We start from the raw sequence: 72089 nt of genomic DNA, 5'->3' as shown, positions 1-72089 counted from the left end.
GCTAGGTGCTATGTATGTTAGGGCCTGATTCTCAAGGATCCCACAGTTGGTGGTGCACCAGATCAAGGAGATTTTGAATATACCCGCCCCCTGATTTTTTTTAAACTTCGTCTTGGGTTTAGAAGTTCTCTAGTAACTTTACAGAGATTAGTTAACAATTAAACTTAAATTAGGATTTCTCTTTTTCTTTATGATTTAAGAAATTCTTTCACTTACCACACATATACCATCATAACTTACATTAATGTCAAAAGGGGAAAAAAATTGTTTCTGTGATCTCCTCACCCCAGCCAATCAAACCATTTTTTTTCCCCTGTGTTTCTTTGTAGTCCTTAGACGTGGGCATCTTTTGTTTTTACATGGTTGTGAACATTTCTGGACAACAGTTTTGTATTGTTTTTAATTTTAGTGTTAGAGAATAGAAAGTTTTCTAAATTTCTCTATTAACTGTTGAAATATTGTACTTTATCCATATTTTGATATGTTCTTGGTGTATTTTTCTGGGATGTCAAATGCTCTTGCTAAGATCAAGTTAGCAAAGGGTTAGGGTAGTAAACATAACATGTCTTAGGAAACTAATATAATATCTGCAAAGTAAAGTATGAGTTTGCTTTAATTCAACTGAATGTTTGGCTTATAGTTAGAATTTTCCTGTTAAGTGAGAAAAAGTGAATTGTATCTTATCTGTATTCTTAAAAAAAAAATCCGGTGTCTATATAGACAACTGACTTGTTTTCAGAATATCTGTGAGATGTAAAGATTTTCCTGTTATATCTTCTAGAACAGCAGTTCTTAATATGGGCTCTGTGGACCTAGGGTAGTGTCTCTCAGAGTGTGGGCTGCAGAGTCACAGGTGTGCTTGTGAAAAAGAACTCTGCCCATACGCTCCCTCAGCCCCTTCTCCAAGCTGGTTCTGGGATGGAGCCCTGCCATCTAAACTATAACAGGATGCAATTGTATATACGTGATTCTTCTGCAAAGCAAGTTTCAGAATTACTGCTCTGAGTGAGCCATGGTTGGGATCTGAGGGAATTGCAATCTCTGAAATTCAATAAATGTCTTTTGGGTAGGGTTTATTCATTTTTCTGGGAAGAAGGTTCATAAACCTCTCATTAAGATTCTCAAAGAGGACGATGACTGAAAAAGGATGAAGTCATTGTCCCAGAAGGTGTGTTTTTCCTGAACATCTGTCTTCTGCCTCCTCTGAACCTTTTGGATTGTGAATAAATTCTTAGTTTTCTTTTACCATAATGAGGGCATGTTGTCCATGAAGTGATTTTTTTTTTGTATTGTGTTTTTTTTATAGCTATTCTTCCTTTTTTTAATATAAATTTATTTATTTATTTGGCTGTGTTCTGTCTTCATTGCGGTGCGCAGGCTTCTTATCGCGGTGGCTTCTCTAGTTGCAGAGCACGGGCTCTAGGCGCGCGGGCTTAAGTAGCTGTGGTATGTGGGCTCAGAAGTTGTGGCTCGTGGGCTCTAGGACACAGGCTCACTAGTTGTGGTGCACGGGCTTAGTTGTTCCGCAGCATGTGGGATCTTCCCGGACCAGGGCTCGAACCTGTATCCCCTGCTTTGGCAGGCGGATTCCTAACCCCTGCGCCACCAGGGAAGTTCCTGTATTGTGGTTTTTTAATCTACTGTTTCTTTATTGCTTTTCAGTAAAATGAATTTTAATTTCTTAATTTAATTTTTTTTGGTACTGAAACGTATTATTTCTGAGAACTACTTTGTGCAGATAATATTTATTTCTAACATTTATTTATTGAGAACAAGTGTGCCCATTATTTTACCAAGTGCAATACATAGACTATTTTTATTTAATCCTTGCAGCAACTCCATGAAGCGAGCATTGTTATACTCATTTGACAAATAAGGGAATTGAGGCATGATGTGTTTAATTAACTTAGCCAGATTGACATAGTTGTGAATGATGGGACCATTCTGTCTCACCTGAAGGCCAACTCTATGGAAGTCTGCCAGTTTGCACAAATGAATCACATTTGGTTTATCATTGAATGGAAGGTGATGGTTGTGTAGTGCCTTGAGATTATTAGGGGTGATGCCTGTGGGTTAGCCTCTTCTAGAGATTCTGATTCTGAGTTTTTATGTTGTTTCTTTTCAGATCAAAGAGAGTGCATCCCAGACGAGAGATGTCCTCAAACAGCATTTTAACGATTTGAAAGGAACCCTTGGGAAGCTCCTGGATGAGCGATTGGTGACCCTTTTGCAAGAGGTGGACACCATTGAACAGGAGACCATTAAACCACTAGATGACTGCCAGAAGCTGATAGAGCATGGAGTTAACACTGCAGCGGACTTAGTCCAAGAAGGTGGGGAGGGCTTCCCTGGTGGCGCAGTGGTTGAGAGTCCGCCTGCCAATGCAGGGAATGCGGGTTCGTGCCCCGGTCCGGGAAGATCCCACATGCCGCGGAGCAGCTGGGCCCGTGAGCCATGGCCGCTGAGCCTGCGCGTCCGAAGCCTGTGCTCCTCAACGGGAGAGACCACAACAGTGAGAGGCCCACGTACCGCAAAAAAAAAAAAAAAAAAAAAAAAGAAGGTGGGGAGTCCAGGGAGCCTGTTAAACGCAGCACATTCAGATTGACGCTGCTGGTGTCTCAGGGTTCCAGCAGGCTTCCTGCCACCTGTGGGGTGCTTAGGCTATGCGTACCTTGGGACAGTTTGTGATACAGGATGACAGGTGTACAGTGAGGTATCCTAGGGTAAATGCAATTAATGTACTAATTATAATCATTTACAAAATACGGAGTAAATTATAATCATTTACAAAATAAGGATTTTTCTCATGGTTCTGTTAACACAGTGATTTTACGGTCATTTTGAGTCTGTTTGCATATTTTTCGGAGTGTCAATGGTCTATAGGATTTAATGCCATCATTCTTCTTAGAGATTAACGAGTAGGATTGGTGTTTACTCCTGAAATTGCACTGGTTATATCCCTAACTTTAGTCAGTTATTTTGGTTAAATCATGCTCGGTTCTTGCCTTGCTGCCTTCCTGTCTCCACATCTACCTACCTCCCCTCCTTCCCTCCTGTAGGTCTTTGTCAGGTACATTAAATAAAAAGGTAATAAGTTCTGCCCTTTGGGGTTCACAGCCCAGTGAGAGAAGCACACACGATGAGAGAGATCTAAGACCTCACGGGAGCACAGAAGGGGAAACGCTTACCTCTGGAAGAGTGTAGGATGGCTTTCTATAGGAGGAGTTCCACCGAGGCTTGAAGAAATTCATCAAGCAGACAAAGGAAGAAAAGGAGGTCACAGCACGATTGGAAGTAGAAGTAACGTCAAGAGTAAAGTGAATGGCATATCTGGGAGATATTGAATGCAGTATTTTAGGCAGCAGAGTTACACAGATTTGCATTTTTTAAAAACGACACTGCCCACAGTTTGGAGACTATGTTAGAGGTTGTAAGGAAGTAAAAGTGACCGATGAGGAAGTTGTGGCAGCAGTCAGATAGGCAGCGATGGGAGACGGTGACAGGTGAAGATGAAGCAGAGCTGGTTTTAAGATTTTTTGGAGGGACTTCCCTGGTGGCGCAGTGGTTAAGAATCTGCCTGCCACTGCAGGGGACATGGGTTCCATCCCTGGTCCGGGAAGATCCCACATGCCGCAGAGCAACGAAGCCCGTGCGCCACAACTACTGAGCCTGCGCTCTAGAGCCCGTGAGCCACAACTACAGAGCCCACACACCACAGCTTCTGAAGCCCATGCACCTAGAACCCATGCTCTGCAACAAGAGAAGCCACCGCAGTGAGAAGCCTGTGCACTGCAATGAAGAGTAGCCCCTCATTCACCTCAACTAGAGAAAGCCCACGTGCAGCAACAAAGCCAAAAATGAATGAATGAATAAATAAATAAATATAAAATTAAAAAAAAAGATATTTTGGAGATAGAATTAATGGTGATCTTACTGAGCCATAAGTGTTGATTATTGGTGATTGCCTGGTTATAGGATGGAGGAGAAAGAAGAATTTAGGATGACCCAACCCAGCGTGATTTTAGACGACCGGTGAATTGTGCCGTTGACTGACACAGAACGTGAAGGGGGAGGGTGGGTAGTTAGACAGTTGGTTTGGGGTATGTTAGTTCAAGGTGCCGGAGATGCCAGGAGTTGGGAATGTGGGTGTGATGCTTAGGAGAGAGATCATACCTTGAGATGTCAATATGGCAGTGAATGGTGTGTATGTCACCTCTGAATCCATGGGAATAAGTAAAATCATCAAGAGATAGTGTACAATATGAGAAGAGAAGGCTACAGAAGGTGGGACTCTGAGGGACGTCAGTATTTAAAAGGGCGCTGAGGAAAAAGGATCCAGGGAAGGAGACTGAATACCATTGGTTCTTTGATGAGTGCTGTGAGTGGCATAGGATGAAAAGTGTGCGTGGCTGGCTCCCAGCTCTGTCACTCCAGCTGGAAGTTAGTCCCCATTTTGGTCCCACTTAGAATATAGTACAAATGTTATCTTTACACACTAATTATATTTTTGTCTTATCTTCAAGGAGAAGTGTTTATTTGCCACTGACAATAACAGTGCCTTTGAGAAAATTATTTTTAGCAAGACTTCAGAATGTCTTTCCCTGGGCGCTTAGCATTTGGAAACAAACTCAGCAGCAGTTCAGCACACGTCAGGAGTGTATACCAATCACCACGAGGCTTGACCAATGTTTTTATTTTAGAAAATAAATCCTTTGAGGCACATACATGCTTGTGGCAGCAACTGATTTTTTTTTAATACTTCAGAAATGTTTTAAATTTCAAACTTTTTCCTCCCCTCCCTTCCCGAGGGATTAAAAACTTATTTATGAAATTTTTAGGATTTTGAGGCAGTGTTCAGTGTGTCTGTTTTCCTTTTGGTAAGGGGGGAAGGTCATGTCATATGGTCTCAAAACACTTGAGTAACTCCAGGGTATACTGAGATGGGAAACAGTTCTAGTAGTGTTCTTGAGGGCTGTGGAAGGACAGAGATGTTGATCATTTTCTTATGACTTTATATAATATTTCCTTTATATGACCCTTCACCCTATTGCTTGTGTCAGGATAATATTTGCACTGACTCCTATTGGAGTTGATAAAGATTCTGTAGGGGAGATGGGAAGAGGTCCCTGGGACTTATGCCTTGCATAAAATTGGTTGACAAGCCAAGTTTCCATTTGTAGAGCAGAATCTTTCATCTCTGGCAGAATGTTGTCATTGTGTACTCCCTTCCTCTTGTGTTTAACCTTAAAGTCGTTTCTAAAATAGTTTCTTATTTATTTATTTATTTGTTTGTTTATTTTTGGCTGCATTGGGTCTTCACTGCTGCACGCGGGCTTTCTCTAGTTGCGACGAGCGAGGGCTACTCTTCGTTGTGGTGTGTGGGCCTCATTACAGTGGCTTCTCTTTGTTGTGGAGCACGGGCTCTAGGTGTGCGGGCACAGTAGTTGTGGCACGCAGGCTCAGTAGTTGTGGCGCACAGGCTTAGTTGCTCCACGGCATGTGGGATCTTCCCAGGCAGGGGCTTGAACCCGTGTCCCCTGCATTGGCAGGCGGATTCTTAACCACTGCGCCACCAGGGAAGTCCCTAAAATAGTTTCTACGTTTACTTTTGGGGAATTTGTGACATCACTTAAGAATTGTTTTCAAGAGAACCAGAGACCCACTTAGACACGGGTTGTGTTGCTTAGTTTATAACGTGACCATTTTTCCCTGTACTAGTTCTCTTATTCCTGATTGTAGGTGAGATCGCCATTCTGGGTGGTGTAGGAGAACAGAATGAAAAACTGTGGAGCTTTACCAAAAAGGCCTCACACATCCAGTTGGACAGGTAAAAGTGTTAGTGTCTCTTGGGCTTAAGCTGTCTGCTTTTCTTTTTTTCTTTTCGCCTGTTAAAAATTCGGATTCAGGGATATAGAAAATGTATTTCTCAAGTTTTCACTGCCCATTACCAGTATTACTAGTATGAAATAGTTGTGATTGTAATCTCTGGTATAGAATTACTGCCGATTTTCTACAATCCTAATGTGTAAGAGAACTGTTAATTTAAAAAAATCTGAACAAAGTCATAGCTCAAACAACGAAGTCCTACTGTATAGCACAGGGAACTATATTCAATATCCTGTGATAAACCATAAGGGAAAAGAATATAAAGAAGAATGTATATATATGTATAACTGAATCACTGCTGTACAGCAGAAATGAACACGACAGTGTAAATCAACTACACTTCAATTAAAACAAACCTGCGTCATAGCTCAGTAAACCAGATCTTTTGCTATAAACTTAACAATTGTGATCCTACCCATTTTCTCTCGTTCCTTTTATTTATTTGGGAAGAGAATTTTAATGTAATGTCTTGCAAACCCCCCACTGCCATTAGCATTATTTACTGGGGGCTTCTGCACTGTTACAGTATATGACTGATCTACAGTATTTTTTGTTGGGGAATTGCGTGGCGGTCCAGCGGTTAGGACTCCATGCCTTCACTGCTGAGGGCCTGGGTTTGATCCCTGGTCTGAGAACTAAGATCCCACAAGCTGTGCAGCATGGCCAAAAATAAGTAAATAAAATATTCCTTGTTATTTTTTAAAAAATTGAGATATAGTTGATTTACAGTGTTGTATACGTTTCAGGTGTACAGCATAGTGATTTGCAGTTTTTCAAGGCTATACTCCCTTGTATTTTTAACTCTCAGTTAAAAGCCTTATAAACACATGAGCTTTGTTTCCTCAGCTTACCAGAGGTGCCTTTACTGGTTGATGTGCCTTGCTTATCTGCTCAGTTGGATGACTCAATTCTTAACATAGTGAAAGACCATATTTTCAAGCATGGAACGGTAGCGTCTCGCCCACCAGTACAGATAGAAGAATTGATAGAGAAACCCGGAGGCATCATCGTACGATGGTGTAAGGTACGTAATTCAGGACTGTAGAAATGGCTTCAGCATTATGGATTTGAGAGTTGGGGGCCTTTACGATTTTTTTTTATTAGTTGCCTTTGAATGTCTTCTTCTCTGCATGAACAAAAGTGCCCTTTGCTTTACAATTAAGGTCACAGGGAACCTGAACTGAGGTAGCTCTTCCAGTTGGGAAAAACACTTTCGAAGGTACTTTATGAAATCTCTGTATCGACATATTTCCCAAACTTAACGCTTGGTGACTTGAGGATCGTTCAGAATTAGAAAAGTCAGAAGGTGATAGTGAATATTGGGTGTTGGATATTTTTCTGTTCAACACTGAACTAATACCTCTGAAATAAAGTTTTAAAGTATGGTTTTTTCACACTCTTAGCATTGCCAAAAATTTTGTATATTTAATCATATTATACGTGTGAATTACCATATTTTAGATAAAAACCATGTCCAGATGAGTCATGATGTCTCGGCTGTTGACAGATAACATCATTCAGAGGTGGGTGGTCAGCTTCTGGAAACTATTTTCTTTTTTTTTTGTTTTTTGTTTTTTTGCGGTATGTGGGCCTCTCACTGTTGTGGCCTCTCCCGTTGCGGAGCACAGGCTCCAGACGCGCAGGCTCAGCGGCCACGGCTCACGGGCCCAGCCGCTCCGCGGCATGTGGGATCTTCCCGGACCGGGGCACGAACCCGTGTCCCCTGCATCGGCATGTGGATTCTTAACCACTGTGCCACCAGGGAAGCCCTGTCTTCTATTAATTTTAAGGAGTCCTTTATATATTTCAGATATTAGCTCTCTCTTGGTTATATGAATAATGTAGTTTTGGGATACTTGTCTTTGAATTTTGAATGTCTTATCTTTGGCATTAATTGTTTAGAGTCATGCCATTGCTTCAGAGGAAGCACATTTTCTTCATATCAGACTGGGGTTATAAAACACATGGTTCAATAAGGAAAACAAGGGAAATAATAATGGCACGTTTCCTCTGACCTTCCTGAGAAGAACCTGTATTCAGCATGTGGACCTGTATGCTTGGCCCCAAATGCTCCCATTCAAAGTTCCTAAGTAGTGATGCTGAGAGAAGTTATTCTCTGACGTTTACCTAACGTAAAGCCTTTCTCCTCAGGTGGATGACGACTTTACCGCCCAAGATTACAGGCTCCAGTTCCGTAAATGTACTTCCAGTCACTTTGAGGACGTGTATGTAGGCTCTGAAACTGAATTCATAGTATTGCACATAGACCCCAATGTTGATTATCAGTTCAGAGTCTGCGCCCGAGGAGATGGCCGACAGGAGTGGAGTCCTTGGAGTGTCCCCCAGATAGGTCATTCCACGCTGGTGCCTCATGGTATGCTGTTGCCTTCTCAGTCCTGAAGCTTAACTGTGTATGAGTACACGTATCCTGTGCTAAAGGCAGCACACTGACAACCCTTTTTCCTAAGGATAAACCCTGAATTGATGGAGAATAACATGGAATATGTCTTTTACTTCCTGCTCAAATTGCTTCATGTGAATTTTGAGAAATTTTCATTCGTTCTTATCTTCAGAGTCCCCGAATAGTGCCAGGCAGGATTATAAGCATCCCTAAAACCACAGAGTTTAAATATTGCATTAGAAGACTGCAACATTCGACCCAAACCTTCAACGTATATCTTGATAGAGGCTTTTTCTTAGAAGTCTTACAATCCAAAATTGACCTCTCCTATATAACTTTTTTTAAGGATTTAGAAAAAAAAAAGATTAAGACTCGGTTAATTACTTCTTAATCAGGTTGGAATAAGCTCAAACGTGATTTTATTAGGTAAGAGATAACACTTATTTGATCTTCCTTGCCAAAAATGTGTAGGAAGAGACTGAAATCTTTCTTGTGATTGGTAGGATTGACCATGACACCCTGTCACTGAATTTTTCCTTTCATTGAACTTGCCCATGAACCCTAAGTAGCGTCTTCCACTTCCAAGTTTTATTTAATGTGCCTGTGTTGAAGATATTCCCCAAAAGATTCTAACAATTTACAATATCTTTGCTTTTTAAAAAGAGTGGACAGCTGGCTTTGAGGGGTACAGTCTGAGCAGTCGAAGAAACATAGCGCTTCGGAATGATGCTGAATCGTCCGGTGTTCTCTACTCCAGCGCTCCCACTTACTTCTGTGGGCAGACATTAACATTCAGGCAAGTGGATATTAAAAGATCTGTCTGTCATGCCTTAGGCAGTAAGTGAAGTACACAGAGCATCCATGAGCTTCGGATCAAAACAGTCCTGAGTTTATTCCGTCATTTCTAGGTAGTGTTACTTTGGAGCAATTTACTTGTTTCTCTTTGCTTCGCTTTTCTCGTATGTATTCACAGGGTTATTATGAGCATGAACTGAGATAATGGGTATAAAATGCCTTGCTTCTGCCTGATAAATAGTGTGTGTTCACTGTGTTTCTTTCTTCTTTCTTCTTGGTAAATAGAATACCTCTCAAAAATCAGTCTTAAGCGTTCAGAGGTCCCCAATTTTTTTTTTCTTTGTGAATCAATAAGAGCAAGTATCTGTGAGAGACAACCTATCAGAATAAACACACTATATATATAGTCTCTATAAAATAAAATTGAAAGCGTGCCTCTCCTGCCGCCAATTAATTTTCTATTTCTTCATCCATTTCTTCCTGTATTAGAAAAATTTCCTTCTTCTTGTTTTCATGTTGTCTGAGATATATTCTCTGTGGTCCTATTTCTAAATAACTTTTCCTAAAAACCAAAGCCCAAACTTTGATTTAGGAAAGTGAAGCTTGTCTGATGTTCACCATACACACCTCAGTGTAGCAAACTCTCCTCTAAGTTTTAAGGTGTGAGATCATAGGATTTTATTGTGAATGCTTGTTCCAAGTTCCTCTTGGTCTCAGTCCCTTGTTGTATAAGGCATGGAGTGTATCTGAAAGTTTTATCTAAGCTAGTGTTGCCATGTTCTCCACCAGCCAAGTCATTTGAACTGGCAGCATGATCAGAATGCACTAGTTTATGCTTTGTCTCTCTCTTTTTTTTTTTTTTTTGGCGGTACGCAGGCCTCTCACTGTTGTGGCCTCTCCCGTTGCGGAGCACAGGCTCAGCGGCCATGGCTCACGGGCCCAGCCGCTCTGCGGCATGTGGGATCTTCCCGGACCGGGGCACGAACCCGTGTCCCCTGCATCGGCAGGAGGACTCTCAACCACTGCGCCACCAGGAAAGCCCTCATTTTTTTTTTTAAATAAATTGATTTATTTTATTTTTGGCTGTGTTGGGTCTTCATTGCTGTGCATGGGCTTTCTCTAGTTGTGGCCTGCAGGGGCTACTCTTCGTTGTGGTGCGTGTGCTTCTCATTGCCGTGGCTTCTCTTGTTGAGGAGTATGGACTCTAGGTGCGCGGGCTTCAGTAGTTGCAGCACGTGGGCTCAGTAGTTGTGGCTCGTGGGCTCTAGAGTGCAGGCTCAGTAGTTGTGGTGCACGGACTTAGTTGCTCTGCTGCATGTGGGATCTTCCCGGACCAGGGATGGAACCCATGTCCTCTGCATTGGCAGGCGGATTCTTAACCACTGTGCCACCAGGGAAATCCCATTTGTCTCTTTTTTTTTGGACGTATCCAAAATGTGTTTATTGGGATGTTTTCCCATTCATCTTGATTCCCGGGGCTTTTAGTGCTGCTTCCGTCTGAAGGAGCACCCTTCTGTAAGCCTTGCTTTTCCTCCTGTAGGCTGGCAGAGGACGGTAGAGCAGCCAACACACAAAACCACTGTTTGCGCACGGCTAAAGACGGTGGTGATTTTATAGTATCCTGGGCATTTCACATCCATGAAATAGGAATTGGGGCTCTGCACCAGGCGCTTCTTCTTGTGTTTCCTCTTCTCCTCTTCTGGAGAGGGATGAAGGAGAACCTTTGCGAGAGGCATGTTCTCGTGAGGAGGTCGTCACCATCAGAAACCTTGTCTCACTTTTGACACCTCCTCTCACCCCTCACGTTATGAAAAAAGAATAACTTATTAACCAGAAAAAACTAGCAGAGGAATGAGGAGTCTGGTACCTAACATCTATTTAATTATTCCCCAGGTAATCAGGAGTTTTCTGTACTAACACACCTCTTCTCTGCTGATGGCCCTTGTTTATAGAAATACTCCCATTAGTGAGTCTGCTGAGAACAGGGTACTTCTGTATAATGATAGGACTTCCTGAGTTAACAGATTCAGGCCAGATACCTCAGATCATAGTAAGAATAATACTCATAGTATTACAAATTGCAGTTAATATTTAAATTGCATTTACTATGGTACTGTTCTAAGCACTTTACTTATATTAACTCATTTGATTCTCACAATAACCCAATGAAATAGGTGTAGTTACCCATTTTAGGGATGAAGATACTGAGGCACAGAGAAGTGAAGTCATTTACCCAGTGTCACATAACTGGTAAGTGGCAAAGCTAGGATTTAAACCCAGTCTGGCTCCAGTAATTTTAACCACTGGTCTGTATTGCTTCTCATTTTTCTTTTTTCATGGGAGAGTAAACATGATTTGAGTTAGTGTGGAAATGTATAGTTTCTCCGCTACTGTGTCCTCAGCTCTTTTCCTTTTCTCTCTTCTATGATTTTTATCCCTGGGTGATGGTGATCTGATGCTCTTTTTACTTTTAGCTTCTCCCTCTGTGAACACAGGGGAAGGTCCGATAGATGATCTACTTAGGTTTGTTTCTTAAGTCATTCAATAAATGTATATAGATTACAACATTGGAAATTACACACATTGATTTAAACCCACGTACTGTCTGTGGACAGTACAACACTTAGTCGGCCTCAGTAAACCATTAGTTCCTCCCTCCTCCTCCAAAGGGGTCCCCCTTGGTAGGGTGATTAACTGAAACTTATTTAAGCTCAGTATTATCTTAGCCAGACTGTTGCATTGTTGTCATTTTTCCTTTGAATGTGGATTGAAAATGTTTTCTCTCCTTGTTTAAAGGAATTTCAGGCATTGGCAGTTAAGGCAGAGGATGTGAATAGAGTGTTTGTATGGGGCACCTTCACGCATGGGGTTGGGGGCAGATAGGCCTGGTTGAATCAAGGTAAACTTTATTCAGCTTTTTGAGGGCCTCATAGTCAGAAGGGAGATTATACTCCTGCAGCCCTGCCCTGTTGCTCAGCCCAGTCGATCCCTACTGAAGTTTCTGGAATCCTTAGAACTGCTGACACCAAAGGAACCTGTTACTGGCCGGCTTTTAACAGTCTCTAGAGCCCAGTCTCATGTGGTGCCCGGGTCTGCTAGCAACCCCCTCCTTCCAGGCCTCTCTCTGATTTCCTGTCTTGAACATTCCTGCCTTCCCTTGCTTCTAAGATTTCCCATTCTTACTGTTTTTTAAACCATATTTTTCTCTCTGTCTATGAGTCTGTTTCTGTTTTGTAGATAGGCTCATTTGTACCGTATTTTAGATTCCACATGTAAGTGATATCATATTAAACCCTAGCTTTTAGTTTGTTTGTAGAGGGAGGATTACATGAAGTCAGGGAGACATGTCTGCTTTGGGATGTTCACATATAATAGCTATTCCTCCCAGATAACCTAAGGAATATTCCTTAGACTTTTTTTCCCTGTCCATATCCTTCTGTCTTAAACTGCTTTTCTAAAATGTAAGGACAGTTCTGCTCGCCTGTGGTCTTTGTGAATGATGCTGATTGTTTCATACAACCCTATTCCGTTCAGATGGTACTTACAGTACTTGGTATTGTTGGGAATGCAAAGTTTAAGAAAAAGAAAAAACTAGAATCTTATCTAACCACAGAATAGGCAGTTTATAAATTATAAAGTATAAGAAAGATCCTGACTGCTGTGGAATATAGAAGAAGGAAGAGTTACTTCTAGATGAGGGGTTGGTGAAGGCTTTATCTCAGGTAGGGCTGAAAAGGAAAGTTCAGGTAGAGAAACAAAGCAAGAACCAAAGATACGGAGGAGAAAAAAATATAAAGAACGGGAAGTAATGAGTGTGAATGGGTTTTATAGAGATGGGAGTATAGTCAGAACCCCAGAAAAGTACGACATTCTTGTGGACAGGCTATGTATATTTATTTCTTTTTCAATTTCTCAAAGACTTGCCCCTTGGGAGCTCACTTGTGCCCATTTATAAGGAGGGCATTTGATACCACATACAGAGGTCTTTTTCTTTTTTCCTTTTTCCAACAAAAGTCTTCACCAAGTAAAACCAAGTCAGGTTCACATTTCATTGTCTTGGGAGTCATGCTCTGCATTTGACTTTTCATGAATTCACGAGTTGAGCTAGGCTACAAAATAATAACAGCCAGCTCACCTTTGTCGAACCCTACTGTGTGTTACTTCTTAAGTATTGAGTTAATGTCTGTAAATCCTCATTACATGCTCAGGAGGTAGACACATTTTATAGATGAGGAAACTGAGATGTAAAAAGATTAAACCACCTGCCTGAGGTTGTACAGATTCTTCATAGTAATGCTGAGATGCAAATCCTAGCAGTCTAGCCCTGTAGGACTCTGCTTGGACTTAGAGTGAGTTGGAAGGCCATTGGAGGACATTGAGCAAATGAATGATGTGATATGACATATGTTTTATAAGTCATTTTGGCTGCTGGGTGGAAAATAGTCTGTACAGCGGTACAGGCTGGAAGGAGACCATTTAGGAGGCTGGAGAGGAGGAGCAAAAATATTACCAGAAATGAAGGGAAGGCTGTATTCAGCATTCCAGTATTAATCTTGGTGATGGCTAATGGTGGCTTGGACCAGGATGGAGTAGTTGAGGTAATGATAAGTGGTCAGAATCTGGATTTATTTTGAAGGAAGAACTGATGGGATTTATTGACAGGTTGGTTGTGAGGTATGAGAAAGGAGTCAAGTGTAACCTCAGGGTTTTTGGACTAAGTAACTTAGGGTAGAATTTTCATTTACTGAGGTAGGTAAGGCCTTATAAGGAGCCTATTTATGGGTGAATATCAGTTCTTTCACAAATTAATTTGAGTTCCTTATTAGACATATAAGTGAAAATGGGGGGTAGAGACAGTCAGATATACAACAAATTAATTTGAGTTCCTTATTAGACATATAAGTGAAAATGGGGGGTAGAGACAGTCAGATATACAAATCGGGAGTTCAGTGGAAAAGACCAGACTGTAGATATTAATTTGAGAGTTTTTAACATATAGCCGTGAGACTGCATGAGATTAGCCAGGGAATGAGTATAGGGAGAGGACACTGGAGAACTCTTCACATTTAGCTTTTGGGGAGGAAAGAACCAGCAAAGGATTCTGAGGAGTAGCAGCAAGTGAGGTAGACGGGAAAAGTGGGAGAACGTGGTGTCCTGAAGCCAAGCAAAGGAAGTGTTTCCAAGAGGAAGTAGCGGTCAATTATGTCAAATGTTGCTGACCCAACAGATTAGAAAAGGACTGAGAATTGGCCTTTGGGTTTGCAGCGTGGACGTGGATCGGTGACCCTGACATGAACAGTTTCAGGGGAGCTGTGGTGGAGGGAAGCTTGATTAGAGTGGGTTCAAAAGAGAGATTGGATCTTTGGGGACCAATAGATGCATAGTAGCACCATAGTTTTGAATTTTTCCACTACTGGAAACTTTTTGGAGAAATAAAGAGGTGGGGGGTAGGGACCCATAAGTACTTTTTCAACAGAACTAAGAAATACAGAAAACTCAAATTCCAAATTAGCTGTAAAGGCCCCCTAAGACACAACTAGCCTGGAAATCATGAGTTTGCTGGCCAGTCTCAGAAATCTCCAAATATTCAGTCCCACAAGGAGAAGACTCCACCCTAAGACTATAAACGGGGCCAAGACTGAACAGTGCTTGAGTGTTCTTGAGGAAGCAGAGAGAAAAGGTGGGAAAAATGTCCAGGGGAGTCACAGTGCATCATCTTAGGAAGCAAGGACTGTGTCCCTTGGTGACAGTGGAGAGTAGTTTATAAGCAGCCTTTGAAGAGAACTGAGGTCTGGCAATAGAAGCTCTTTTGAACCAGATTACGTTTTTGAGTGTCAAAGGAGATGTGGCTTCACAGGAGAGCCATATTATAAGGCAGGACCTTCCTATAGCAATGGAGGACAGGCTGTAGAGCTGTAAATCTGAAAGTCACCCTTCACTTACTTTTTTTTTTTTTTTTTTTCTGGCCACACTGAGTGGCATGTGGGATCTTGGTTCCGCAACCAGGGATCAAACCCAGGCCCACAACAGTGAAAGCACTGAGTCCTAACCATTGGACTTCCAGGGAATTGCCATCTTCATTTAGTTTTTTAAAAAATGGCTTCCATCAGTGTTTTGCAATTTTTTTCTTGTCTTGTTACACTGGCTAGGAAGTATAATTTTGAGTAGCAGTGTTGAAAGCAGACATCCTTGTCTTATTCCAGATCTTAGCAGGAATATATTCAGTCTTTCACATTAAGTATGATGCTAGCTGTAGGGTTCTTTGGTAGACACCCTCTATAAGGTTAAGGAAGTCCCCTTCTATTCTTAGTTTGCTGAGAGTTTTATCTATAAATGGATGTTTAATTTTGTCAAATTATTTTTATATATCTATTAAGATAATCATATGGTTTTTCTTCTGTTGATATGGTTACGATAGATTTTTTTAACATTGGATCAGCTTTGCATTTCCATGAGAAACCCCACTTGACCATGTATTATTCTTTATATATGTTGCTAAATTTAACTTTTATATTTTTTTGAGGATTTTTATGTCTCTTCAGAAGAGAGATATCTGTCTGTTTTTTCTTATGATGTCTTTGGTATCAGGGTAATTGCTAGCCTCATAAAGTGAGGTGGGAAGTATTTCTTCCTCTTTTATTTCTTAGAACTGTTTGTGAGAATTGGTATTATTTCTTAAATGTTTGGTAGAGTTCACCAGTGAACTCGCTATCCTGGAATTTTTTTTTGTTGGAAGATTTTCAATTTCTATAATAGATATAAGACTATCAGTTTCATTTTAAGAGAGGATAAAAGCTGTTTTAGGATTTGTATAGTAAGGAGTATATTTCTATATCAAAAATCCTTGTTTACTATGACTTGATAAGACATCCCTTCCTTCTCTTTCTTTTTCCTGACAGGTCAAGCTGTGCTATGACCCTCTTTTTTGACATATGGCTTATTCTTTATTCCTTGGGCTAGTTTCCTGTTAGTGACACAGGCCAACTAGCTGTGTTCCTGGAAGCACTTGCAGTCTTCCCAGCAGTGTGTGAGGGTCCTGACTGATGTCACTGCATCCTTGTCAGTATTCAGTATTACTGTTTTTACCTAATTTGTAGCTGTAGGACATAATAATATTTTCATTTTCTTTCTTACATTTATCATAAACTTGGATATTTTTCATAATATATTATGATACATTAGCCAAGCAACTGAATTTTTGGATCTTTGCTCCAGGTGTTCATTGTGAGAAGAAGGAAGTTTGAGATTATATGAGAATTTGCCACTTAAATCCAGTCAGTTAGCCCAAGTGCCAGAGTAGTAGGAATAGATTAACTTTCTTGCTGCCATCGAAATTTTTCCTTTTTGTTCTGAACCGTGTTCTTTCTCAGAATACTTTACCTTTGAGAAAAATTATCACCTAGAACTTTCTACATGACTATGTAATGGATGCATTCCTACCAACTTGTGCATAAATTGATTTTTTTTATTAATTGTATCTCCGAGGTCACTGTACCCTACTATGAATTATTTTGTATACCATTTTTCTTTTTTTATATACTTTTTATATTTGGATGATTTATGGCAGAGTTTCTTTTTTTTTTTTTTTTTTTTTTGCGGTACGCGGGCCTCTCACTGTTGTGGCCTCTCCTGTTGCGGAGCACAGGCTCCGGACGCGCAGGCTCAGCGGCCATGGCTCACGGCCCAGCCGCTCCGCAGCACGTGGGATCTTCCCGGACCGGGGCACGAACCCGTGTCCCCTGCATCGGCAGGCGGACTCTCAACCACTGTGCCACCAGGGAAGCCCCTATGGCAGAGTTTCTTATAGGACTTGTTTATGTGAGAGAACCACTTGGGTAGTTTTTTAGGAAATAATGTCCTCACTACTTGTCTTGCAATTTAAAAATTCAAAGATTTTAGGGACTTCCCTGGCAGGAAGTCCAGTGGTTAGGACTTGAAGCTTTTGCTGCCGGGTCCCCAGGTTCAATCCCTGATCGGGGAACTAAGATCCCACAAGCCGTGCGGTGTGGCCATAGGGGGGAAAAATTCAAAGATTTTAAACTTCCATTCTATTTCTTAGTGAGCTGTGAAAATAATTCTTTGTTAAGGCAAATTAGCTCTTTACTTTCGTGGTTCATTTTATATTCAGAGAAACTTTTATAAGCTTTTAATGTCAGGCTTGTCTTATTTATCAAATGCTGCTAAGTAAGATGCTTTTAGGAACAATTTTGTGATTTATTCAAATAAGGAGTTTTTTTTCCTTCTTCCCAGGATTTTAGTTAATTTCAAGAAATTTTACTTGCGTTAATTATTTATTTAAAAAGTTTAATCACAGAAAAAAATGTACACTTGCAATGAGCTAGCCAAACTCAAGGTTGAGAGCACAGTCCTCTAAAAGATTGCCCTCACTTCAGATACCAGCTGCAAGTTCAGGGGTCCCCAGGGCCAATGCTCAGGTTTTATAATTTGCTAGGATGACTCACACAGCTTAAGAAAGCACTTCACTGGACTTCCCTGGTGGTCGGGTGGTTTAGACTCCGCTCTCCAATGCAGGAGACTCGGGTTTGATCCCTGGTCAGGGAACTAAGAGCCCGCATGCTGCAACTAAAAGAGCCCGCCTGTTCCAACTAAGACCTGGCTCAGCTAAATAAATAAATATTAAAAAGAAAGAAAGAGGGGCTTCCCTGGTGGCACAGTGGTTGAGAGTCCGCCTGCTGATGCGGGGGACATGGGTTCGTGCCCCGGTCCGGGAGGATCCCACATGCCGCGGAGCGGCTGGGCCCGTGAGCCATGGCCACTGAGCCTGCGCGTCCGGAGCCTGTGCTCTGCAACGGGAGTGGCCGCAACAGTAAGAGGCCCGAGTACCGCAAAAAAAAAAAAAAAAAAGAAAGAAAGAAAGAAAGCACTTCACTTATGATTACAGTTTTATTATAGCAGAAGGATATATAAATCAGAACCTGCCAAAGGGAGGAACTCATAGTGTGAGATCTGGGAGGATTCCAAAGACAAAGCATACATCTCAGGGATGCAAGGCCTTTTGGCATGACAATACTCAGAGTACTACGAACCAGGAAAGCTCACTCAAGCTTTGGTGTCCAGAGTTTTTATTGGGATTTTATTGTGGAGGCACGGTTGATTAAATCATTCCCCACCTAACTCAATATCCACCTCCCGTGCCCTCCTAGGAGAATAGGCTGACATCATGTAGCTCAGAGCCTCAACCCTGTGATCATATGATTGGTCTTTCTGGAGTGACCTGTTCCCATCCTGAGTCATTTTGTTAGCATAAACTATCTAGGGGCCCACCTTGAGCACCTCATTAGTATAAACTATCAAATGTGGTCTGAGGGACCCAATAATAACAAAGACACTCCTATCACTTGGGAAATTGCAGTGGTTTAAAGGTTACCTGCCAGGATCAAGCCAAATATTTCATCACACAATACTAAACACAAGTAACTGCTGTCTTCCATCTATAATTAATAATACTAGCAGGTTTTTATTTTTTAGGAAACAACATTAGGGATGTTAGGGATAAAATTCAGGTATCTTGTGTTTCCCACATCTCTCTCTCTCTATGTATAATTTATCCAGTAGTATTTTGTGTATTTTTAAAATCTTTATAAACATGATTTCAGACTTACAGAAGAATGGCAAGAATAGTACAGAGAATTCCCAAATACCTTTCACCCAGATGCCTCAATATTTGCTTCATCATTTTTCTCTCTACGTTTTTTTTTTTTTTTTGACTGCACCACGTGGCATGCGGGATCTTCCCCAACCAGGGATTGAACCCATGCCCCCTGCAGTGGAAGCATGGATTCTTAGCCACTGGACTGCCAGGGAAGTCCTCTACTTTTTCTTCCCAAATCATTTTCTGTGAGTATTTTTTAAAAAGAGATTATCAAAATCAGAAAATTAACATTGATATACTATTATCTAACCTACAGACCTTACCAGATTTAGTTGTCCCAATTAATGTCCTTTACAGAAAAAAAAGATCTTGGATCATGTGTTATATTCATTTGTTATGTCTCTTTTAATCTGGAACAGTTTCTCTGTCTCTCTTAAATTTTATGATATTGGCTTTTTTTTTTTTTTTTTTTTTTTTTTTTGCGGTACGCGGGCCTCTCACTGTTGTGGTCCCTCCCGTTGCGGAGCACAGGCTCCGGATGCGCAGGCTCAGCGGCCCTGGCTCATGGGCCCAGCCGCTCTGCAGCATGTGGGATCCTCCCGGACCGGGGCACGAACCCGTGTCCCCTGCATCGGCAGGCAGACTCTCAACCACTGGGCCACCAGGGAAGCCCAGATATTGGCATTTTTTAAGAGTATACGTCTGGTATTTTATAGAATATCCCTCAGTTTGGGTTTTTCTGTTTCCTGGTGGTTAGATTCAGGTTATGCATCTTCAGCAGAAATATTATAGAAGTAATATTGTGTTCTTCTCAGTGCCTTGAATTCTTTTGTATATATACCCAGAAGTGGGATTGCTGGATCATGTGGTGGTTCTATTTTTAATTTTGTGAAGAACCTCCATACTGTTTTACATAGTGGCTGAACAAATTTACATTCTCACCGAGAGTGCTGGTACTTCGTTTAGGATTTTTATTTTTACATCTATTGTCAGCAGAGTTGTTGGCCTGTAGTTTTGTTTTCTTGTAGTGTCTTTCTCTGACTTCGGTTTCAGGATAACGTTAGCCTCATAAAATAAGTTTGGAAGTATTCCCTCCTCCTTAGTTTTTTTTGAAGAGTTTGAGAAGGTTTGTTATTTATTCTTCTTTAATCATTTGGTAGAATTCACCAGTGAGGCCACTTGGTCCTGGGCTGTTGTTTACTGATGGTCCTGGGATGTGGTTGATTACTGATCCAATCTACTTTCTAGCTGTAAGTCTGTTCAGATTTGCTGTTTCTTTATGATTCAGTCTTGGTAGGTTGTATATTCGTAGAAGTTTATCCATTTCTTCTAGATTATCCAATTTCCTAGTATATATTATTCATAAGAGTCTCTTATAATCCTTTTTATTTCTCTGGAATTGGTTGTAATGTCTCCTCTTTCATTTCTGACTTTATTTGTATGTTATCTTTCTTTTTCTTAGTTAATCTAGCTAAGTCTGTCAATTTTGTTGCTCATTTCAAAAAACCAACGTAGTTTGGTTATTTTTTCTTTTTTCTTTTTTTAAAATAAATTTATTTATTATTTATTTTTGGCTGCGTTGGGTCTTCATTGCTGTGCGAGGGCTTTCTCTAGTTGTGGCGAGTGGGGGCTACTCTTCATTGCGGTGCCCAGGCTTCTCATTGCAGTGGCTTCTCTTGTTGCAGAGCACAGGCTCTAGGCATGCAGGCTTCAGTAGTTGTGGTGCGTGGGCTCGGTAGTTGTGGCTCGTGGGCTCTAGAGCGCAGGCTCAGTAGTTATGGTGCATGGTCTTAGTTGCTCCATGGCATGTGGGATCTTCCCGGACCAGGGCTCGAACCCGTGTCCCCTGCATTGGCAGGCAGATTCTTAACCACTGCACCACCAGGGAAGCCCACGTTTCACTGATTTTTTTGTAATGATGTGCTTTGATTCCTTTCTCGTTTTCTTTAGTGTATCTTCTATGAGTATTTTCTTTGTAGTTATCCTAGGGCTTACATAAAACATCTTGTAGTTATAACAATTTATTTTAAGCTGACAGCAACTTAGCATCAATTGAATACATATACTCTACACTTTTACTTCTTCCTCCTCCACACTTATTATTGATGTCACAAATTACATAGTTTTTATATTGCGTATTCATTGACATATATATATATATATATTTTTTGCGGTACATGGACCTCTCACTGCTGTGGCCTCTTGCGTCACGGAGCACAGGCTCCAGATGCGCAGGCTCAGCGGCCATGGCTCACGGACCCAGCCGCTCCGCGGCATGTGGGATCTTCCCGGACTGGGGCACGAACCTGTGTCCCCTGCATCAGCAGGAGGACTCTCGACCACTGCGCCACCAGGGAAGCCCTGACATATTTTTATAGTTACATTTTTTACACTTTTGTCTTTTAATTTCTACACCAAAATTAAAAGTGATTTATGCACCACTGTTAAAGTATTACAGTATTTATTTGCCTATATACTTTTACCAGTGAGCTTTATATTTTCACATACTTTTCATGTTGTGTTTAGTGTCTTGTTGTTCTAACTTGAAGAACTCCTCCTAGCATTTCTTATAAGGCAGGTTTAGTGGTGATGAACTCCCTCAGCTATTGTTTATGTAGGAATGTCTTTATTTTTTTCTCATGTTTAAAGGACAATTTTGCTGAATATTGTATTTTTGGTTGGTAGGTTTTTTTCTTTAATCACTTTGAATATATCATCTCACTCCTTTCTGACCTGTAAGATTTCTCATTAGAAATACACTGTTAGTCTTATGTGAGTTCCATTGTACATGACAAGTCACTTTTCTCTTGCTGTTTTCGAAATTCTCAGTCTTTGACTTCTGACAATTTGATTGTAGTGAGTTTCAGTGTGATTCCTTGGGTTCATCCTCTTTGGAGTTCTTTAGGCTTCTTGAATCTGAAAGTCCATTTCCTTCCCCAAATTTGGGGAATTTTTGGCCATTATTTCTTTAAACATTCTGCCCCTTTTCCTCTCTCTTCTCTCATAAGTCTCTTAGAATTTCTTCACTCTCATTCTTTTTTCCTTTTGTTCTTCTGGTTGGGGTATTTCAAACGACCTGCCTTCAAGTTTGATGTTTTTTTCTTCTGCTTAAGTGTGATATTGAATTCCTCTCATGAACTTTTCAGTTATTGTATTCTTCAGTTCCAAAATGTGTTCAGTTATTTTTAAAATTTTCTGTCTCTGTAGGTTTTCTAATTTTGTTCATGCCTCATTTTCTTGAGCCTGTAGAGCATCTTTATGATGGATATTTTGAATTGTTTGTCAGATAATTCATATACCTCTATTTCATTAGGATAATTTTCTGAAGATCTCTTTTTTTTTTTTTCCTGTCTGAGCCAGGTTTCCCTGTTTCTTCATGTTTCATAATTTTGTGTTGGGATCTGCACGTATGGAAAAACAGCCACCTTTCCAAATCTTTATGGCCTTGCTTCATACAGGAGAAGACCCTCACACATGAGCCCAGCTAAAGATCCGGGGGGCCTCTGAAACCTTTTCTGGTGGGATCTGACTTCTCTGGGCTTGTGTGTGCAATTTCTCAGTTAGAGAAGCTTGATGGTTTTTTAGGAGCTCATAATCTTTTGCTCCCTCTGGTGCCTGTTTGTGGCACTGCAAGTTCTCTGGTGCTACAGCAGCAGGGTGCCTTCGCTCTCTCTCAGGCCTCCAGGGTATGCTGGCTCCCCATGAGGTGAGACAGACGATTCCTTTGAGCAGCTCTGTGAAAAGCTAGCACACCAGAAGCAAGTTTTCCTCTTTTCCTTCCCTCCCATGCCAAATTGCACTGCCTGCAGGATGCCACCCCTCACTTTTCTTTGGCCTTTGCAGTATTCAGGCATCCGTGCTATGCCAGTTCTGTCAGTGCTCCAAATGAGTCATGTCAGAAACCCGTCCTTCAGGCCACCTTCCAAAGAGCTAGAATGCTGGAGGCATACTCCACTCCTGTGATTCTTTCTCAAGGAAAAGTCAGGAGTTGGGCTGTTCTTGCCTGGTGCCAAACTGTGGTAGCCTGGAAGAGGGGTTGACGTGGGGCCAGTGAAATTGCTCTTCTTATCCATTTCAGTACAGCTGTTTTCAGCTTTGTGCTCCTTTGGGACTTTTTAACTGGATTCTGGAAATCTCATAAAGGTATTTTGGTCTGTATATCGTTTTGAAAGTGGTGTTTCTGTGGTAGAATGAGTCCTGGGACGTACAATTCTGCTGTATTTGCTGACATCGTTTTCCTCCTCCCCGTACTTCTTTATGCTGCTGGTTTAGAAGTGAAATGACTTAAGAAACGCACCCACATGTTTACTATGAACCTGTATGTTTGCCACTTTACAAAGAAAAACATTTTGAGGCCACGTTGAGTATAAATAATCTCATCTTCCCTTGATAAATCTACATTCTGCTCCTTGCTAATTTTTCTTTTCCTGTCCTTGCAAAGTCCGGCTTTCAAGGAATGCAGGGAAAGATGACCCTGGTAATAGGGATGTAGATTGACCTTTATATCTAAGTTTCCCATTTCTAGAGTACATGATGATGTATTATTTGAGACTAAAACACAAAAGGAAATGCTTAAACTTTCTATGTATGAAGTTCTGCAACCAAAATATGTCCATAACTGTATTATCCTCTTTTGAAAAAGATGATAATGTTTGTTTTTAAATTCTTGATAAACAGTAATCTAATCATTGCATAGACTCTCATACTGAAGGTTTAGGTGATGGCAGTAATGGTCACATTCATTATAATGGCAAATATGACACATTTTCTACACGTCTAGAGCCAGAATATAGAATAGAAATGTGCTGTCATAGTTACAAATAGTTAACGTAGACTCTGCAGTCAGAATGCCTGAGTTCATGTCCTAGTTCCACCGCTCAGCTAGGTGATCAGCATCAGTTTATTTAACCTTATTTTTTTGTGTGTGCCTCAGTCTCCTCATGTATAAACTGGGTATGATACTAATAGTACCTACATCATGGGTTGTTATGTGAATTGAATGAGATGATTTATAGATAGATAAATAGACACAGAGTTTTTAGAACAGTGCCTGGAATTTAGGCAGTCCTGCCTGAATCATCGTTAGCTGTTCTTAAGAGTAATTGTGATGAGATGGCTCTTTTTAAGCATTAGATATCACGTTAAGTAAAAAAGATTAAATGACCTTTCTACCTCATTGACAGAGTTGAAACTGTGGGACAGCCAGACAGAAGAGACAGTATAGGAGTGTGTGCAGAAAAACAGAACGGATATGACTCCCTGCAGCGGGATCAAGCAGTTTGCATTAGTACAAATGGTAAGAGGGAAATTACTGCCATTCTCTTTGAAATCTGTGATTCACTGTAGTAAGATTTGAATCAGTTTCGATATCACACATTATAGCAGAAGATGAAAAAGTTTAGGTCTTAATGGCATATCTATGTGGCTGCTATGTACCAGGCATTATTCTATACCCTTTAAAAATAACACATTATTTAATCCTTTTAACAGCTTTTTGAAGTGAGGAGTAGTAGTATATCCATTTTGTAGTTGATAAAAACAGCCACAGAGAGGTGAAGTAGCTGGCTTAAACTCACATAGCTTGGAGGTGATTGAGCTGGGATTTTCACCAGGCGGTTTACCCCTGGATTCGGTGTGCCTGGGTGATCTGAATTCAACATAGATTAGACAACATAAATTCGGCATAGATTAGGGAAACGGGGAGAGAGTTTACATCTGTAGTGTTCTTTGGTCCCTTACTTTGCAGTAATCACACTTTTAAAAATCACTGCCAAGATGTATTAATATTTTACTGTGTGGGTCAAACAGTAGGTAGCACAAGATTCTTGTTTATTCCATGTGAAACAGTCTTGTTCCACAGGATGTAATTTTATAAAGGAGTCAAGTTTCTTTTGATGCCATCCATATGGGAAACTCGTGATCTGTATTTCAAAAGAGTGGAACCCTGGACCAGAATTCTAAAAAGTTATTAAAGCTTTAACTTCTTCTTCTGCCTTGGGGATGGGGGTTAATTAACATATTTAACTGCATTTATCTTTGACCAGTTGGCATTCCAAAATGTTTTCTTTATCTGAATTAGGAAACTAGCTGTATCACCAATAATCTAGAATCTTGTTTCCGTTCTTAGTTATTGCTCACATATGAATGACTCTTTACCTTAACATTTTAGGTGCAGTTTTTGTAAATGGAAAAGAAATGACTAATCAGTTGCCCGCAGTTACTTCTGGGTCCACTGTCACATTTGACATTGAAGCTGTGACTCTAGGATCCAGCAATAATAACGAAGGCGGAAACATCAAGCTTCGAGTAACTATTAGCTCAAATAACAGAGAAGTGGTGTTTGATTGGTTGCTCGATCAGTCTTGTGGTTCTCTTTACTTTGGATGCTCGTTTTTCTATCCTGGGTGGAAAGTGCTGGTATTCTAGATTTTCAGATGATTGGCTTTGGGTTTGCAGGGGTTTCACATAGCTTTCCTCAGCCCAGTTCAGTTGTCATTGGTTTAAAAAATGGTTAGATTCATCTCTCAGTTAAGTCATTGGAAACAGAAATTATTTACTGGATTTATTTTCCAATATCTTAGCAATAAGAGGCGTGAATATTGTGGACAAAACAGTAATGCAGTCCATTTTATTTTTAGCATAGTGTTAATTGGAATATCACATCACAATAAAAATCAAATTGGCTTTTAAAGTGTGAGGCGATATAGACAGCCCTATGTACCTTTCCACTGTACTTCTTTTTAAAGTTGGCTGTAAGAACACAAAAATGTAACGTAACTTTTTTTTTTAATTAAATCTTTATCTTTTAAAGATCCAAGGCCATCCAAGACTGTAGAATGAATAGGCAAGAAGAGACCAGGTAGAACGTGCCACCATGTACGCTGTAATGTACACTCTCTTGTGTGTTCTCCACAGGAGTGTTGAATATGCTCTTCATATTCAGGGATTTGTAAGCAGTATTGAATTTTATCTCATGTTCAGTAATCTTTAAGTCCCAAAAGCATGATAATTTTTGTATTTTAAAAAATCACTGGGCTTCCCTGGTGGCGCAGTGGTTGAGAGTCCGCCTGCCGATGCAGGGGACACGGGTTCGTGCCCCGGTCCGGGAAGATCCCACATGCCGCGGAACGGCTGGGCCCGTGAGCCATGGCCGCTGAGCCTGCACGTCCGGAGCCTGTGCTCCGCGACGGGAGAGGCCACAGCAGTGAGAGGCCCGCGTACCGCAAAAAAAAAAAAAAAAAAAATTACTGAGCAAATGTCTACAACAGGCAACGTGTTTTCTTTTGTTCTTTCCTTGCAGTTCAATTCACGATAGGCTAGAGGGTTTTTACAGGGTAAAACTACTTAATGGAAGTAGTATGCACAGCAGTGTTAGCCATGTCCCATGTTTGAAATATGCACAGGTGCATATCTAGCCTCAGTGACGTGCATGTTGTTCTTCCTAGGGTCTGAGCTGCAGTCCAGTTTCATGTCAGTTTCATAAATGGTCTTTTAGTGGACCAAACAAATGTAGGGTAAATACTTGACCTATTTTTTGGAAAACTTAAATTTGTTTAAAATATTTATTTGAAGGACTTAGGATGTAAAAATGATTATCTTGCTATATAACAGCTTAAGATCTTTTTTCTTTAATGTGAATTTTTTTTTTCATTTTTAACAGAAAAGTGGAAAAGCAAGTTTGATATTTTTGTGAGATAATTTATTTGGGGATTCCAGTTCCCTATTAGACAATCATGACCTTTTCCCCTTGCCTTTTTATATTATAAGTAAGCTGTTTTTCACTTGCTTAGTGACTGTTAAGAAGATGTGCTAGAATGTAGATGCCTCGTCCAACTGTCTGAAACAAAATAAAAAACTAAAAGGTATATGTGTGTATTTTTTTCTTTCATGAGATTTAATTAATTCAGGTTTACTTTTTTAAGTAGAGGGAGAAAAGTCATCTTCACTTTTAAGTGGGAGGATCCATACGTATATAAAATGAATAAGTTATATATACATATATAACATATATATTGGCAAGACTGTACTCCCTCCAAAGGGTCTAGGGGAGAATCCTTGTCTCTGGAAGCTTCTAGTGGCCGCAGGCATTCCTTGACTTGTTGCTGCATAACTCCAGTCTCTGTCTTCCCATGGCCTTTGGGCTTTGTTTTTAGCTGGGCTGCGGCAGTCCTAACTAACCCCCGGACCACCAGGGTATTCCCTCCTTTGGTCTCTTAAAAGGACATTTCTCTTGGATTTAGGACCCAGTCAGATAATCCAGGATGATCTCAAGGTCCTCAATTTATATCTTCAAAGAAGATATATATTTATATCTTCAAAGACCCTTTTTCCAAATAAAATCACTATCACAGGTTCTGGTGTGGACATGTCTTTTTGTGGGCCAGCACCATTCAACCCTGACGATGGTGTTTGGCTGGAGTGGAGTGGTGGTTGGCTGTAAGTTTCTGTCTTGCTAGGCTGCCACTTTCCTGGTCCTTTGGCTACAGAGAGCAGGCTTTTGTTGGGGTTTTGTCTATGTCTGTTGGTATTTCCATGTTGCTGGCTTCTTCAGCCCCAAGTCTGAGATACGTAAGACAAGAGAACCCTAGGAACGCACAGTACTGAGTTCCTTGAGTTTTGAGGTTCCTCGGCCATCTGTCAGAATCTTATGTTTGTTTTATATTTTTTCCAGGGTTTTTGGTTGTACTTAGCAGGAGGAATAGGGAAATTATGCTATTCCATCTTCTCAGAAGCATAAATTCTGAAGCTATATAATAGATTTTAATATCAAAACAAAAACAGAAGTAGAGATGAAAGGTAAATACGTCTCTTATGAGGGGTTTTCCTGCAGAGGGAGCAGAGTAAGCATCTAGCTCCTGTGTTAACTATGAAGGATTTAGTTCAAGAAGTGAGATTTATTCAATTATTGAGAACAAACTATTGTGACAACTGTGATTGACGGTCACACACTCATTTAGGTATCTCCTAAACTGGTTCAGAACTTGCCATACGTATGTAAATCAACCAGTGTCAGAATGGATAGTTTGCTCAGCTCAGATCTACTGCTGCATTGTTTCCTGTGTCCCATGTCTTCCTCCTTCTTGGATTATTCCTTTATTTTAGTGGAGCACTTCCTCCATTTCCTGAGAAAGGGTGCCCAAGAGGTAAATATTTTGAAAGGTAGAGGTCTGAAAATCTCTTTATCCTACATTTGACTGTGACTCATTAAGAATTCTAGGTTGGAGATCATTTCCCCTCAGAATTTGAATGCATTGCTCTGTTGTCACCTAGGATACAACCAAAAGTTGATGCCGTTCTGGTGCCCATTTGTTTGTAGGTTGTATGTTTTTTCTCTTTGGAAGACTGTGGTATCTTTTTATTCTGTCTTCCTAGGTTGGTATAACACTCAGCTACATAGCTCATTTAACTGCTGACCCTATGGGTAGATGAATTTCTGACACTTACTTTAAACCCACTAGATTATAAATTCCTTGAGCTTTTGTATCTTCTGTAGCAATTATTCTCAATCCTGCTTGCACGTTAGAATTTCCTGGAGAGCTTTTAAAAACAGCAAAAATTCTGATTTAATTGGTACTAGTGGCGCTTTTTTTTTTTTTAAAGAAATGAAATTATTCTGTTATGAAGGCAGATTTGGGAGTAACTGCTCCAAAGTAACCAAAAGTCCAGTCTCCGTAGTAATTTATTTTGTAAATCTAAATTTTCTTTGAAAGACTATCTTTTATTCTGAAATTATCCTTCTTGCTCTTTTTGTACTGTGTCCTTCTATAACATGAAAGTGACAGTAGATGTCAGGTTTGCTTGTTTTGTTCATAAATTTTATCTGACAAAAAGTCAAAAAATTTTTGAATGTATATTACTGGGCTCTGAAATCCAAAAGTCTGGGATCTACTTACTACCCTACATTTCCTGATATATGGGAAATATGATATATTTCCCATATATATGATAAATACTTTTGAACTAAGACCAGTACTTTTCTTTTTAAAAAACAAAAACCATATTCAGCAAAATAAAACTAATCTCTCACAAAAGCCTCTCTCTCATGGAATTTCATGTTGATTAAATGAAAAGTGACCTTTCTATGTCACTTCTATTCATTAGTCTTACATAAGGCAATGTTAGAAAACTTGCAGTTTCGTAGAGAAATAGACTTTGTTAATGTAATCTCAGGAGACTTCTCCATGTTCTTAAAACAGCTTGTGGAAGAGGGAGCAAGCATATGGTTTTTCTTTAGCGGTGAGAGCTGAGGATTGAAGTTGGCAAAACCGTGTGGCCATCGGGAAAGGAAACAGTCATGCTAACCAAGAGCAGGTTACTGTGCTAGATCCCTTGTTGAAGGGGGCATTTTAATCCCATTTTACAGTTGAAGAAACAAACTCAGTGTCGGTAAGTGACTATGAGTTTTGAAGCTGCAAAGGCACCAAAGTTGGCATTCAAATCCAAGACTATCGACTATCAGTTCTTCTACCACAATACCCTCTGTCCACACTACCCGATGTCTCAGGGCACCAATTGGAAATTAGACACTTGGAAATACGGCTTACTAAAACATGAGGGAATGTTTCCCTCTCTGGAATTTAAGATTCATGAGGACAGGAACAATGTCTGGCTTATTCATCTTTTTATCCTCATGCTTAGCTTAAGGCAAAGGCCATAGTAGGCGCCCAGGAAGTATTTAACGAATAAGTAAGGCTCCTTAAGGCTAATTACCCACATGGCAACCTTGGTCCTTTCCCTACAGGGGTGCACAGAAGAACCAGCCCCCCAGATGAGAAATAGGGATAGACAGGATCCATTCAGAAGAAAATCTTAGTTGAATTAGTGAAGAAGCTAAGATTTATTGGACCCCTGTTACGTTCTAGGTACTTGTATTAGGTGATTCATAGATTTGTCTCAAAATATAAAAAGGTTTTATTCTGATATCTGTATAACTTCACCCCTTCTCTGGAGTAATGAGCAATAAATCTAGCAAAGAGGTATATGATGGTTTAGGGACAGGAGGAGAAAGAAGTGACTGTAGTTTTGGTCCATGGGGACTGGGAGAATCCTTGAAACAGGATCCGAGTCTTATTCAACTTCTCCTTCGCAGTGCTTGGGACAAGTGCTGGCACACATTCAGATGGCTGACAGGACGGCTGCCAGTGGTAGCATGCTACAAGAGCGGGTGGAAGCTATTTGGTTCTGAAAAAGAATGGGGAGCATGGACAGAAACATGATTCCAGGAGATGGTGCACTTGCAGGTAGCCCCTGGTTGAAGCTTTGCCATGTGGTTAGGATGGTAGTCAGAAATGGGAAAAGAGAACAGATGAAATATAGTAGTCCAGGAGATAGCCACCCTGTTCTCTAGAACCAACTTTATAACGTGATTCATCCATGTGACACTTCAGTAGCAATCTTGTTTGCCTAAGAATGCACTTGAGTGAATTTTTACCTCTGTATAAAAATCAACCTTACACTTGTACAAGGAGTACATAGGAATAGAATATGCTCCAGAAACTGGATTGTAGACTGTGTACAGAGAACACCAGAATGCATGGTGTGTACCATGCTGTACTCTGGTATCTCACCTGGTTGGAGGGGAGACTGCATACATGAGAGATAAGACTGAAAACATAGTGCGTTCAGATCAGGGAGGAAGAATACGATTTTTACACTGTCAACAACTGGGAACCATCAATGATCCGTTTTAATATGGTACTTGGTATAGTTAATAAAACCTCATGTATTTCCCCTTTTCTAAGATCAGCATACTATTTAGATTAACGAACAGAAAATATAAATTGAATGTTTAGAAACTTTTTTCACAGTGAACTTCCTGTCTTAATACAAATTTACTATGTTCCAATTCTGTGCTAACCATTTATCCATTATACCTGGTTCCCAGTGAGAAATCATCCCTCTTCTTGAACTCCCTTATCTATTTTTTTAATTTTTAAAATATAAGAACTACAGAAAATAGGCAGTACATTTAGATTTCAGAAGTGGCACAGTGAAAAGCCACCTTCCTATCTGTCCTTTCATCCAGCCATCTTCTCTGAAAGCAGTTGCTTTTGTGTATCCTTTTAGTCATATTCTGTAACCCAAGCAAATATGGGCATATATTAACTTTTCAAATTTTTAAAAAATGGAACTTATATCTTGGCATTTGTTCCGCATTGGTTAAAAACAAACCTTCCCGATCCCCTTTATATGGCTGTATATTCCACTTAAATGGATTATAACTTACTTAACCAGTCTCCTACTGATGACTTGTGTCTAATCTGCTCTTTTCAACAGTGGTCACAGTTTGTCGGTTTACCTGTGTTCCAGTTTATCTGTAGGATTAAATTCCTGAAGATGAAATTGTTGGGGCAAAGGTTAAATGCATTGTGATTTTCATGGGAAGTACCAAATTGCTGTCTCCAGAGATTGTACTAATTTATTTTCCCACCAGAAATGTCCTGAGTACCCACTTCCCCATTTTTTACCAACAGTATTATTAGCAGGCTAAATCCATCTGTGTTCTTGATCTCATTCCTTCCTTTTTCTGGTAACTTGCATCTTTGGTCCTCTCTGTGTCTTCCTCAGTATACATACTCAACCTTCCCATCCACTCTCCCCGGTCTCTTCCTTTGCCTGTTTCCCTCTTCCTATGGCCCCGTTTTTCACATCTTCATGTTGAACTTCTCCAACTCATTTTCCATTTACTAGGCTCATTAAACCTGTTTTCTATCACTAAACTCCCTTGAAGGTGATACCGTACTCATTTTCTGTTACAGCACTACTGTTTCCTTTTCGAAACTCTCCTCCTTCGGCTTTGTCACTGCGTATTAGTTCATTTTCATTCCTTCACACTGAAACAAACACCACTCAGTGATTACTTCTTGGGCACTTACTTCACGACGGGCAGTGTTCTAGTAGTTGGATATTTCACCTGGAGGACTACAACAGCATTCTAATGATTCTCCCTCTGTAGAGCTTCTCCCCTCCCAAATTCTTGTAACCATGGCTCACCTATAACACAAATGGGTTTGTGTCATGTCTGTGCAGTAAATCTCCAAATACTTCCTACTGCCTGAAATCCAGTCGCTTAGCATGGCATGTAAAGCCTTCAGTTCATGTGGCAAATGTCTGAACACCAACTAAGACCATGACACAGTACTAAGGCCAGTGAGACTGACTTAGCAGTCTAATGAAAAGGAAACAGGTGCTTAAACGAAACACACACAGTGAGCTTTGGAAGCAGAGGGGTGCTCAGCTCAAAGAATACAAAGCAACATGTATACAGGCAAGCTATTACTTGTAAATAAAGCAAGCACAGTGGAATTGTCAACACTTCTGTAAAGTTTCCCTCAACTCTTCTAAGTTAATTTCAACAAACTATTGACCTCACAGAATGTAGTATACAATTTTATTATATAATATATTGTTTTACGTTATCATTTGTATCCCACTCTTAATCTATGGGCTTTTTGAAGGCCACGATATATTCTTTTTCATTCAAAAGAAAATGAAAAAACCAAAGATGGATTAACATTAGGTTAACTAATATTGACATTACTCTGGAATATAAATTTTAAAATATTTATGTAATACCATGAATAACATACTAGTTGCAACTGATGTTACTAGAACTGAAAGCAGGATTTCACATTAATTTTTCTCTTAATTTCTTATTAGCTCTGACGGGTGTAATTTTTTTGGATCCTTACTATCTTAGCCGAGCCCAAATTTTTGTGCATGTATTGACAATGCATAATAATAAAAAACAAAAACAAAACAGAATACAGCTTTTATATTATTGAACTTTATGTACAAAATCATTTGATTTCAAATAAACATTTAATGTAAAAACAAACGTTCTTTTAAACTGAATTTTTTTTTTTACATCTACTGTACCATTCAAATGCTTTATCATCTTACATGATTTCTTCAAAATCTCTTAACAAGGGTACATATAGAAAAGAATTTTTTTTTTTTATAAATAGAAACAAAGGGATTTTTTCAGCTTTTATTATAAGATGACATAAAAAGTTTACTCAACAGAAGTAATTTCATTACTATTTGGGGGAGGGAATCACCAACTTTTTGTGCAAACAATGCTAGCCTTCTTTTAAGCATTTAAGAGCATAACTGCTTAAGAAATGACATAAGCAATAATTCTACACCTACATCTCCCCTAAAATAATCTATTTTTTTTTCTTTTTACATATGTGCACAGCTTTATTAGCAAATTAAAGCCCGAGAAAAATGCTCGAAATCCACTATCCAGAGGCATAATCAGAGTTTACTGTAACTCAGCATTTGGAGAGCTTACCAATTAAGGAGTCTGTGATGAAAGCTGCAGTTTCCCTCTTTCCTATTTTTTTTTTTAACACAAAAATCAATGACTAAGAACTTAATACTGGATGACAAATCACATCCACACTATTAGTTAAATAGCCTCACAGTTAAACACATCTCAAAGACCAATCAAATCAGTATTTACATTTTATAAATTTCTGAAGACACCATTAGAAAGCTTATATATCCCTTCATTAAACAAAATAGGGAACTGCATCTGATGGTGGTGGAATGAAATAAAAAAATTAAAAATACCTGTATTTACAGCAGCATTGATCCTTTATAAATAAAGAATATGAAAATGCATTTATCTTTAAGGATAATAAAAAATTGAGGTGATGTTACTCAACCACAGTGCTTGGAGTTGGACCAAAAACTCTATTGGTGCTTGTTAATGTGCCAGTAGTGAAACCACTTTCTGTTGGAGAAAATCCAACTGCAAATATGTGCATAAGACACATATAACACAGGGCAAAATTGCTCAAAACGATTCAAGTCAGCTTATCTGTACTGGATATTCTAATCGTGAAATACATTACAAAGACATCCTTGTGAAGAAAAAAAAAAGTTATAGCATTTTCTGGTTCATTTTTATAAGAACATTTCCTCCCTCAAAAGTGGCATCTTAAAAACCTCGAACTCATTCTTCCCTTGGTTTACAATCCTAATGAAGAGATATGGACAGCTGAATTTTCCATGTGATTACCTAATTGGGAAAGAAAAACAAGAAACAAAAAAAACCAGCAAAATGTTCAAGTTTAAAAAAATATACTGGGTGAGCAATGCACCAAAATTATCCACATAAAAACAAATGGATGGTCAGTAACCTTATAAGCCAACATGACATTTCACCATTGACAATGTGAAAAATTAACATGCTCCCAAACAGGCATAAGATGAAGAAGTGCTATTTTTAAATTGTAAAATGAACTTACATCATGTAAAATATCTTATGTCACAATTTTTCATTCCAAATTGATAAATGATTTCAAAATCAAGGATCAAGGTTTGACTGCAAATAGTAATGCAACATAATTTCACAAAAATCTTCAATTTCTAAATTTTCCAATTTTCCCTCCCCAAGAAAATGTCTCACAATTACAAAGTAGAAAAACAGCCAGTCACAACTGCAAAAAAACACTGTAATTTAAATATATGAAATAATTTCTCGATTATCAAGTCAATATATTTCGTAAGACAACTGTTGAAGTTAAAAATACTTTCTTTGAAGTATTGCTTTTCATGCTCAAACTTGAGAATGTTTTAATGACATCAATAAAACTGATATACATGTAATGCTGCATAATGAAGTGAAATAGAACCCTGATAAAAATATCCTTGTTGAAATCATTTACTTCATCTGACAGTGCCTGTTTGGAACTTATGATTAAAAACAAAAACAAGACTCTTTCCTAGAGGCTGAATTCCCTAGAATGAAATTTCAGTGTTTGTCCATAACATGGGGTTAGGCCTTTTCAGAGTTTTTGTTTTTTGCTCTGTTTTGAAACCCCTGAGACACCATCTGTTTCCAAAGCTTTCTCTTTTGAGTTAATTTCACTAAAGCCATTTGCTGTCCCATTTTGTTCTTCAGTGATTTCTTCATTTGCAGGGGAAGCAGATTCTCCTTTTTCTAATTTTTGTTGCATTTCACGGAGCTTGGTAACAGCTTTATCTATTGACATTATGCTAATAAGGTTAAAGTCATGCATGCTGACTAGATGAAGCATGAAGTTTCGACATAAATTCTTCTTAATTATTTTCTGTCCATAGTTTTCTACAAACAGCATACAGGCATGATTCATTTGATTGTCAGCAATAAACCTATTTAATAAAAACAACACAAAACATCAATAGCAATACAAAGCATTTCTGTCAAATGCCACAGTGATAACCATTATAGAACATCAAGACTATATCCAAATCCAGTTAAGTGATGACTTAACAAGTAGTAAAACTATAGTGAATCTGAGATTCAATCACCTGAATGAGCTTACAGTCTTAGAAATTTAAACATTTAATTTAACCAGAACTTAAATAGATGTCATTTCTGTTTTTCCTAACGAAATTAGGAACTCAGCAGTTAAAAGTATAAAATATTTTCTCTTGCCAGCACCACTTTTATTAACTATATAATACTATTCTCTCAGTTTCCTATATCAGAAGCAGTGTTTCCTCTACATTCAGTTCATGGTAAACCTCTGAAAAGATGAAGATGTCACAACAAATGTGGTACAGTGTGATTGTTTTGGTGGAAAGCAATGAATAAAATTTGAGAGAAGCAAATTAAAATTGGAGAAGGCTGCTCAGTTACCCACTGAAACTTGAGACTCTAACAGAGCCTGTAAAAGCCTGCCTGCAGATCTGATAAAATCCGAATAGTTTACCAAATACCTGCCAGTCTGTAATGCCAGTGTATCATGAACCCAGTAGTTGTTATGCTAACAGATTTCGATCAGGAATTAAAACAGAACTCAATTAAGTAATCTGACTAAAATTCTATCTTGAAACTGGCATATCAGGACAAAAGGAAAAACAGATTTCAGGCAAGCCTCCATATACATACTTTACTCATAACTGAGTTTTAGTGACTAGACCAGGGATCAGGCAAATATTTTCTGTAAAAGGCTAGATAGTAAATATTTTAGGCTTTGCAAGCCATATATGATCTCTGTTGTCTTCCTCTTTTTAATTTTTTACAACCCACTAAAAATGTGAAGACTACTCTTAGCTCAAAGCAGTTTACCAAAAAAAAGGCTATAGGCCATGCACCCAGACATCTGGACTAGAAGTTATGTACCAACTCCTCTTCACTCCCCAAGAGTAAGGAAACAAAAGTGCCCTCTCACACTTATTTCATTTAACTATAAATGAAAAAACCTTACATTGCTTGTGCTATACAAGAAAGCCTTATATGAGGATCTAATACTAATGAAGGTAGAGAAGAAAAATATATGTACTGACAGGTAAATAGTTCACATAGGGAAGGAAGCAGATCTGCAGGAAAAACAATGCTTCAGCCACAAAGGCACAAGAAATAAGGATCGTTCTACCTTGAGCTTTATGAAATGGTAATAAGAAATCAGAAAAGCTGCTTATATTTTATTCTGAATAAGCAATTTTTAAAAATTGTGGCAATAAGTGTGATAAATAGTTTCCAGGAATTCCAGGTGTGTAGCACATGGCATATTATTTATGTATCCCCTAGCAATAAAAGGAATAAACATTGGATTATTATTTGTTTTAAAAAAGGACATTAAATAAAAACCTGCTGTTAGATGGAGCTAGCACCTTCCTTAAACATTCTTTGAGGATAACCATTTTTTCTTTATAATACTTGAATTAGGATATTTAGGACAAATTATATCTAAACAGAATTTTAAGTAAGATTCTAACAGATTTATAGAATGTGAAGCAACAAAAAGAACGTAAAGGAAGTGGAATATCTGAATTTAGAAATACCCTACCCATGCTTCATGACATGGAGATTCCAGAGTTTCATCACTTCTTTCTCTCCTTCATTAACATCAGAAAATTCCTCAATTTGCTTTAAAAAGAAAAAAGAGAAAAAGAAAAAATATCTGTTAGATACAGAATAAGTATAATTGGTATTTCTAAGAAAAAATTGTGAGAATGTCAAAAACAGAATTTTTTGCAACTAAAAATACCACAACTTATTTATATAGCAAAGTGGCAATGTTTCTTAAAATCATCTGTTTAGGTAGTAACTTTAAAAGGGAAATTCTATGTTATGACAATAGTTACCTTTAAATAAAATGAAAAAACACAATACAGAATCACAAGAAGAAAATCTGTATTTCCTTTAGTTGGTTACTGTTAAAATGACACAATTATAAAAATTGTAGATTCCTGAATTCCTTAATTTAGAAAAAGCTCCTTTACACTAAATCAAAATGTAATTCATATTAAACAATTATTAGTTTTCAAACAAAAATCATTTAATCATAAAATTCTAAAGTCATTGTCAACGATGATGATGATAACAGCAACAACAATAATTATAATAATAATTACAGTAATGGTTTTTTCTCTTAGCCATTCAGGATCTTTTTCATCTTCACTATCTACTTCCATTTCTTGTGGACGGAGAGGTAAACAAGTATCACTATGGAAATACAGGCGATTGTGTCCACTACTGTATGTTCGTTGCTGTTCCACTTCTCCATCTTCAGATTCAAGAAATTCAGACATGCTTGCTTTTGTTCGTTTTGGCCTAATGAAAAGCAATGTTGATGTAATGTTAAGTAACACAGAGAAGGCTCACACCCCCCAAATAGAGTACATTCCATTCCTACAGGTTTCTACCTAGGTACGCACACACAAACTTCCACTGGGAGACACTTGAATCCCCCTATAACCACTAGAGCAGTAGCAACATTAACAACACAGGAAAAAGCTGTAAGGAGCAAGTGAGAAAACCTCTGTAGAAACAGGAGCCGAGGGAGGGTTACACAGCAGTATACCACCCCAGAGACTTAGCTAATACTGAAATAAGGATTCCCACCTAAATGTAGCTTTGTCTGGCTTCCCTTTATTCCTCCAACATCATCAATAGAAGTCAGAATAAATTTTTGTCGTATGACTTTTTTACCTACCTGCACACAAGAATGTGTGTGATAGGTGTTCTCTTTACTGGTCCATTGCGACTAAAAGCAAATCCAGGTTGGCGATGAATATCCTGAGGATTTCCTGCATAGGAGCCATCATAACACTCGTTGATAGAAACATCTATCCTAGCACCTTTTGGATGATACTGTAACAAAAATGGCAAGGTGTTTAGGAAAAGAAAATATTAATTATCCTAACTTAAATACCTATCCTTCCAATTTAATTAACTAAAAAGTACTTGTGGGTTCTTAATGTTTCAAAAACTAAAATACGCTAGGCATACCAGCATGGTGAACAGGAAGTCAGAAGACCTGGAGTCAAAAAGATCTGTGTTATAATCCTGGCTGTGCCATTTACTGGCTTGGTAACTTCGTACAAATGATTTCTTCACTGAGCAAGGATAAGGAAATTACCACTTAATTCAGAGCTGGTGTGAGGATTATGTGAGTCATTATAGGTGTACTGTGCAAATATACATAAACTCTGAATCATTCATTCACTGTTAATTCATGCATAAGCAATCCATCAGTGTAGAGATTTTGGTATTTTGCACAAAGTACAATTTCTGAAAGTCAAATTGTATTATGTATAATATATTATGAGTAAGAAAAGATGAAAGTCACTCACCACATAGTTGAAGATAAACCTGCTATGGCAGAGTTTAAGATGTTTGAGCAAGCTGTAGAGTTTGCGGCAGTTCAGAGTGCACCAAGGGCAATGCAGGTCATCTCTTGCTTCAGTTTGCTGTCTTGTATTGTTGTTATAAAGGAACTTTAAAAATAACAGAAGACAAAAAGAAGAACAGCAAATCTCCACTTACATATCTCAAGTTATTTTGTTTCAATATTACCTTTAAAAATAGTTAAAACAATTTAAAAGGAAAATCAAGTCAGAGGCATTCTTTTTATTTAAATATGCCAAAATATTTCAGATATAACATGCAAAACAAAGGCATCTCGTGATTACTTAAAAAAGAAGGGTCAGCTATGTTTACCTGATAAAATATTCTTAATTTTTGTCGGTTTTCATTTGAAGTATCTTTTTCTTTTCTTGTTTGCAGATCTGTAGTCAACGATTCTTTAACAGCTGAAAACATATACTTTTATATTTAATGAAAATAGTTGCTTCTTAAAAGTGAAGTAATACATCTTGTGAAAATAATTAAACAATAAAGGTTTCACAAAATTCTTCTTGTGGTATTTAATACAATGTTTGTTCTCACCCTCAACTGATGTTCAGGGGAACAATCCCCTTAATCAGCAACCCTAATCAGATAGTAAGGTCTTTATTGGCAGGAGCCATTTTTTTTTCCTTTAAAAACCACCTATAATGTCCTAAAACATTCTAAAAGTAACCCCAAGTAATTATTATATGTAGTCACTGTAATGCTTTCAGCACTTTGAGGTCAGAGTATGGTTTTGATTGGACTTTGTATTCCCAGTGCACAGCAGTGAGCAGATATCCACTAAATGTTGTTTAACAGAAATTAAATTAAAGTGATTGCACTAATATCATTCCAAATCCAAAAGATAATCATTTGTTAATAATTCCAGTGTATTACTTTACTGACTTAAAAATAAAAATTTTTATTTCCTCTGACATAAGTAATCATTTCATATGTACAATTTTGTATAAAACTCTTCTTCTCAGTTTCTTTGAAACTCTTTTATCTACTTGGCCACAGAATTCTTTGAGAAGTGCCCAGACCACAATTTACTTGGGAAATCTTTCCTCTGACATGGGTCATTTCTTTTATCTCTTGAATCTGACTTACAGTGACCTGCACACAATTAATGGACATGAGTGGTATATATCAAAGACAGCTGTCTTAAGCCTTCTGCCTTCTTAAACAGTCTTAGATAAAAACATACGGATGCTCTCAGGTCAAGGACAGTGTTCTTATCAGACAGATAAACAAAACGAAAGAATACTGCAACCTGGGCCTTAGCAGAACTAACTGCTACAATTTGTAAATGTTTTTCCTCTTAAAAATTTACTGCAAAATTTAACCTGGTAAAATTCAGGTTATGATGATCCTTTTCCAGCCCTATGTACAAACACTCTGAAATAATGAAGTCACTTCCATAACATAAACAAATTTTTATATGAATTTTTAAAAGCATACAGTTCCAAAGCCCTTTAAAGCTGCAATTCCAACATCTAAAAAGCTCTGAAAAAGAATCATTTTCTCATGAGTTTATTTATTTAATTTATTTAATGGAGACAAATTTATTTAATTTATTTAATGGAGACAAATTTATTTAATGGAAAAACCCTAAACTGACATAAGGCTATCTGTAAACCTCATTTGGAGGTGTTATATAGTATACGACATATATCCTATATACTATACCACACTCATAAAATTAAAGAAACCAAAAAAACCCCAAAATTTCCACATACATCTGGCACAAAGGTTTTGAATAAAGGACTAATAATAGGAGAACCCTAATTTACTCACAATATACCTAATAAGTCAAATAATATTTCCCAAAGATTACTGGAGCAAAACAAAAACTAATCTAAAGCCTAAGTCCTAACTCTGCAAAGCATTATTTTGACAGCAAAGTTTTCATACCAATAGTTTGAGTAGGTTTAACTGAACCAGGCTTGTTTTCTTGATGGAGACTCTCTGAATTTCTAGTGGCAAGAGGTTTGGCGATAGGAGCTGTAGATTTATCATTGGTCTCTCCTGTCCAACGAAGAGTGAACTGCAACGTAGGTCCCTGAGAAAATGTTTCAAATGGAGGCAGTCTCTTAAAAAGAAAAAACATGAAAACAGTGAAGATTCCAAATAATGAACTGAAAGAAATTGTAGGAGTAAAAAGAAAATGTTTATTATGACATGTTAATGTGAATTTGACTTAAGAGATTTTTCCTTAAAAACCCCAAATGCCTACATGGATGGCCAGGCAAATAAAATAATGTACAGTGCAGTAGAGCCTGTAGTACTGGAGGGCTCAGACTGTCTACAAGAGTGACTCCTTATTGGCAATTGCTGAATTGTTGCCCCATACAAACAATAGCCCAACACAGCCAGATTTTCAGATCTTTTTCCAAGTTTCCAAGAGAAATATTCCAATTTTTATTTGTTGGTAATTTAAAAATTAAAACAAAAAACTAAAAACTATGATACCCAAAGCCTGCTGGTCTGCAACCTCTCTTAGATGACCAATTACTTTTTTTGTGTAAACTGAATGATTATTAAAACAATTACTAATTTTCCTTGACTTCTCTCAGCTTCACTGACTGCCCTTACTTCTCTTCTTCGGATTTTAGGACACTGAACTATCTTGGATTTCCTCCTCCACCTCTAGTCACTTATAAAACCACTCTTCTCTTGGCCTCCTTAATTCCTAGCTAACATTTAGCCATATGCCTGAGTCTTTCACCCATCCTCAAGGATTTACCCATTAGACAGATGATCCCAAATTGGTTCTCCATTCTTTATACTTGAGCTCTAAACACTGCCACTTGGATATCAAGGTCACCCTGAACTAAAATATGTTTTTAGACGTGAACGTATTATCTTTTCTTTCCTTCTCAGGCACAATTATTTTTCTTCCAAGCATTATCAGTCTAGTAGTGACCCTAAACTAAAAATTTCAGAATTACGCTTAACCCCTATTCTTGCTTCTGCTTTTCTTACATAATCATCAAGTATAGATCCTTACTATCTTATTAGTACAGTATCTTAGCTGCTCTCCCAGCTTCTAATTTTTACTTCCCAATCCATATCCAAATAATCTTCTGAAAGTCTGCTTTCATGCTATTCCCTTTTACAGAAACCTTCAATGGGCTCCTATTTATTTTTACTGCCACACAAGTCTAATCTCCCTCTGCATCTTTATTACAAATAATCCTCTTAAAACTATAATTTTAGATGGAATGAAGTGAAAGTGTAATCATATAAACCAATTTTGACCCAGTGAGTCCATATCTAGGAATTTATCTTATAAAAATACTTGCAATGCAAAAAGATACATGTATGGGTTGGCCAAAAAGTTCGTTCGGGTTTTCCATTAAGATCTTACAGAAAAACCTGAACGAACTTTTTGGTCAACCCAATACAAGTATACTCACTACAACATTTTTGAAAATGTAAAAAAAATTAAAATAATCAAATTATCCATTGAAGTGACACTGGTTTAGTAAATTATGGGACATTATTTAAAAGAATAACACAGAGCTGTTAAAAAGAAGCAAATCTATATGACCTGACTTAAAAGGATACCCATTTCATATTGCCTTAATTTCTTGGGAAAACCCAACAACTCATATAATAATCCTTATTTTCCCATGGATAAACGTAACAAACTTTAAAAAAGAAATTTAAAACAAAGATAATAAATACCTGCAGAAAATTCAACCACTGTAGATACGTATAAAGAAATAAAAATTATTTAAAATCCCATCACCTAGAGGTAACCACTATTATGATTAATTTTATAAAAGGTGGATGTATTATTACATAAAAATTAAATATCATGGGGATCTTCTTGTCAAAGTATTGTTCTTTCAATGGCTATCTTTTTAGAGTTAAGGTGTTTCCAATTTTTCACTATTTAAAATTTTCAGGCAAGACTTGTAATCTACATCTTTTCAGTTAAACAGTTACTACCTTGTGACAAAACTGTAGAATGAAAATTAACTGTTACATAAAACAATAATTATATACACAATTAAAATTATTATTCGTATCGCCAGTCTGCCCTCCAATAAGGTTATACCAACTTATTCTTACATTAAAGCATTATTTGAGAGCATGTGTCCTCATGTCTCCAACTAGAAACTGTCAACCCTTTTTAACTGTTGTCAAACTAGTAGTCAAAAGTAGTATCTCTGATTTTGTTTGCATCTTTGAATACTAGTAAGGCTGAATATCTTTTTAAAAGCTTACTGGTCATCTATATTTGTTGCTTTAAGAACTGTCACACTGTTCTTTATCCATTTTTTCTAATTAGATTGCTTATGTTTTTATTAACTGCATATTCATATTAGCCTTTTGTTATGTTACAAATATTAGCCCCAGTCCATCATTTGCTTTTAACTTTAGATTTGTGCAGTATATGATTCACTTTAGTCATTTTTATTTTATGCTTTCTAGCTTTTGTAGCATACCTAGAAGGGCTTTTCCTCATAGCAAGATTAATATTCACCTATATTTTTTTCTGAAGTTATACAGTGTTAATTTTCACATTTACATTTATGAGCCTTCTGGAATTTATTAGGTCTAAGTTTATTTCCAGAAGGCTAGAGACCAATTCTGTCACATGGATAATGAACAGTTTATCTTTCCCACACAGATCTAACACCAATTTTATCATAGATTAAATTTAAAATATACAGGAAATTATTTCAAGACTACGCTTCAGTGATGTGCTTATCTATTGCTAAGATTTTACCATAAATTTAAGTTCTTTTAACTTTATACTATGTTCTATTATCTGGTAAGTAAAGGTTCTCAGAAAACTTTTCCATAATTCTCCTTAGTATTATTACATATTGTTCTAGGTTAACTTGAGACTAATTTTTTTAAGGCTTAAAAAAAAATCAGGATTTTGCTTGTGCTGGTACACTGATCTAATATATTTAGAAATAAATGACATTAGTATTCTGCTGAGTCTGCCTATCCAAGAAATGTATGTATGCCTATTTATTTTTTTAAGTCTCTTAGAAGAGTTATTTTAAGCCTGCTTCATCTAAGATTTGAAGATTTCTTGATAAATTTATTAGTCATATGTTACCTGCTGTTACTATGAATGGAATTTAAAATATCAGTTAACATTTATTGAGCACTTATTTTATGCCAGGCACGGTGCTAAGCATCTTTAATCATTTCATTTAACCCATCAATTTATGCCTCGTTTCACAAATGAGAAAACCGAGACACACAGGGGATTAAGTAATTTGCCAGATGCCACATAGCTAGGAGTGGAGATTTGAAGCTGGCAGTCTGGTTCCAAGGATGATGCCTTCCATTAAATACTCTGACTAGATAATTCTGACTTGTGTTTTTCAAAGTATAAAAAAAAGGACTCTTCCTTCCAACATGAATTCCTTCCAATGTGAATTTGCATTTGGGGAAGAAAACATCAATCAAAAATGGGAGTTCATAACTATAACGTGCTCAGTCTTCTAAGTAGTCCATACCTTCCCATCAAGAATAGTCTCCCATGTTGCTCTTTTCTTGCTTATTGGACATTCTTCCATTTCCTGCATGGCTACTTCATATTCCCCATCTAAAAGCTGTAAGCGCCTGTTAGACAAACACATACACTTTAAAGTAACCTGAGTATTATTGTAAGTACACAAATTCTACATCTTTAGATTTATACTAAAAAGCATTTATTAAATTTATAAACTAGCTTACATACCCAACAAGACTTAAAAATATACCTACACTCCATTCCTGACAAAAGAAATTTTAATGATTTGTACTGATATTACTAGAGGATTATTTCATTACTGTAGCTACTCAGATGTAACTTTAAACACTTAAAGTATAATATGCCTAAGGTCTTAAAACTTGCTAAGTTTTAAACGTTAAGTATAAAGCATGTGTGCAGGCTTTATACTTTTAAAAACAAGGTAACAACGGTGTTACAATACTTGCCTTAGGGAACCGCTAAGAATTATGTCTCTGTTACCTTTAACTACTGTAAGTACTTGAACTAGAATTCTTGACTTTTATACTTGAACAGTAAACTAATTAACTGTAAGATCCTGGGGGGCACCTGGCACATATAGGTGCTCAATAAACATTTCATAGGTGAATGAATAAATGGAATACTGGTTGAATCAAAGAATCGATTAAATTCTACCCATACTCACAGTATAGTTTTAATGTGTGTGTACATATCTGTGTGTGTATACATAGTTTATGTTATTTTTTCCATACAATTAAACACTACTAACCTAAATACCATTCTTCAACCATACTCAATAATTAATTGTATATCAAGAATCTGGCATCTCTTCATCAGTCTTAGAGAAATTCTGTTAGGTGGTATTAGCTGACATTTATTGAGTGCTTACTATGTGCCAGGCACTATTTTAGACTTTACAGAGTTCATTTAATCTTCCCAACACCTCTATGAAGTAGATGCTATTACTCCATTGTGCAGAAGAAACTGAGGCATAGAGAGGGTTAAATAACTTGCCTTAAGATGACACAGTGAGTAGCCAGAGCTAGCAACAGAATCTAGGTAATCTGTCTCCAAAGTCTGACTCTTAACACCGAATGATTTTGAGCCTTAAGAATTTTTGTCTTTATGCTGTGCTACTGAATTTATTCTACTTCATAATATATCAACAAGGCTGTTCAACTTAATATTTTTAGAATATTAATTCTAAAAATAATTTTATTTTATTTACTAATTTGAATAGGTAATACATTAGTATACTTCTAAAATGGAAAGGACTTTTCCTCCTGCATGTTTACATGACTACGTAATATTCTATTTTATGGCTGAACACGTGACAGCTACAATCCAATGTACTCTCCTACCTGTAGTGTATGAAGAGGCCCTTTTCCCCCACAGCCTCATCAACAGTGCTTTATCAAGTTTTTTGATATCTGTCAAACTGGTAAGTGAAAAAATGACATCTCAGTGTACTTTTATATTCAGATGTTTTACCTTTTAGTTGTTTAAAAACCATATATATTTTCTTTTCTTGTAAACATTTTCATGATATCCCTTCCTCATTCTTCTATTGGCCTGTGATTTTCTTTTTACTTAGTATAATCTTTTTATATTAAAGGAATGAGGCATCTATCTATACATTATGAGTTGAAATTAATTTTCTCCTGACTTGTCATCTTTATTTTGACTTGGCTTATGATGGCGTTTTTGTTTTCAGAAGAAGTTTTTTTATTTCACTCCATATTTCATACTCTTTCAATATGGCTTTTGAATTTTGGTTATTCTTTAAGGAGACTTTAGCTTCTCAGAGATTATAAAAAGAATTTTTATAACATCTAACTCCTCAGATCTTGGTTGGCAAATACTTCTCCTCTACTGAAAGAACTACGACCCTTTGAAGAAATAGCCAATTCCAGAGCAGAGGTAGGAAAAGGAGAATGTAAAGCCTGGAATATCTAGAATATTCCACAAAACAAGGAAATAAATAAATAAAAACAAGTCAAATGGACTTAGGAGCCTGCTTGGAAGGGCTCCTCCTGACAAAATTTGGCACAATTTGAGCACTAAAATAGCAACATCAATAGATTAAAACAGACTGAATAAAACTGGAATTTGTTAATCCATACTGATTAAAAAAAAAAGGTTGAGAGAAGGAATGCTCTTCTTCACAGAAAAATGCCAACAAACCAAATATGGAAGAACTGATAGAAAGTTACCATGTGGCCACAGCCACAGAATAATTTACTCAAGTAAGAATCATCAATGGATGCTAAACTATTGCGTTAAAAAAAAAAGACTTGGGAGCAAAAGGACATTTATCCAGTTTCATGTATTAATTATTACAGGTTGCATATTAATTAATTAAAGTGAAAAGGGACCATTAAAATGGAGAAATATGGTAAATACCACTTTAGCCAAGTGATCAAACCTAATATCAGCTGTGTCTGTAACGTGCACAAAGAACACATCACCAATTAGTGTTCCTGCCCAAAATGTTTAACCCGAATCTAAATATAAAGAAACAATCACAAAAGTCTAAATTGAAAGACATTCTGCAAAACTACAGGCCTGTATTTAAAGTGTTGTTATAAAAGGCAAAAAAAAAAAAAAAAAAAAAAAAAAAAGGCTGGAAAACTGTTCCAAATTGAAGGAGACTGAATAGATATGGTAACTGACACAGAGCGCAATCCTTGACTGGGGTGAGTGGGGAACAGAAAAGGACATTATCGAGGAAACTGGGGAGAGAGTATTGTATTTTTTGTATCATGTTAAATTTCCTGAATATGATAGGCGTACTGTGGTTATGGAGGGAAATGTCCTTGCTCTTAGGAGATATACGCTGAATGAAGTGTTTATGAATAAGGAATGAAATCCAGCGTCATGATCTAACCCTCAAATGGTTTGTCACAAAAATACACTCACAAATAAAGCAAATGTGGTAAAATGTTAACAACTGATGAATCTAGGTGAAGGGTACATGGGTATTAATTACTACCTGTATTGTTCTTTCAACTTTTTTATAGGTTTGGAAATTTTCAAAAGAAGTTGGGAGAAAATTCTCCCATGATTTCCTCTTGGTACTTTTTAAAAAAAGCAGTTTTTTTGTTTTAACGTACAAGGAATATATTAATATAAGGTAGAAAGAATTCTTAAAAGAATATAATGTACCCCTTCCCTCATGCTGCCTAAAATATATAGAACATTTACCAACACTGATGAAGCCCAGTGTGCAACAACAGCCTAATTGCTTCTCCCACAGACACAACCCCTATCTCCTAGCATATGTTTCTGTTGTTCTCCATTTAAATTTCTGATCCACATTCAAATTTCTGACTTTAAAAAAAACACTATATTGGTTTCTGCCGGTAACATTAAGTGACATTAAGTGATATATTCTATGACAATATGGTAGCAAAATCCATGGCATTATTCCTAATCACCTTTGCTTTCCCATTAAAAGCCCTATAACCTTTCTTTACCCTAGCGGCTAATAAGTGGATTACATTAAAACAACAATTTACTTTTTAAAGAGCAGGAGAAACACACTAATTGCTTTTCTTGGCTCTTTCTCCTATACCTAACAGTGAACTGTGTTAACTACCAGTGAGCAGCCTAGGACAAGAAATCATGACGTATTATAGGTTTCATCCTCCAACCCTATCAAAAAAGAATGCTGTATTTGCTTCCCAGAGGTTCTTTTACTGGCACTAAGATGCTTCATTCCCAAACGAAAACCGTAGAGATGATTATACATCCAAGTGTTCCTTGCTACCTTGTGCCAAATGCACACAGAGCCACACAATGATGATTACACACACTTTTCTTCCTTAACTCTAGTAAATACATAATCTCAAGATTTGCACGGGGCCCACTTTATTCAGGTCTCTGCTCAAATATGACCTTTTCTCAGAGGCTTTCTCTACAAAAACCACCATTTATTCTCTTTATTCTTCTTCACAGCATTCCCACTAAGTGACATTAGTTGATACAATTTTGGGGGGTGGTGTCTGTTTCCTCCACTAGAAGTTAAGCTCCATGAGGGCAGGGGTTTTGTTGCCTTCTCACCGCCTAAAACAATGTCTGACAAAGAGGAGACACTCAGAAAATACTAGCTGAATAAACAATCTTAACTGAGCCGTTCAAATAGTTCCTCATATGTGTTTATTGCTTTCTACGTGATAAAGTTCAGTATTTGCAAATTTCTTTTTTCATCCATAAGAATAAAGAGAAACAAAGGCAAAGAAACAGTATCACCACTATATTCTGCTTCAAAATAAAAACATTTCTAAAACATGGGAGCCTTGCTTGTCCATCAACATTACCTGTTTTTATCAAATACTGTCATTTGTGCAACAAATGTTTTTTCCCCATCTTCACGATTTCGTTTTCTTCTAGCTGGAAGTTCTTCACTGACATCTGAATTTGACAAACATTTCTCATGAATCAAATATTCAAGCAAAAACATACTTATGATATATAGTCCCTTCACATAACATACTACATTTATCCCAAATGAGGTACAAATAAACTTAAGTTACAATATAATAACATCCAAACACTCTTCAACTTTACGTCTCAACCTTATGTGTATGTCCTTACTTTTTGATATTCATTGACATTATTAATCCCACATTTTTGCAAATATTATTTTCTGTTCAGAATGATCTTTATTGCTAGGCAAGGAGAAAAAAACCCTCCTCATTCATGGTTACTTTCCAGGAACTTCAAAACTCAATGATTATTTCTTCCTGGGTGCTTCTCCCCTGAACTTCACAAATACCTCTATTATACCACATATCATTTAGCTGCAATTATATTTTATGTTTATCTCCATACTCTAGGTTATGAGCCTGTGGAAGATGGGACTGGATTTCTTAATCATCTTTGTGTCCCCAGCACCTATATGTTGTTTGAATGATCACCTCAAAGGTGGATTCAGAACTGTTGGGAGGATACAAGGATAGATGTATGGTAAGTATAATAAAATGTTAACTGTAGACTCTAAGTGGTGGGTAGACAGGTGTTCACTACCAAATTCTTTTGTCTGTTCTGTATGTATGAAATTTTTCACAATAAAATGTTGAGGGGGGAATGAATTCATTGTTTGCTGAGAGACTAATTTAAATACCAGTCTTTTCCATCCAGTGTTTATATATATATATATATATATATATATATGTATTTTTTTTTTGCTGCATGAAATGTTTCATCATACGAGAATTTTACAGATTAAATACCTAGTACAACACAATAGCCAAAAGTCTAAGAGCAAGGCCAATCTACGATAAAATTAATTATCTCATTAGACTATAAGAGATTTGCAAATAAAGGCCATGCTATTAGAACACATGCATTTATTTCTAGTTCTGCACCATTTTTCCTTCTAAATAATTATGAAGATAACTAAAAAAAGAAATATTCTGTACACAATTATGAATACTACGAAGATGTATTAGTTCAATCATTTTCACTGATCACCTTAATAATCTCCAACAACAAAATCTAGTAAAATTATTAAAATAAAAATTACCAATATTTTCATTGGTTTCTCCATTAATCATTCCATTAAACTCTCTTCTTCCTGGACGAGTCACTCTAAATAGCAATGAGTAAGACTTCACCATATGGCTGTTACTAGGTTCAAATTCATTACTGGAAACTGCAAGGGACGGGAAATTTCCAGGTTTTGTTTGATTGAGGTCAGGATTCAAAGGCACCTGCTTTTTACCTGTAGGAACTTGCCTTATTGGACAACTTACATCCTGCAAAGGCAAAGATTATTATATTTATTTATGCATATGCAATTGTAAGAATTACAATAAAACCTCTAATCACAGCTATAGGAAATATGGTATAGGCCATGATTTCCAAATGGCATGCTAAAATTCTAACCATATGTCTGAAAATTGTGATGAAGCAAAAAGAAAATCTGGATCAACTATCTTTCAAATAATAGCACAATTGAGGATATCCTCAATATAATAAAAATAATGATATAATAGTATATCTAATATTTAGCTGATGGTCATCTGAAAGTTTTAAGTTAGAAATATAGAACTAAAACCATACTTAAAATATTACAACTCATGTAAATTAATCTTTTCCCCTTAAACATTCTATTTTAACAAAATGACTCATAGGACTGTTAGAAATGAAAAAAGATTATTACAATAACCCCATTATCAACAACACTGAGAAACAGTAAATCCATATATTTAAATATATTGTTTATAAGAAGTAACATTAATCATCTTATGAGTAATATTCTGTAATTCTATAACTAGAGTTACGCTGAAAGAGCAAAGCTGAAAAATTGCAAGATGCAGAAGACCTTTTTAACAAGAAAATATAGTACATTATTTTGGGTAACTTCTTTTTAAAAACAAACAGAATACATGCTATGGTCTTAAAATTCTGCTCTACAAGAATATAAAATGAGAAAAATAAAAGTCTCCTCCATCCCCCAGGTCTTATACTCCAGAGAAGACTAATATTAGCAATTGGTTGTATATATCCTTTGAAGAAAACATTTACGCCTATTATTTTTTTTAACACAAAAAGGACCATACTATAGTTACAGGCACATTTTTTTGCCTAAATAATAGTATTATCTTGAATTTTCACATCACTACTTGTTGTGTATGGGGGTTGGGTGGGAGCATGGAGTATTACTAACTAACTTTATAGAGTTTTTAATACTTACACTGCTGTCTCCCATCACCTTGGTCTATTCCATACCAACGCTCTAGCACAGTTTTCACCATATCACCTTACTGTGATTGATTTTGGAAAAGCATGAGCAATCAGAACCTCTATACAGGTCATTCCATTTTTTTTTTTGGTCTCACCACATGGCTTGTGGAATTTTACTTCCCCGACCAGGGATCGAGCCCCGGCCCCCTGCAGTGGGAGCATGAAATCCTAACCACTGGACCGCCAGGGAATTCCCGCCCATTCTTAAAATACCCAAGGACTTAAGGCTACTAAAAGTATATCTGTTGGCTTTGGTGGGTTGCCCAGGAAATTTAACCACCATAATACTTGTTTCCATGGTGAAATGATTTCATCTTATAAATAAAAATTTGAAGCAATATATTTATAAGTTAATGGCTGATAATGCTAGAAACAGAAATTTCTTTGCCTGAGAGTAGTGTTACAAGATAATCCTTTTGGGAAAAACTCTCTCTTAGCCCTTATTTAAAACATTAATGTGTACAAATAGCTAAAACAAATAAGCTAAGAGACTGGAGTGGCAGGAAGCAACTGAATTTATGTCCTAAGATGCTAAAAGATAGCTTCTTCCCTTCACTGTCATACTCCTGTAACAGAAAGTTTTATGCAGATACCTATAGGCAGATTAGAAAAAACATGAAGATATGGGAGGTTGGCAAAAGAGGTTATCAGTTTTACAATTCAGCCATCAACATATTTAAAAGCTTTTAAGGTTTATATGCATAAACAATATATATGCATAAACATATTCAATGAAAAAAATTATTCCATTTCATCTACCAGTATCATCCTATACATTACCTTTCTTTTTTTGTGGCAGACTTTCACAAGCAGGACTTCCAGGGTAACAGAATTTTGTTCATTTTCTGAATTTTGTGATGGCTTATCTAAATAGAAAATCAATACTTTAAAATCTATTTTACACCTGATCTTAGCCAAAAGGCCAAGAAGTGATTAAAATCTATTTTTAAAAAATAGTATTCATTTTCCTAAGAAGTCTGAGAATTTACAAAAAAGACTTCCTATAATGAAGTCTTCTCAGAAGTTTACTCGTTCCTTTTTCCCAAAATCAGTTTCAAATTTGACAAATACAGTTAAGGCTTCTTAGTAGAAAGCACAAATGAAATAGTTCAGGAGAGGTTAACACACAAAATAAACATTAAAAATTTTTTTTCCTTCTTCTAAAATCTATTAGAAAAATCATTTAGTTTAAGATACATTTAAATTGAACTGGTTACTATTTTACATATTTCATTTCATTTTGAATGCTCAGATATTTAAACTAAAAGGCTCTTTTTGTTGTTGTTGTTTTGTTCTTTTTGTTTTTGCGGTACGTGGGCCTCTCACTGTTGTGGCCTCTCCTGTTGCGGAGCACAGGCTCCGGACGCGCAGGCTCAGTGGCCATGGCTCACGGGCCCAGCTGCTCCGCAGAATGTGGGATCTTCCCGGACCGGGCACGAACCTGTGTCCCCTGCATCGGCAGGCGGACTCTCTACCACTGTGCCACCAGGGAAGCCCACTAAAAGGCTCTTTGATTTGATCAAAACTTACAACCAAAGGGATTTTAAAAAGTTTTCAAAAAATATTAAACATAAAACTTACATGCCTAAATGGGATAGCAAAAATCAAGATATTATTTACTACCTAGGGAAATCTTTTGGTTTATAATGTTTAGGAAATTTAATTTTAAAGTAATAGTCTATATTCTCTATATCAATGAACTAACAAAGGCTTCTGCAAATTAAGGTTCCAGAATACTTCCCTACAGCTTGTCTTTAATCCCAAAGGCATTAATAGTCCAAAAAACTTAAATATTTAATCATTCATTCATCAAGTTCCTAATATATCGAACTACTATGTACTTCTATATAGTTCTCTATATATTATAGATAAATCCATAAACATATACAGAAATAAAATAATTTTTGTTCTGAGATTTTGGACAATACTTCTTTCTACTTGAAAACATTCTTCTTACTCAGGGTGTATACATAAAATACATTTCAATCAGTCTCTTGAAAGTTGCATCCAGAATAAAAATAATTTAATATACCATAAAATAACCAAATATCTAAAATGCAGTAACAAAAATACTCTCTGAACAATACTCACCATGAAAATAGTACCCTAATAATCTTTGTGTATTCAATCTAAGCAGTCTCAAGTAGTAATTGCTAAACAAAAGTCTTCATTTAAAAACAAAAGAAAAAATAATCATATTTTAGGGATTGTGATGTTGCTTTTCTATCCTGATTTCTTAAAAAAAAAAAAACTACGAATATACCTTGAATAGACAAGGGAGGCAATATATCTGCTTCTTTCCAACTTCCACTAATTTCAAAGTTATAATGGGAAATTATTTTCTGGAAATAGAAGTATCAACAGAGTTTACTTTCTCATTTACTTCAGTAATATCAAGAAAATAAAGTTCAAGTGAATTTGTGCAATTTTTGAACTTTTTTGTCATGTAGATGGGAAAAAAGTTTATCGTACATGTTCCAGTTAATTTCAACTAATTAATTCAAGTAAATTTAATTACTATTAATTAATCAAATAATATTAATTAGTAAATATTATTCGATTAATATGCATAATGATTTCAGTGATTAATAATTTATATGTTTTATAGAAGCCCCTGAGAACAAAGGGCTAACAAACCTATAAAATTCAAATTATAAGCTTCTAAAGTATTAGAGTTCATGTACTTTTTAAGTATCACAGAAGACCAAGTATGATGAATGATTAGAAATATGAACTCTACAAGATGATTATAAATGATTTAGGAGGGAAAAAAACATGAAAATGCTACTGAGGTTACTTCTATATAAAAAAATAGAACAGATATAAGGCAAAACTAGAAGTAAAGTTACATTAACCGCTAATACAGATATGACCAGACTTCAAATTTCTTACATTAAAAACCTGATTAGTTATCAAACTGTTCTAATATAACCATTCTGCTTATTATTAAACTTTGTTTCTTACTAAACAATACCAAGGATGACCAACCTGACCTGTTTCTTATAAAGGTTTTATTCCACTACATGATTATTAAAGGATACACACACAAATTGAACATGGACAAGCCTAGAGGCATTTTATCCACTCTGAAACCAACTGAAACTTTACCCAGTACGTTTTCACCTCTTTTAATGAAGTAACATTTAAGACTATATAATTTTCTTTATATAATATCTAACACATTGATATATCCCATTGGTAGCAGTGGTTGTTTCAGTTGTTTTATTATTGTATTAAAAAAATACTCAAGGGCTTCCCTGGTGGCTTAGTGGTTGGGAGTCCGCCTGCCGATGCAGGGGACGCGGGTTTGTGCCCCAGTCCGGGAGGATCCCACGTGCCGCGGAGCGGCTGGGCCCGTGAGCCATGGCTGCTGAGCCTGCGCATCCGGAGCCTGTGCTCCGCAACAGGAGAGGCCACAGCAGTGAGAGGCCTGCGTACCGCAAAAAAAACAAAAAACAAACCAAAAAAAACTCAAAATGTTTATGCAGAAAAGGGTTCTACTCAGGAGACTCTTCACCTATTCCAGGTTCTAAGGCAATTAACTACAATTCTCATCATAAGTCTTTATAATTTAAAGTTCGAAAAATGTTGGAAATAAAAAATCTAAGAAATTTAATTTCATTACAAGTCCTTCCCATTATTTTCTACTTACGATCTTTGGAAAGATGATGGCTCTGAGTTGGGTAAGATAATGTTACACACCGTTTTTAAAACTGCAATACTTAGAGCCCTAAAAGGTACGGTTGAGCGGTAAGAGCTGGCATTTCATCTATTTAGATATGAGCCAGATGAAGCTAACGTTTACCTTCGCAAGAATGATCCCACACAGCACTGATTATTTTAATAATTTAAAAATCTACTTAAAACTTAAATAGACAGCAAGACAGCAATAAGAAAACCAGGCGATGAACACAACCTTATGTATAAAGTCTACTTACAATTTTTAAAAACTTTTAAGGCAGAGTTTCTTATTTATTTTTTTTATTTAAGTGTAGTTGATTTACAATATTGTGCCAACCTCTGCTGTACAGCAAAGTGACTCAGTTACACACATATATATTGACACATTCTTTTTTTTTTTTCACATTCTTTTTTTAAAGCCAGAGTTTCTTAAAACCTGTTCCTCAGACAACGTACTTCTGAATTACCTTGGTGCTTTATTAAAATGCAGACTCCTAAGCTCCACCAAAACCCTGCTAGATCTGAGTCCCTGTAGGGTCCAGGTATACGTATTTCAAACAAACTGTCAAAATGTTTCTACACACACTAAAATTTAAGAACTACTACTTTTAAAGTTTAATGAGTTGCAAGTTACCTCCTCCATATCCCACCATTGACCAAATAAAGCAATAATTGAAACTGTTGGAGAAATCCACTAAAGAGAAATTAAATTATCAACATCACCATCTTTTCCATTAAATATAATTTTATGAATTTACACGCAATTTTATTTTTCAGTCACAAAGGTGTTTTGTTGTAAGAATGCCAATATGTTTAAGTACATACCATTTTTGTGGAAGAAACCAGTAAATGTAAGCTGCAGATGAGCTGACAAGCTAAACAGAACAAAAAAATTTTATCACTTTAATATTCTATAATAAAAATAACCTAAACTGTAAAATATAACACTGAAAGCAAAGCTACTTCAGCTAATTTATAAATATTTGGCTGTCTAATTCTTAACTCTGTTCAAGCCCATGACCCCATGCTCTCCCTGTTAAGTATGACATCCAAAACTGTGTTTATACACATTAAAAACACACGTACACACACACACACACAAATAAAAACAAAAACACCAAAGAAGCAAGGCAGAAAAAAACAGACCACCAAATAAGAGGCAAGATAATTTACTGTGCTTTAGTGTTCTACCTATAAAATGGGGACAGGTTTTCCCTTCCCACCCGTCAAAACGGTAGCTGAATCCAGGCAAAAGTGTTTGAGTATTTTCAAGCCAGGAATTTCAACCTCCTAACAAATGATGCAGAACCATCACCTTCTACTTCAATTAGGGATGAAATATACAATCACAAATCTGCTATAGATTTGTAATTTACTGTTTCAACTTGTCATTTTCACTTTTAGTTTTAGAAGCAATGAAAAGGAAGCATAAACTATAATGATCCTTTTGTTTTGAAAAATATTTACTACCAATGGGAAAACTATTAAGTTGGGCTAGAATAAACAAAAACATCAACAGGCTTTTGTAGTACCTTTAAACTGGAAAAAGAGAAATCTATCTCGTGATCAGGAGCCATTCATAACTTTCCAGAACAGATGTTGGGAAAAGGGAAGCAGTACTTTTACTCAAGAAATTGACTAAAGAATCAAAGTAAATAGCAGTAAAAGGGCAATAGGGATCAATAAAGGGTATGTTTTTGTTTTTTTTAAAATGATGGTGACAATCTACACATTCTTATAATCAGAGGGGAAGAGTTATATAAAGACTTTGAGGCAAGAGAGCGTTAAGGAACAAGTAATGACTGGAAATGAGGACATATTATAAAGAGGTTAGCTTTGTAACTTTGCCCAGGACTCTTCTTCTTCTTAGAGAAACAGGAGGTAAGTGAGATATTTCAACAGAAGATGTGAGGATGCCTCTATTTTCTTAGTGAGGTAATCTATGAAAGTGTATGCTAAAAAAACTACAGGGTGGAGGTCCTGAAGGGCATTTCTAGAACAGTACTAAGAAAAGTATGCTAGGGTATCAGTAGAGAACAAAATGACTATGGTGGAGTAGAAGTGTAAGGGTCCAAGCAGAGTTAGAAAGCATAAACACAGAAAGGAAAAACTAAGAATAGCAACTATAACTTAAGTATCAAGAAAAATAAAATGGGATTCTTGAAAACAGGTAATTCATGTATATTACTTTCTGACACATATCAGATACGTTTCAAAAACACAGCGGGAGTGGGGAGTTGACTATAAATGGGGCATGAGAGAATCTGTAGGGTTTATCTTAATTGTAGTGGCTGTTACCTGATTGAATGCATCAGAACTATACACCAAAGAGTGAATTGGAATGCATATAAATTTATACTTCAAAAACAAAAGTACAGGGCTTCCCTGGTGGCGCAGTGGTTGAGAGTCCGCCTGCCGATGCAGGGGACACGGGTTCGTGCCCCGGTCTGGGAAGATCCCACATGCCGCGGAGCGGCTGGTCCCATGAGCCATGGCCGCTGAGCCTGCGCGTCCAGAGCCTGTGCTCCGCAACGGGAGAGGCCACAACAGTGAGAGGCCCGCGTACCGCAAAAAAAAAAAAAAAAAGTACACTAAGGGGATCAACTGTAAAGGAGCTCAAAGGACTTTTTCAAGGTAATGAAAATGTTCTATATCTTAATTGTGGTTATGCTTGTGCGAATGCATACATTTGTCAAAACTCAAACTATATACTTACGGTGAGTGTATTTTATTGAATGTTAATTATACCCAAAGTTGATTTTTAAAAAGTATATCTACCATCTATGAAATCTACGTGCCATTTTACTAAAAGATAATTAGCATTTTCCTATCAAAACTGTTCCATAAATGTAACCTACAATGCAGAATTGGTGAAACTCCAAAACAAAACTGAAAGAAATATTCTACATTTTCCATGTTAGAAGATAATCCATTAGTCACAACCAGTCTATCCTATTCTTAGTTGCTTCAGTTAAACCTACATACTAAGGCCAGGTAAATTTTCTTAAAATGATTTCGAATGAATCATTCCTTTCTACAATTTTCTAATGGGTCCCAAACTGCGAAATCTTTTGTCTAACTGCTGTCTGTAATACGGTTCCCGTTCCTTTTTTACCTCTACTAAAGCCATATATAGGAAAGTAGAATAGGATGACAAAATCCAAGCTTGAATTCTGGCTCCAGGTATTAGCTGTGACCTGATATCTATAAAATGAGGAGATAACCTCTCTCAAGATTGTGAGGCTTGGATAAAATACTAAACAATCCATCAAAATACCCTCTCCCTTGGGCTTCCCTGGTGGCGGAGTGGTTGAGAGTCCGCCTGCCGAGGCAGGGGACATGGGTTCGTGCCCCGGTCCAGGAGGATCCCACATGCCGCGGAGCGGCTGGGCCTGTGAGCCATGGCTGCTGAGCCTGCGCTCCGCAACGGGAAAGGCCACAACAGTGAGAGGCCCGCGTACCACACACACACACACAAAACCCTCTCCCTCTTCTACAAAGACCCATCCCCAAACATCCCAGAGCTTAATTTCCTTTACAAACACTTGTATTTACCACTTTTTTGTCACAATTTTTTCACACACATTCTCTTTTGACATATCAGTGTCCTTAGCACCTAGCAGTGTCTTACAGAAAGGCACTCAACAAGTGATTTTCAAAAGGATAATGATGTCCTCCCTAGAGTAATAAGATTTTTAAGTTCAGGGATCAGGACCCATTATACTGTAGTACTTATAATATTATTTACATTGTTTTTATAGGGAATGTGATTCTAAGTTCCAGCTGTGAAATGACAGAAATACCTTGCATTGATCTACCCCAGAAAATATTTTAAATTAGTGTTATTCAAAACGTGGTCTGCAAACTGAGGTCATTCGGGAAACTGTTACCATTCCACAACAAGGCAAGAAGTTGAGAATAAGACTTTAACCACTTTCATAAAAATTTAACATTGCCGTAACATCCAAGTATGTGATCAGTACATTTACAAAAGTATCCATCTACAAAAGACTGGAAATTAAAAACAAACAAAAAGGTCACCAAAGGATGGTCTGAGACAGTTTTAATTGCTACATTATAAGTTAAATAAGATGGCAAGCACATTCAGCCACCATTATAACGTTTCTTTGAGAAAAGGAATTCCAAATTTCAATTAACCAACTTAAAAAACAAACGGGAATGTGATTTGCTATGCATAATTTCCCCTCCTCCTTCCCTTCCTAAAAGTAAACACTCTTGGTATGTACCTAGAATAAAATGTAACAGTGAGGCCTAATTGATGGCTGAGTCCAAGGAAAAAGGGCAGTTTTCTTTCCCTTTGATTTACCCTCTTCCCTCTCTTGTGGCTACCGTGTCCACATTTTAACTGGTTAAACTGGATCAGAAGAAGAGAAGAAGAAACATGGTCAGGCCTATTTAGTTTTAGGCAGCAAAGGATCTAGCTTAGATGATCAAGGTAAGATATCAGATAAGGATTTGGTTCATCTTTGTGATGTGTTCCCTATCTGTATCTTAGGAAGCAAGCAATATGGCAATAGGAAACTAGAGGGGGAATGTGAAATTTGGGGATAAGATTCTAAACACAAGTACCTGACAATTCTAAAGAAGTCTGCAGAATAAGGTTAAGTAAATTTAAATTCATAAGGGACTAACATTTTGAGATGAGAGGAAACTCAAATTTTAAGAACAGCCAGATCCCACAGAAGGACAAACATTTTTATGCAGGAAAGAAACCAAGATTAGTGCCTTGAATTTGTACACATTAATCTGATAGTGGCAGGTGTAAGGCTTCATTTCTAGGGTCATGGCGGTATCACCTCAAAATAGCCCAAGTGTGATGATAAGCTATTTGGCATCTACACTATTACATTTCATGCTATGATGTATTATAAAGCTGAGGAATTGGTGACTGCATCAAGCCCATTATTCTGGAATCCAATGTCTCTTTCCAGGTTCAGACCTAAGGATGAGAACACTTTGCAGTGAGAAGATAAAGTTGAATGAGGGGTGGGAGTCCATTACATAAAAATGAATCACCTCCCAGAAGTATCGTAGACAGAACATAAAGGGATTATTGTAAAGCCAAAGATTATACAAGAAGGAACATTTTAAAAATTTGTTCCTATCTGGCCTCATTATATAGTGTATATATGTATACATATACATAATATATATGAAAACTGTAAATGTTAAGATAACTAGTGTTCTTATTAGTATATTGCTTCACACTGAACACTGTATGTATCGAGCTGTTTCTAAAAGATGTTTATTTTCTTTAAGAGTGAAAAAAACAGCCACTGCATTCAGTAAAAAAGAAAGTCAATAGAGATATGATTGTTTTGGGGAAAAAAATTTGTTCTTAAATACTTAGATTTTAAGAAGCCTATGCGTTCAGTGGTGAATGATAAGGCATCTTCAGGAGTAGGTATGTACAAAGAAATCTATGGCCCAGATTCTGAAAAACGAACAAAACTTAAGTTTGAAAAGATGCTGATTTGAAAACAACTTCAAAACTGACAATCAAGACGGAACTGTTAAAAAAAAAAAGAGAAAGGGGAGAGAGGAAGACATCAGATCTTATTATGGTGGAAAAGACAATCAACTTACGAAGCAGCTTGAAGTTTTAAAAATGCAGCTAAATCTACAAAAGAGGTGGCTAGGGAAACCCCATTAATGCAATATATCTATTTAAAATAATTTATGGCTTTCTTAGGATAAAGACCAACATCCTTAAATAGCCTACGAGGCTCTGCATTATCTGGTCATGGCCATCTGCTCTAGCCTCATCAAATGTCACTCTCCCTACTCTCTCTAGTCAGCGACTCTGGCCTCAAATGAGGTTATGTATAATATTCCCTTTATCAAGAATCACCTATTTGCTCACCCTCTATCCCCATTTTACTCCTATATTCATGTTTCAAATTTAAGCTCATTTCTTCAGGGAAGCCCTCACTGAACATCACTATTTCCAAATCCAACTCTCAAACAAGAGCTGAGTCTCCTGCTTTATACACCCACAGTTTCCCTATGTGTACTTTTCTTTCCCAGCACTTATTTTATAATTATATTTATTATACAATTATGTCTTTTTCTCCTAAATGCCGTTAAGTTCCATACAGGCAAGGTCTTCATCTGTTTTGCTCATCATTATATCCCCTAGGACTTAGTATAGTGTCTGGGACATGGTACACTAAGGAAATGGGAATCCCAGAAAAAAATCCCAGATTTTGTTACAGTACAAAAAGATGATAAAGGAAGATTACTAATTCAAAAGTTTAGGTTGTAATAACAACAACAAAAACTGATGAAAGGTACTTTACCTTATCAACCTACTAAAAACATAGGTTTGAAAATATATCTAGTAGATGTTCTAGTTCAGTTACCTTTGGAGGGGATTTCTCCAGCTACTAACAGTGGACCAGGAACAGAAAATGATTAAGTGGAAATGCTTCTAATTTGACCACAGGAAATACTTTTGGAAGCAATTCCAATTTGGGAATCTTTTCATGATACCTTTCAGTCAGTGGAGATGCACTTAGAAGAGATATGACTAGAGAATTCCAAAATTGGTAGGATAAATAGCCCAAGAGACCCCCTGGGATCCTGCTAGAACAGAGAACTACAGAAAGATCAGAGATTTATACCAATAAACCATGGTGCTTGGTCAAAACTCCAAATAAATTCAAAACCCACAATATATTGGCATGCCAGAAACAAGAGACGGAGAAGATAGAATATAAGGCATTATATCAGAAATTCTAAAAAGAAAATAAAGATATTTTAAATATACATAACCACACCAAAAGAGCAAGGAGAAAGATTAGGAAAAACCTGGAGACTAGAGGTCTAGTCACTAGACTATGTGAAAAACCTGGTCAAATAGTGTGAACACTATGAATTTCTAAAATTTGCTAATTGCTGTGGAGTTTTCAGAAGCCACTGTTCAAGAAAAGAAACAATCTTCATAGTTGGTGGGTGTTATGGTTGAGTTTTAAGGTTACAAATGCAATTCTGGTCTACTGTCACAAATGGATACCTTAAAGAAGTGAAAACCATGAAATGTCCCATGTTTCTTTTTTCTATCAGCTCCTTCCCCTAATAAATTTCTGCCATTATCTGCGACAAGTAAGACAAATATAGATCTAGAGTATAAAACACAAAAAAGATCCTGGGACACCAACTTTATTTTGCACAGACAATGCCAGGAATTTGGTTTTGTTTATAAGTCACTACAACTGTCATAAACAGGTCAGGCATTTGACTGTTCTAAGCTTTGGGCTGTAGTACTACAGAAATTTGGGGTATCTTGATATTCTCCTGGAACTCTGAGAATGAAATACATTGGGTTTGAGAGTGGAGACATTAAAACTGTGGAAGTACTAAAAGAACATGAGTTCCAGTGGAAGATATCCAGATAGTAGCTACTGAACAGACCCAGGATCCAATTAAACTGAACAAGATATCTATGTTTGAGATGGTAAAGAATAAAAATATAGATGGAAATACCTTTTTGTATATGATTAAAGATTTTAATGTCTACTAATTAACGACATGGAACAACGAAGGTTTATTTTGTTCTCTCAGAGAATTTGCCCATAGATTTTACAAGTAAAGTTTTAAAATGCTGGCATTATATACTGGTGTCCAGAGAAGAACTTACAATCCTATGTGATAAGTTTAGTAGACCTATTGGTCTACTAAACCAATTATGCCTAATCTGAGATGAGAAATACACTGAAGAAATTTAATAATATAGGGCCTTGGGGGTAAACTTAAAATGAAGCAATTTCTCAATTAACTTTAGTGACTCGGGGAGCAACAATGAGACATTCATAAAGATGGGGGCCGGAGGGGGTGGTTGAAGCACCTAGTACAGTAACTCAGTACCTCCTGGGCCTAAAGTGCCTCACTGGGTATTAAATAAGCATGGTCAGCTCCAACAGAGTTAGGTCTGTTTCAAAAAAAAAAAAAAAAAAAAGATCTTGGGTGTTGAAATGACCAACTCACTGGTCCCAGCTAGATCCTAGAGAATGAAAAAGTTGTTTTTCAAAATTACAAGCAGGAATTCTATGCAACCCTCTGATGTTTCTGTGAGTTGGTTAACAATACCCCTGTTATAGTACTGGCCTAGCTATTGAACCCATTGGGTCAAAAGAAATATAATTATTGGGTGAGTGATTATTCAGAGAGAATTGACCAGTATAATCTATCTTCCTCACAACACACACTATAAAGGAAGTTCTGTAATATTTATCAAAGCCAGTGTCACAATGAGATAGTAGTAAGGTTTAGCAGTGATGAAGGTGGAACCCTGATGGGGAAGATGAAGAAAAGGGTCAAGTTTTCTTCTTGGTTCATTCTTCCTTCTCACATGAGCCCTGAAAGACCTGGAGGGCAAACTATTAAGGTGTTTATGAGAAAAGAAGTGAGGATGTCAGGTCAGGCTCTGACTACAGCTTTATACTTTAAGTTAAAAAGGCCCTGAGGATCCCAAAAGCTCTGTCCAGGGTAGGTGAACAGCCAACGATCTGGAATAGAAATTCAAGCAAAGAATAGAGAGGGCACGCGCTAGGAATATTCCCAGTCTTTATAAACCTGTATTGTAAGGTATTCCTTGGGCAATAATAGATTAGGTAAAGATTTGGGAATGGACTATCAAAGTTTATTGACAAATCAAGATTGCCTAGATATGGAAATATAAATTACACTTCAGTTCTACAAGACTGCGAATACTGATATAAAAATTTTTAAATGCAATAAAAAAATTCCAGTAACAAAATAACCTAATTGAAAAGGTGAACTTAAAATAAAAGCAATTGAAAAATGATATCTTATACTAGTCACAAAAATGAGAAAGTATAAATGAAGCATCATTAAGTCAGTGTACATCCTATCTAAATTGGTAAGATATGATTTAAAACTTCAAGAGAAAAAGAAAAATCCATGTGGCAATTTTCCCAATTCCATTTTTTTTAATCTAGTATTTTTAGTTCTACATTCTTCCTAAAAGTAGTCAATGAATAAACAAAGACCACCCAAGTCTCTGTTTCTCTTTAGAATAATATTCAACTTTCTTTAGTTTACATATGAAACAATAAATAGAAGCATACTGTCGAGGAATGGAAGCATACTGTGTAGCCTAGGCAGATATTAGACTAGTCAGAACATTTAGGGATTAGTTCTGGGTAACACATGTGAAAACAGACAATAAGATTCCATCCAAAGGGCCAGGTTTCTGAAACTATCATGTGATAAACATATTTCAAATATAAACTAAAGTTAAGAATATTTTGCCTGAAAGATGTAAATAAGAGCAAGGACAAGATGGGAAAAAAAGAGAGAGAGCCTCTCTCAGAATTGTAGATGATTACTTAGAAGAGATGTGATGTTGTGAAGCACCTGGCACAGCACCTAGCGTATACATTGAGTATTCCATAAAAAATGAGTCTCCATCATTCTTTAGATGAGGTAGTAGGATTAATACTAACTACAGAAGTTACAGAAACTTTGATTCAGAATGCAAGAAATTGGTGGTAGAGAAAAACAATAATGAACAGAACTGCCTTAGAAAACAGTGAGTTCCCAGCATTAGAGATATTCAAGATGAAGCTTAAGAACTGATTCTCTGCCAGGGATGCTACAGAAGAAGTAATCCCTGATTTGTGTATGAGTTTGGACCAACTGACATCTAAGGTTCATTCTAACTCCTTACAATATTGAGGTGATCACTAGGAAAATGATCTCTGTACTTTTTCCTCTTTCCTCAAGTATGTCACTTAATGTAAACTTATAGGTTATCTTACCTATGAGATTCTTGCTCTCCTTTCATTTTCTCTACTTTTGATAACATATCATCAACTTTAAATGTTTTCCTGGAAGAAACAGATAAACAAAATAATCACTTCTCAACTGGGAAAAACAAACAGATTACACTTTATTGTCACTATAATAGGCAAGCTGGAGATCTGGTTTTATTTATAATAAGATAAATTATGGGATGGTTAGCCATAACAATGAATACTATCGAGACAGTGTATGTTGTAATACAGCAAACAAGCCTTCAAGTCCCATCTCAAATGCTAACTTTTCCATGAAACCTTTTGTAATTATTCCCAAATCAGAGTGATTTTTCCCTACCTATGGCACTTGGTTTACATTTATTTTGACATTTAGTCTCCTAAATGTGAAACTTGCATAAATATTTTATTTCTACTAGATTACTAGCTCCTGAAGGGCAGAGATTTGTTTTCTTCAAGGAAAGCCACATAGTGCTTGGCATATTGCCTTATACTTGGTAGGTGTTCAAGCATTTGTTGGACTGAGCCAAACAAATGCAAATTATGTATATTTTGAAACACTCATATTTCCATTAAGTAACCTGACAAATATGGATATTCCATAGAACAAATATGAAGTTAGTAAAACACACTCAAAGATTAGCAGCAATGGCTAAAGTTAAGTATGTCATTTTAAAGAGATGGTTGTCACCATCATGAAAAAAATTTGAAGTTTAAAGGACATACCCATCAAATCATAACAAAATTAGCAGCTTTTAACTTAACAACTTTAAGAGAAAAAAGTAATTTCCAATAAAATAGAAGCTTATATTAAGAATAACCACACACCTAGCAAGCAATTTAAGAATGAATGGATTCTAAAACAAGCCTCATCTTAGTTCTTAAGGTGCTCTACTATATACATTTTCTAGAAGCTGAAAGACTAGACCCATATATGTTAACTGGAAACAAATATTTCTATTTATACTCATATATTTTCTTCAAATTTAGAACTTGGAAAGATTCATGTATTCTCGTAAATTTTGAATTCAGATATTAGAAATTACTAATATGCTCATTCCTCAAAAACAGCTATTGTACTCAACTACTATAATAAAAATTATCAGTAGAGAAATGTTAATGTAAACATATTGTAGTAAAACACTGATAGGAAGAGCAGAATTGATATGATCTATATTTCAGGTGAATAAATAGCCTCCATTAACAAAAGATCTTTTTTATAAAAAAGCTTCTCTCTTTACCTTTAGAGTTACTGAAAACCTCAATATCAAAGTCTCACCCAATAAAGCATAGTAAGGAGTTCTTTATGAAGGATGGCAGGCAATACATTTTCAATCTCCATAGATAAGAGAGAAGAAAGAAGAAAAATGTAGGATTCTTTTAGGCTAGTTACAAAGAACTTTTCAGTATAAATACTGAAATGTACTACTGAGGAGGGTTGTAAAGTTACTGAAAACTTTTTAGAATAATATGTTTATCTTTGTGTAATGATTAAGAAGAAACCCTGTCTGTAGGAAGAAAAGTTAAGACTGTAGGTCACAAGGTTCACCTCTTCCAACTTTATGGAGTTGTACATAGGAAAACTGAATATTAACAACCATTTGAATAGATCATACAGGTAACCCAGCATTCCTTAGGAAAAACAAACTGTATAGGCAACTACATAAAAGCAGCCCCACCTCCCAACACCAAGTATTTGTTTCTTTAGAAAGGTACTGCTACTGTAGCTCAGATTTAACAAGGGAAATAGTTATCAAAAAGGTCATCATAAAGGAGAATATTCTTAAAATTCAAGAAATTTTTTGGGGAGGATTCAGAAACAGCTTACATAAAACCTACTAAAATGGATTCAATAAAAGATGCCGTTGTCCTCACCAGTATTTCCACTGTGCCAGTGTAGTGTCAGCCTACAGAATGTGAATACCTCTATGAAGTGCAACTAAAGTAAAAGGCAAGTTTAACAAATATTATCAGATTTAATGTTACACCTGCTTCTACAACTTCAAAAGGAGTGATAAATGTACTCCAACAATGAATATTATGTTATTGTGTAACAGCACAAAAGGAGTTCCAAAAACATTCTGAGCAAAGGTATTGTACTAAAAGCAATTCTGTAAAAGCAGTTCCAAAAACATTTGGAACAAAGACTACTATCACTGGGCTGAATTCATCACCTTCCAAATTCACCAAGTACTTTGAAAAGGACAGCGCTCATTTGAAGATATTAAGTTGTAGCATAATTTGTTAAAAATCAGTCTTATTGTCTTATATACGCCAGGCATACAACAAAAGAATTAAGTGATTCCTAACGCATTTTTACACAGAAGTAAACTAAATGTAATGTATATGTTTCTTGGCTGGCAAACTGCTTCGGAACTGTCCCAAAGGACAATTTTTTACCTAAGGGGTACTAAATTAAGAAAGTTCATTTCTACTGCCATGCTTTTAAAATTGCCTCCACTCATTAGCAGACAACAGAAATGTATCCCACAATGAGGCAGTCAAATAGTCTAATAAACAAATATGATGTATATTTTTTAATCCACTTATGGATTAAACTCAAATTTATTCTGAAAACACTTTATCACTTTAAAATTAAAATCGGGGGCTTCCCTGGTGGCGCAGTGGTTGAGTCCGCCTGCCGATGCAGGGGACACAGGTTCGTGCCCCGGTCTGGGAAGATCCCACATGCCGCGGAGCGGCTGGGCCAGTGAGCCATGGCCGCTAAGCCTGCACGTCCGGAGCCTGTGCTCTGCGACGGGAGAGGCCACAACAGTGAGAGGTCCGCGTACCGCAAAAAAAAAAAAAAAAAAAAAACCGGGCAGCATTCTAGATGATAACTGAAGTACTTAAAAAAATTTTTTTTGGCCGCACCTCAGCATGTAGGATCTGAGTTCCCTGACCAGGGATTGAACCTGCGCCCCCTGCAATGGAGCCTGTGCTCCGCAACGGGAGAGGCCACAACAGTGAGAGGCCCGCGTACAGCAAAAAAAAAAAAAAAAAAAAAAAAAAACTAAAAGAAAAAGTTTACTACTTAATCAAATTCTCCTAGTTTTATAGAGTAAATCAAGGGTCTGCAAATTATGGACCATCGGCCAAATCCAGGCTGCTGTCTGTTTCTGCACAGCTCATGACCTAAGAATGGTTTTTACAGATAAAACATTTGCAAGTGATTTGATAACAGAGAATACTAACTCTAAATCCCAATTAAGCTAAATGTTATCCCTCCCACCCCACCCCGAAAAAATAAAAGAATCCCACATTTCTCACTAGTAGGCACATATTACAAAACACTGTACTCCCTGGCTCTAGTGGTTAGGACTTGGCGCTCTCACTGCCAGGGCCGAGGTTCAATCCCTGGTCAGGGAACTAAGATCCCAAAAGCTGCACAGCAACCACCCCCCACCACCACCAAAAAAAAAGAAAAGAAAAAAAAAAGGAAACACTGCACTCAATTATTATGTTTTGAATTTCATCAATAAAAAAATTTGCTGATATTCATTTTCTCTTTTTGTATAAGTACCTACATACTACCTAATATCCTCAATTCCGTTTCCTGGACCACAAAGCCTAAAATATTTACTATCTGGTCCTTTAGAGAGAAAGTTTCCTGAATCCTGGCATACAGCAGACAGGTAAAGAGCTGACATAATTCTGCTGCCTAATCCATCACCTTCTTCCTAGTTATTTAGGCACCTGGCAGGTTTCACCCGTTAAATGCAATGCGCGCGCGCTCGCGCGCGCTCGCTCTCTCTCTCTCTCTCTCTCTCTCTATTCAGAAAGATTACCAGATGACAAAGAGTTGTAACATTTCAATCCTTCAAAAATACATCTAGATATATCTACAAAGCTAAACTATGTCTCGCTGTAAAAAACGCGGTGCTTATTTAATAACCAGTAGGAGTCTCCAAAGGAGTTTAGTTTCAAAGTTTACTGAAAAGCTTAATGGTTTTACAAAGTCAAGACTATAACAATACCAAATGCTTAGTAGAGGTTCTCTCCTTTAAATTTAAAGTTCTTCACTTGATATGCTCAGTAAATAATCATGGGTGCAGAACAAGAAACTACCATTCTATAATTATATATGGTTAAATGTTACAAAGCAAAAACAAGCTCTCTGACACCTTCAGATTCCACTTTAAGACTAGGTGATTAGGATTAAGAAATTTTTAAAGACATTCCTCCTACTGACTTCAAAAGTATTTCCCTTTTAATAAGACAACCACCAAAGATATAAAATGAGACTTTCTGAACCTATCATCATAGAAGTGAATTCTTTATTGTTAGAACATATAAGAAATATTCAGACATTAACTGTTAAATTTATGTATCAAAGATAATTCCCATGAGCCCGTTAGTAAATATTTAAATCCTCAACTTCTACCAAACTTGAAAATAACTATTAGCACAGAGTAAAAAAATTAGTCAGTAAAATCACTTCATTTACTCCACTACCAAATCATTTGTTAGGAAAAAACTGGCAATCAACTGGGATTTACAAAAATGATACTATTAAAAATCACTTTGCAACCAATTCACTCTTTCACCTCAGTTTTCATATTTAATCTTTCAGTAGAAATCATACTTTAAAACAAAATTTTAACATGGTTTGAACAACTTGAAATAAGATTCATAAAATGTACCTTTTGATGTTTGTTCTGGAGTTTCGATGAGACATGTAAGTAAGAGTTCTATGCAAAAATATTGGCTATAAAAAAAGTTAAAATATTAAAATTAAATAGATGAAATTCTAGGAAAAAAATAATATCAGTAAATTTTGTTGATTACTTACCGCTATAAGATTTCGCGTTCGAAGAAACCTATAGATCTGCGTTGGTTCTAGGTAACAGAAACAAAATCCAAAGTTATCTAAATTTACTCATACTTAAGTTGTTAAGAAAATACCAACCCAGCCCATGTTATAACCAATATAAACCAATAACCTATTAGTGAAACTATGTAGTGAATATTTACATCAAGAAAATAAGTATGCACAATTAGATCAAAAGACATTCAATATACAGCATACATTCACAAAACGCATCTACATTTACTTTAAAGTTTCTCTACAATCTAGTTCTTAAACCTTGCATTTCTAAGGTAGCTATTTTAAAACCAGTCTGTATGCAGAACTGAAAAGAAGCAGTTACATTCATTTAACTTAGTTAATTTAAACTATTTATAACCTATCTACTTCTAAAAAGTAGCTAAAATGAGGTAGTTGGATTCAGTAAAAGAACTCTTTATTGAAGCCAAATAACAAAATAAAATGTTCACTTTTTAACTGGTCTTTTCAAAAGTCTGTACAGTAGTCAGCCGAAATGGAATAAAACCGTTACCTCGATAGATGTCCTAATACAGATATAATCAAAGTGAAATCCAAGACATAAGTTAGCTAAAATTTTCGATGAATATTGCTAGTTATAGTTCAAGTTTCTATTTTGCTCAGTGTAAATATTACCTCAGTATGTAAATACTACCTCAACACATATTTTTAAAGTAACAGATTCCCAGAGTGTTTTTAATGCTGTTTAGTTAAAATCTTGTTATAAAGGACTTAGGTTACAGATAGAAAATATTTTATATACAAGTACCATAATACCAGGTACATTAATGACCTGTTAGTATTATGTTTCTTTAAATAAAGCAGTATAAAAATGACCTAATATGACTAACTATATTGGTAAATACATCAAAGCATATAAACTTCTCAGAAACTAAGATTAATATTAGAGAAGAATCAAGTTGTTTTGTGACCATATCTAACTCTTAATGACAGTTCATCTCTCTAAAGTAGACTCATCAAAAGAGCAAAACAGCTAAAACTTTCTTGCAGGATTTGTCTTCTCACAACATTTAGACAGAATTTTTTAAATTTCCACTTAATCTTCAGTTAGTTTAGTTGCAAATAAACTAAAAGGAGATGAGATGTTTTAGAAAGGCTGCAAACGTGTATGTTTACTGTCATCACTGTGCTTTAGTTCTCCACCATTATTTCCAACTGAAAGCCTCTCCAGATTTCTGAAAGTATATTGAGCAAACGCTAGAATAATGTGAATCTTTCTCAAGCAGGTTCAATACTAATTTCAATAAAACCCGAAATTCCTTGTATTAAATTCCAATTAGAATTTCATGAAGCACTAATGAGAGAGAATGAAAGAAGGGTATTAACGTAATACATCTTTCCAAGAACAGCTGATACCATGCCCTTAACATATGCCACAAAAAAATTGTAAATAAAGACATTGAGTGGTAGAGCTGAGTTTATTCAAGTCTCTGTAAGATATCTAGCTATTAAAGGTCATCCAAATTACAACATCCGTACAAAAGCAAAGAGGAAAACAATCAGGATGTAATATTCATTAAAGAACAGTTCAGATTACTCATAGTCATGACATTTCTTATATATTCTATTGTTTCTTTCCAGACACCTTGCCCCCCTTCCCAAATTAAGTCGTAGCTCTGCCCTCCAAACAGACCTTAAAAACAGAAACTGACATCAGAAAATGGCCCGAAATTAAGACAACTACAAACGGGCAGAATTCCGAAATCGTCTAGAGAGAAATAAGATGCTTAAACACTGCCTGTCTCAGTTTACGTACCCATGAAACGGGTGGAAAGATGTTAAAGGTGTAGAGCATCAAAAGGTGCCATGTTAATGCACCAAGTTAGTGCGAAGGCATTTCAGACTAATGACAATTTGGTCGATTTTACTGCACTCCTCTCTTCACAGGCTTAATTTTGCTCCTCTAAACCTACAACCGACAGCCTTGTACTTCTATAGTACGGAAGGCATGAAAGAAAGCAAGAACTAGTCCTGAGATCTGACGGTAAATCCAACTGTACAGTCCAACTGTGACCTCCCCACCTAAAAAGCAGCCTGCTCTCAACGCGGGGCCCCATGCCTCAGCTCGCGTGTAAATCTTCGGGGAGGCACGAACCTCACCTGGACCCCCTAGTCCACCTCCCCCAAAGGCCCTAGACTTCGGGCCCCCTCGAGCCGTAACCCCGGAAGGCGGAACGGCCCCCTCAATTTCGCCCTCCACTCCCGAATCAAACCGACTACCGGTGAGGAAGGGGGTCCCAGCACGAGTGTCCCGGCCCCCTAACGCTGCAAGAGTGGGGATTCCTGCCCTCAAAGCCTTCATCACACTCACTCTCAAAGGCCTGGAGGAAAAGCTCGTGGTCAGCCTGGACGTGCTCCATTTTCGGCTTCTTCACCGGTAACACCGCGGCCCCCGCCGCTGCCGCCACGGAGGAGGAGGAGGAGGCCGAGTAACTGCCGCCGCCTCCACAGCCCCCGCCGCTGGATTTGCCGCCCGACGCCGTCGCCGCCGCCACCGCCGCCGAACCCCCGAAGCCGCCTCCCCCGGACCCCGCGCTGGGCCCCGAGCCGCCCCCTCCCCCACCGCCGTGCTTCTGAGGCGCCATCGCGGTTCCTGCCTCCTCCCCCCGCCAGCTACCCGCCGGGCGGCCCCGGAGAGTAAGCGCCGGCAATACCAACCGCTCGCCCCAGCAGGCTCCGGCGGACCGAGGGGGGAAGGAGGAGAGAGGGGAGGAGAGGGGAAGGGAAGGGAGGAGGAGAGGAGGGAAGGAGGGAGGAAAAAAAAGTGTCTCCTCCTGAGAGCCCCGCTCCGCTCGGGAGACCGCTCACCCTAGCCTGGCCTCGCTCCGCCCACTTCCCCCGCCCGGCGCTCTGATTGGCCGGCGGGAGCGCGCGCCGCCCGGCCGCCCAGCCTGTTGGCCCGCGGATTCCCCCGTCAGTCACGCGGAGGCGCTTCTCGCGGAGGCGCGGCTTGGTTGGCCCGTGCGCGCTGCCGATCGCGGGCCCGGCCGCCTCTTTGAACTGAATTCGCGGGAAAATTAGGGGTCGGAGCGGCCTTCCTGCTGGCCCCGGTGCATTGTGGGGAGAGAGGGACCCAGCGAGCGGCTTAGGGAGCCGTTTCTCGCCTTATGAGCGTCGTCAGTCGCCGCCCCCGGGGGATACAGGACCCCTGAGGAGAGGCGGGCCGCTGAGGAACGGGGAGGCGGGTGCTGGGGGGTCGAGGGGCTTGTTAAATGAACTGAGA

At 37.3% G+C, this 72089-nt stretch overlaps 3 protein-coding genes across 4 annotated transcripts in view; 1 reads left to right on the top strand and 2 right to left on the bottom strand.

The window, feature by feature from the left end:
• The window catches only part of CRLF3 (cytokine receptor like factor 3), a 37515-nt gene extending 10955 nt beyond the window's left edge, over positions 1 to 26560 (top strand). Inside the window, exons 2-8 of the mRNA XM_060135878.1 lie at positions 2126 to 2333; positions 5740 to 5827; positions 6733 to 6910; positions 8038 to 8260; positions 8951 to 9083; positions 23879 to 23991; positions 24865 to 26560. Coding sequence (XP_059991861.1) covers positions 2126 to 2333; positions 5740 to 5827; positions 6733 to 6910; positions 8038 to 8260; positions 8951 to 9083; positions 23879 to 23991; positions 24865 to 25121 — 1200 coding nt within the window. The 3' untranslated portion in view covers positions 25122 to 26560. The remainder of the gene's footprint in view (positions 1 to 2125; positions 2334 to 5739; positions 5828 to 6732; positions 6911 to 8037; positions 8261 to 8950; positions 9084 to 23878; positions 23992 to 24864) is intronic.
• Positions 10509 to 10835, bottom strand: LOC132510885 (small ribosomal subunit protein eS27-like). The gene has a single exon (XM_060133371.1). It carries the CDS (start codon positions 10816 to 10818, stop codon positions 10564 to 10566), a length of 255 nt encoding a protein of 84 aa, XP_059989354.1. The 5' UTR covers positions 10819 to 10835; the 3' UTR covers positions 10509 to 10563.
• A 5901-nt stretch (positions 26561 to 32461) lies between the features above and the next one.
• On the bottom strand, positions 32462 to 71675 carry SUZ12 (SUZ12 polycomb repressive complex 2 subunit). Of its 2 annotated transcripts, XM_060135876.1 has the most exons (16): positions 71178 to 71675; positions 68813 to 68859; positions 68664 to 68728; positions 64027 to 64095; positions 55049 to 55098; positions 51323 to 51408; positions 49320 to 49551; positions 48112 to 48205; positions 43797 to 43902; positions 40222 to 40399; positions 38638 to 38729; positions 38271 to 38414; positions 37631 to 37788; positions 37050 to 37248; positions 36482 to 36561; positions 32462 to 34838 (listed from the first exon to the last, which is right to left on the bottom strand). In XM_060135876.1, the coding sequence occupies exons 1-16, from the start codon at positions 71449 to 71451 to the stop codon at positions 34493 to 34495; spliced, it is 2220 nt and encodes a 739-aa protein (XP_059991859.1). In that variant the 5' UTR covers positions 71452 to 71675; the 3' UTR covers positions 32462 to 34492. The 2 variants fall into 2 exon arrangements, with proteins under 2 accessions (XP_059991859.1, XP_059991860.1); XM_060135877.1 differs by lacking the exons at positions 68664 to 68728; positions 71178 to 71675 and having other exon boundaries at positions 68813 to 68853.
• Between the last annotated feature and the right edge of the window lie 414 nt (positions 71676 to 72089).

Source organism: Lagenorhynchus albirostris, chromosome 20 (genome assembly GCF_949774975.1).
Source record: "Lagenorhynchus albirostris chromosome 20, mLagAlb1.1, whole genome shotgun sequence".
NCBI classification, from domain to species: domain Eukaryota; kingdom Metazoa; phylum Chordata; class Mammalia; order Artiodactyla; family Delphinidae; genus Lagenorhynchus; species Lagenorhynchus albirostris.
The sequence above is the reverse complement of the archived record's forward strand: the minus strand, read 5'-3'. Positions and strand labels throughout refer to the sequence as shown.

Bases quoted from the DNA above. Each gene is read 5' to 3' on its own strand.
- SUZ12 (XM_060135876.1), bottom strand. From the start codon at position 71,451: ATGGCGCCTCAGAAGCACGGCGGTGGGGGAGGGGGCGGCTCGGGGCCC. The intron at 49,552-51,322 runs GTAATGTATAGG...TTGCCTTTGCAG, and splicing joins TCTGCCACAAAAAAAGAAAG to GATGTAAGTTGTCCAATAAG. The intron at 37,249-37,630 runs GTAGGTAAAAAA...GCTTTTCATTAG, and splicing joins ACACACATTCTTGTGTGCAG to GCCAAAACGAACAAAAGCAA.
- LOC132510885 (XM_060133371.1), bottom strand. From the start codon at position 10,818: ATGCCTCTCGCAAAGGTTCTCCTTCATCCCTCTCCAGAAGAGGAGAAG.